Here is a 72,089-nt window from a genome sequence, read left to right as displayed (position 1 = left end):
AGTGCCAGCCAAAATTTGTTCCATTTAAACCTTCAAAACAAAAACAGGTCATGAACACATCAGAGCGATAGGAGCATTGTGATGCAACGATGGGCACTTCAATACCATACAGCATCATCAAGCACACCATCATTCAGAAAGACAAATGAACCATTTCATAATGTTTTCTCAGCCTCAAACGGCCGTGGCGCAACAAAATAGGCTTGGTGCAGATATTTTGCTTCATTATAATCCACCGTAGATGCTTGTGTTCACTCAAGACCAGTAGTTCCCAACCCTGGTCCTGGAGTCCCTCAAGCACTGCACAGTTTAGATGTCTGCCTAAACGAACACACTTGATTCAACTCATGATTATGGATTCCAAGACGTCAGATGGGTGTTTTAAATAAGAGAGAACTCCCTGCATTTGCCTACTTGTGTTTTTCTTTTGACAGCCTGGCAAAAAAAATATGTCTGCACAATTTGATAGTGCTCGATTCTTTGTGATATCGCAAATAAAGCAATTGACTACTACGCAATATGCTTACAAATCTTTAACAAATTTTGAATTGGTTGCCAATTTCCTATTGTTGTCAATTTTTCTAGGCTGGACATCACTTTTGGCCACTACTGTACGTACACTGTTAACCCTTGCTGTAAAAAAAGGCAAAATTCTGACAAAATCTTAGTTTTTTGGGTCACCATTGTGCTGAAGAGTAGAGTCTGTGCTTCAGTACAGGAGAAGATCTATAGACATTGATAATATTCTGTATGTTGCTTTGTTTAACAGGTGGTGACTGCGTATTTGTGATCCAGTGGAAATCTTTTTATGTTCAATAGTTTTTTTAGTGGTCTCAAATGAAATAAGTTCACAGTAATACTTTGCTCACATTATTTATGCATTATATATTGTCCATTTTCCATTAAAAAAGTACTATACCATAGAAAACAAAAACAGCCTACAGGAATATACTGTAAATTAACAGTGCTCAAAATCGACACTCAGAGGCTGTTTTCCTAATCACACCCTATACCCTCATTCACTATTCCCTACATTAGTTCACTAATATAGTCCCCTTGACAGAGTGAATGAAAAGAAGTGAGTGAATTGAGACACTGATGAACACCTGATAAGCAGAATAATTGAAGGACAGAGAAACAAGAACAGAAAAAAGAGAAACACAAGAATAATAAACTGACTTCCAGCCACCGAGCTGTGAAACCAGTTTACAAACCAGTTTAACATTATTTCTTTCACACATGTACAAAAGTTCTTGTTGAGAATTAACAGATATTTAGTTGGTGATATTTTATTGAAAATAATCAAGTTTGTAGTCACCATGATGGAGATCAGTATTTGCTTTGGTCTCTTGACCCTTGACTTTTTTTAAAGGTAAGTTTTTTCTGGCTGCTTTAACTCTGAGTTTATAAAACACATTTGTTATGGCAAGAAAAAGCCAAGAGGAAGTTGATCAGATGTTTTAGACTGTTGAGATGACACCATAATCATCCTGGACATGTCTGATTCTCTGATCATAACCTGTATATAAGCTTTGAATTTATGGGCATTTAATATTTATCATATAGCTGTTAATCTACAACATGAAATCTATAATCAGTTATCCTGAAAGATAATGAAATCAAATAGTGCATTAAAACATATTGAACTCCTGCTTGACTCAGACACACACAGACACCAACAATCAGCACATGAATCTCAACATTGGTGACAATAAAAAGTTGCATGTCGCAATGCATGCTGGGTTCCAGGATAGTATAAAACTCCCAGCATGCACCTGCATTATTTACCTGCATGAATAAAAAAAAATGATTGCCACCATTGTTGAGATTCATGTGCTAATTTTTAATCTCTGTGTTTCTACAATACAGTGTAGCTCTGTTTCTTTGGTTGTGCATGATGTGTTAAACAAAATCATCATTGTAACTCATTGCTGTAGTTTAATAGTGGTGGTAATGTAACACTTTTGATAAATGATTAAACTCTGAATGAGATTAGTGAATGAACAGGCTAAATGATGATTTTGGCATCATAATCAATATAACTGCAATCATTCGCTAACGATGTGTGTATACACAAGTGTGACCTGCAAAAACTCAGTTCAAGCAACAAGAGAGAAACTAATGTTATTAAGTCAAGAGTCCAGAACCCAACTAAAGCAAACACTGATCTCTATAATGGTAACTTCTAAACAAACATTTTCAATTAAACATCTCAATAACAACTTCTGTATGACAGAAATAAAGTCATACTGGTTAATAATAATTTTTTGGGTCACCATTGTGCTGAAGAGTAGAGTCTGTGCTTCAGTCCAGGAGAAGATCTATAGACATTGATAATATTCTGCATGTTGCTTTGTTTAACAGGGGGTGACTGCATATTTGTGGTCCAGTGGAAATCTTTTCAATAGTGAAATGTTCAATAGTTTTTTTAGTGGTCTCAAATGAAATAAGTTCACAGTAATACTTTGCTCACATTATTTATGCATTATATATTTTTGTTAATACATTTAAATGACATTTGGTCAATTTAAGGCAGTTGGTTTCTGCAAGTGAAATTAGTCAACTTGAGTTTTAATTTAGTGCATTTTTACAGTAATATACTGTAGATTACAGTAAAGAACTGTACAATTAACAGTATATTACTTATTTTACTGTAAAAAAAAAACCTGGTAAGGTCTAACAGTGTACTTTATTGGTGATGGAAATGTAATTTTCAATGTTTAGAGAGCAAATGCTCAGTATTTTATATTATAGTGTCTGGATATGAAAGGCCCCGTTATCACGTATTACTTGGGTTTGTGTTCTGTTTACTGTTAGCATCTAGTTAAATGATGCTAGGTTTATTCATAGAATAACTGTTATTGCAGCTTGGGGCCTTGCATTCCTTGCCAAGTTCCTTTAACCGAAAAAGTTGAAAGAGAACCATTGCAAGCTACTCCTTTTCCATGAGGCAATGTTAGAAATATTGTCTCACAAAGTTTGAAAATCCACCATCATCCAGGCAATTTGACCCATGTAATGTGATTTCAGATGCACTAATTCTAATTCACAGGGACAGGGACAGTACACAAATGGGGTTCGTAATGCATCAGTAACATGCAAATAATGACCAAATTGCCTTGAATGACTGACATCTGGAGTTATCCAAGGGGTCAGAAGTTCAGCATGCTGCCACCCAGAGCAACAATAATTACAGATGCTTATTTGTCTGGGGGTTGCCACTTTGTTTTGGTGTGTGTGTGGGTGCATGTGCATTACCCTGTGATATTTTATGACTCCATTGTGTTTGGCCTTGTGTCTGCAAGCACCGTCTCTTCCTCTTTGGGGTAGAAAGCAGGTCAAAGCTTAAGCAAGACATCTCTCTTAAGTGGTGCATTGTTCTGCTTTTGTCTGTAGGAAATAGCTGCTGAGATCACTATAGTAACCTTTACTTGAAGTACAGTTACAGGAAGACAACCAAATGCAGAGTGACAAAGTATATGGGCAAAGAAACAAAGGTTTTTTGGAACTTTAGATCTCACAAAAGATGTTGGCTGATCAAGTAATTCCTAAAGAGAAAGAATGTCTGGATATGACTTCATATTCATATTTTTAATTGCCCTTTTGCCTTCTGGGTCATTCCTACAGTTTGGTGGATTCCTACAATTTTTCCCCATGAAACAACATGTTAATAATATATACAAATATATATAAAATGTTAATCAACTGTCATGCTTCATTTAGATGTACCACAGTTAACACAAAATCATAATGACTGATTAGTACCTATATGATTAATTAATGATGTGTGTGAACGGAAATCATTTTGATAACGTTTTTATCTGTACAGAGGAAAAAAAATCTGTTATCTGTTTTTTTTTTTTAAAAAAACTTTTGTCAGGTCGATGAGGCCTTCACAGCGGAGTCTAGTTGACATGGCACTTCAGGGCTGCATTGTGGTCGTGTCCAGGTGCAGGTCCTCCATCTGGATACGGCCCGGATACGGCCGAGTACCGTAAACCTCGGGATAAACAGTGAGACTAATATAGCGTAGAAGCCATTCTTCTTATGCTGTAACAAACACATCAGGGGCCGGTTGCATAAACATATCCATAATGTTAAGACAGTGTCTTAAGTTCTAGTATGACCTACTAGCAGTTAGTCAGGGGCAGTCAGTCTTAGTTTTCGTTATCAAAGTAGGCTTATCTACGTTTTTATGTAACTGATTTAAAAAAAGCTATGAACCATCTTAAAGAAAAAAAATTGATGTCTAACTTGTAAGACTAGTCTTAGAGGTTTATGCAACCGGCCCCAGATGTTATGTGAAGTGTTCCCGGTTCCGGCTGAACTAGTTTATTATCAATCTAATAATCATTTTACATAATTTGAATTATAGAAATTGATAATGTGCTATGTGTATGCTAGGTTAAGGAGATGTGTTTTTAGTCTAGATTTAAACTGACAGAGTGTGTCTGCTTCCCAGACAATGTTAGGAAGTCTGTTCCAGAGTTTTGGTGCTAAATAGGAAAAGGATCTACCGCCAGCAGTCGATTTTGATATTCTAGATTTTATCAACTGGCCAGAATTTTGAGATCACAATAGACGAGAAGGACTAATGCGTTAAGAGCTCGCTCAAGTACTGGGGAGCTAAACCATTTAGTGCTTTTTTTAAGTAATCCGCAATATTTAAAAATGTATACGATGTTTAATCGGGAGCCAATGCAGTGTTGACAGAACCAGGCTAATATGGTCATACTTCCTGGTTCTGGTAAGAACTCGAGCTGCTGCGTTTTGGACCAGCTGTAGTTTGTTTATTATGCGTGCAGGGCAACCACCCATAATAGCATTACAATAACCTAACCTTGAGGTCATGACCTCAACCATGACCATTAACTGTTTCGCATTTGTCATTGAAAGCATATGTCGTAATTTAGATATGTTTTATTGTGGAAGAATGCGGTTTTACAGATGCTAGAAACGTGGCTTTCAAATGAAAGATTGGTATCACAGAGCACACCCAGGTTCCTAACTGATGAAGACTTGACAGAAAACCCATTAGGTATTATACAGTATTCTAGGTTATTAAGTGCTGAGTTTTTGGTCTAATGTGTTTTCCAGAATTAGGAAATTACTAGTTATCCAATTTTTTATATCAGCTAATGCTTTTCAGATTGGTGTTACATCCTTAAAGAGCAACTTGCAGGTAAAAAAAAAATCTAAATGAATATATAACCGTGTATGAAAATACCATATGAAAAGATAATGCAGGATTTAAAATGTTTTAAAACGACATAATGACACCAATTTAGTAGATAAAGTGAGCGTTTCTTTGACTGCTCATACAAACCGCTTTTTTTTCAACATCGCGTCATTTTACGTCACACGAGGGAGACGTGTGCTGTGCTCTGCCGCAGCTCAGTGCAGAGTGGGTTGGTATTCAGTAAGAGCGGTCGTGAGACAGTGTGTTTTCAGTAGTTTTTGTATTTCAATTTATCATCGTCATGGTAAATTTATGTGTTTGTGGAGCTTGCAAAAACTCCAGCCTGTCAGGACATCGAGTCCACCGGTTTCCTAACAGGAAAAAGGACGGTGCTATCTTTCGTGCCTGGGTGCGGGTTGTGCAGGTGAAGAGACGGGATTTCTCTTCCGCGTCGGCTTCGGAAAACGCGGTCGTGTGTAGCGTTCACTTCAGATCGGAGGATTATCGTCCCGGCGATATGAAGGAGTTCAACATGGGATACCGAAGTAAGAACCGGGTGAGACTCAGAGCTAGTGCGGTTCCTTCAGTGCACGCATCTTCGGGTTCTCCCGCCGGATGTAGGTGTGAGCACAACATCAACTGGCAAACGCAATGTAAGCGGAACGAAACTGAGCTAACAGTTACTCGTTATTGTGTTTGTGTGGACCGTTTATCAGTTTGGACCAGTGCAGCGCGAGCCTGATCAAGCAACACTGTAACTGCGAGATCCAGTAAATAAAGAATTCGCCACTGAAGTAATAACATCGCTGCGAGATCTAGTGAGAAATATTCACATTTCTCCGTTATTAACGGATCAAACAGCGCTGACGTGAAAACCAGGAATAAACATTGTGCAATGAATGAACGAACTATCCAGTGTCCATAGATCAGCAACATTCACCATGGCTTTACTGTAGTAACACTAACTGCAACCATGGAAAGTTTGGCATTTTCCACTAAGGCCCAGTATGCATCCACCTCCCTGCAACACTGACTTTCCTCAGCTGTAAACATTGCCTCGCATTTCCCACACAAGCACCTATGGAACAAAAAATGTATCAGGAATAAATATCTCTCTGTCTCTCCATGAGAAACTGCTAAGTTATATCACGTAACGTTAGTCTGGGCGGATATTAATGAGCATGACAAACGCCTGATCAAAGCTTAGTTTCTGTTATTGTAAGTTCCAATATGTTCTGTCTAACATTAATCCTGGCCTGTCCCTGCTCTCTTGGCAGCCTAGCAGGCTCATAATTGTATGGCTGTGGTCCGTAAACAATTTCCTCAGCGTCCGAAATGTCATTGCAATCCATATTTCCCTGTTGTTTGAATCGACCGCTCTCCCTCGTGCTACGTCACGACTCTCGCCCGTCACGCCCATTTTCAGATGCGGAAGTAAAATTTTCTCACAAAAACGACTCCAGAAGCCACTGTAGCATATTTATAATTTTTTTTTAAAGAAAATCTAGTTCCTACATTATTTTTCTATACATTGACTTGTTGGGTCTTCTAACCTGCAAGTTGCTCTTTAAAGCTGCAGTCCGCAGTTTTTCCTCTTTGTCGCCATCTCTGTTCGAAATCTGCAATTGCAGTTATTCGCGGAATTATCAACTTTACGTGGGTTGTGCCTCGGCACGGCACAGCGCGGATGAATCCAATGTTTTGAGGAGAATGTGTGGCTGTCAGTCACCGCGCCGGTGTGGATACTGTCATTCGCAATCACAGATTCTACTTTTTGGAAGTATGACCAATATAAGAATTTTCACAGAGAAATGTCGTCTGAACAAGTAAGTAACATCCACTTTTGATCTGACCAACTTAAGGGGAAAAAAGCATTGCAGTAAATCGCGCTGATTAAATCTAACGATCGCTTATATCACGTCAAACCGTGCAAATTATACTTTGTTCTCAAATTGGTAATGTTAACAACATCAGTATTGCGTGACTACATTTAATGCCCTTCCGATATTTGTCCTTGTTTTCGCATGGGCCGGTTGAGGTCTCTTTTTTCTCCGAAGTCCGAAGTCTTTTGCGTTTTACAGCGGGTGAATCTCCAGTAAGTTGTCACAGGTGATTGTCGTTTGAACCATTCTGGATCCGCCATCATATTGATAAGTTTAATTATATCAAGTGCTGCGAGAAAAGGCTATAAATCTCCACCTCCAACATCCTCATACTCATAGCCTACTAGCCGAGACTCCTTCTTTATGTGTACAGATGTGACGTAATGACGCAAAGACATGCTCAAATTTCCCGCGGAAATCCACCATTACCACTGGAATTAAAAACATTATTACAAGCTTACCATTTTGAATCAAGCTAAGGCAAGCAGATAGTGTTGAACACTGGCTGGTTATGTACTTGCTTAAAAATTTATTTTGGATAATTTTTAACCCAAAAAAGCTACGGACTGCAGCTTTAAATCACACAAGTTACATCAGTTTTAAAGAATCGGTTATAAACATTTCTATCTTTTCCTCATTTTCAAAAGACTTATATAACAGTGTTAAAACATAGCGTGTCGATCCTGCTCTGTCAATTTATATTGGACATGAAAATGTTTGATTATTTTTTTTAATAGACTTTATACATCTATTAAAATTCTTCCTAAATGTTAATCTTCTGCTTGCATGTTTTTTCACCCCTAGTAATGGGCTTCATTCGCTTAAAACGTCCACTCTGTTACACATTGCACTGTTAAAATTTAATGTAACAGGGTTGACACATTTCTTTTCAACAAACCTGCACAAACCAAACTCTATCAACCTGAATGACCCTTCTACAATATAGTTAAGTCAAAAGACAAAAAAGTGGGGGATAGGATAAGGGTATGTCGCATGCAGGATTTGAACCTACATCCTCTTGAGCATAATGCCACAATCACACAGTAGTAACCCAATATACCACAGATGCAGCTAGACTCTACATTATAGTATTTTTTTTTACAATGGTTATTCATGTCTGCTTTGCTAAACGAGTCTGCTTTTGCTGGTCACAAATCAGAAACAAGGTCTAGGCTAAAAATATCCACCCTGGTTCCCCTTTCTCTCCTCTTTTTTCATCTGAGTGGGTATTCATCCCCATACCTGTGGGAAAAAGATGGCAGAATAGTTGATTTATTGAACAAGGACGAGTATATATCTAGTTTTTGGGGAAAAGCGAACAAAGTTTGAGAAAAGAACAAAGTCAAGAGCCATGATTCAGCAATAGATTTTAAATTAAGCAGTCAGCAATTAAATTATGAAACTTAAACTGGTCCTCACAAAGATAACTATGCATACACACTTGAACAGACAAACAGAAAAACTCAAACAGGAGGGAAGAGACCCCCCAGATGGCTTAGGGTCTAGTGGTGATAGAGAAGGTCATTAATAACCGTAGAATAAGAGGAGGCCATACCACAGCCTCTTCTGTTAGCCAGAGCCGCATTCTGCACAAAACACTTTATATGAGCACACATAACTTTGACATGATATATGTCGAATATACATACGAGAAAGAATCTGTTTACACACAAAAAATACAACCAAAGGTATTACATGAAAAATGCATAACCAGAAGTGCATCCACAAAGAAAAGTAGTCCCACCACAATTTAGACAACTTTACAATCAAAAAACACATTTTTTTAAAGTGTTTTCTTTCTTCTTTTTTTCTTTTTTTTTAGACAACTTTTTTCTTTTTTTTAAGATTGCATCAGTTTTTTGTATCTGATGCATCAGGCTTTATTGTGGAGGCCCAAACTGAGCAAAAATATGCAATTTGGTGCAGTTGCTATGGCCAAAAAGTACTATGGAATTCTTGTAATGTAAATCAATGAGATCATTATAAAAGTATAACAGACAAAAAATGCATATTTATATACTTACATAAAAAATATAATGTAAATGAAAAACAATGATGATTGAGAAATGTACAAATAAATGTTCCTCAAAAGCCTGATCTATCCCATTTGATACATTTTAACACAATGTTTCTAAATAAATAATGTATGGATAATCAAGATGTCACAGAGTAGGTGACTGCGAAGAAGTGCATGACAAAGGATAACAAACTGACTTTAATCTAACAAACAGGAGAATAACTGGGAGAAATGACATTGACAACCACGTACACATCGACGTAAAACAACAGCAATGCAAGACCAGGAACAGGCAGAAACTGAGAGCTTAAATACGGGCAAACAAAGGAGCTAACAAGATAATTAACAAGGTGGGCTCTAATTAATCAGAAACATAGGAAACACACAGGCAGGGAACAGAGGAGATATGAACTAATTACCAAACTAACTGCAAACAGAAGCAGAACTCAATGAAAACTGAATCAAAACAGAACATGCATGTGACACAAGTAAACATAGCTTCAGACCAGTTCATGAAATATTACTAGTATAAAAGTTATTCTTAACTTTACTTTGTAAAATAAAAAAATAAATAAAGGTTCACAGCAAAAGGTTTGATCTAATCACAATTTAAAGAGGCCTATCAAATATTATAGAGTAGGCTGTACAGTCAATGAATGCTCTTTACCATACAAGCTGCCCATTTTTGCTTTTAAACTCTGCTGCACTATACACCTTACAACTTCCACCATTGTAAGTAGGCCTACATTAGGCTACTTTACACAATTTAAAAAGTTAACAGAAACAAATCTTTGTTTAAATCAATAATTTATTATTTATTGGATATTTAAATTGCAGTATGTCGAATAAAAAAATTATATAAATATATTATTTATATTTTCTTTTATCAATAATAAAAGCTGTAAAATATAAATATATATATAAACAATTAAAAAAATAGGCTAAATGTCAAGTCAAGTCACCTTTATTTATATAGCGCTTTTTACAATACAGATTGTATCAAAGCAGCTTCACATTGATAGCATGAAAATAATACAACAAAGTTTGTTTCTAGAAGAAAATTGCGTCATCGTCCACCCTTAGTAAGGCAGATCAATAATACTGTTGAATATTAAATGTCCCCAACTAAGCAAGCCAAAAGCCAAGGCAACAGTGGCAATGATCCAAAACTCCATCAGTGACAGAATGGAGAAAAACCTTGGGAGAACCCAGGCTCAGTCGGGGCCAGTTCTCCTCTGGCCAACGAGCGATCAGTGTATGATTATGATCCAGGCAGCATTACAGGTCAGAAGTCAGATTGGTCGTGTCTATGAGGCCTTCACAGGGCTGATGAGGCTGGCACTTCAGGGATGCGTCATGATTGGGTCCAGGTGCAGATCCACCATCTGATCTGGATACGGCCGGGATCCACCTCACTTCAGTAAACAGGGTTGACTGGTTGACACTTCAGGACTGTGTTGTCGTCGTGTCCAGGCACAGGTCCTTCATCAGATCTGGATACGACCTGGATCCGGAGGACTGCAGTAAACCTCGGTATAAACAGAGACACTAATATTAGTGTAGACGCCATCCTTCTTATGATGTAACAAGTACATCAGGATTTATGGGGAGTGTTCACAGTTCTGACTGACCTAAACTATGCAGCCTAACATTGAATTATAGAAGTCTATAATGTGTTATGTGTATGCTAGGTCAAAGAGATGTGTTTTTAGTCTAGCTTTGAACTGACAGAGTGTGTCTGCTTCCCGGACAATGTTAGGAAGATTGTTCCAAAGTTTTGGTGCTAAATAGGAGAAGGATCTAAATGTGTACTATTATTAATAAAACTTATTTATTTGTGAAATATTTGTTGCAGATGCTAAAGCAGTCCTTTCCAAACTTATTTTTTTGTACACAGCTTTGTTGATTATAATGGGAGTGTTCTAGTTGTGCCCGTCCCGTCAATCACTTGCAGTGTAGACACAGCGTGTGGAGTGATGGCTGAGTTCAGGGGTGGATCCCTCCGGCCCCTTTGACAGGCACAAACATAGAGAGTTGCTGGTGACCAGGACGGGACGAGGGTATGAAGATGCGGGGGGTGTTCGCCTAACACCACTCCCTCCGCTGAATAGGCCTTCATTCCGCGCCGTTGTCCCACTGAGGGGAGGGTGTCCGGGGCTAGAGCCAGGAACAAAAGCCCAACTCAAATCACATCAGCCCTCTCAGCGCTACACTTTCTGCCTTTTATTCTCAATATTCTTTTGTGCCTGTGTGTTTCTGACCTAGCTACACTTCGGCCGTAGGAATATTTATAAGAGAACATAAGCAGTATGCTGATAAAGCGCTGTTTTTGATAAATGCGTCTGCGAGAACATGGGCTACACAAGAGTATTCGGCGAGTGCACACACAGCACATTGCATTTATTACTGATACAGAAAGTCATATATCACGAGGACGTCGAGGAGACAAGAACAGGGCCTTGATAAAGTGTAACACTGGTCATTTGAATTCACACACGTTCTGATTTTACTGCCAACAACCACTCTGCATTCTGTCTTCTGGTTTAATGCGCTTTGGGGCTTTCGTTGTGTAGCTACTTTACAATAAGCCCCATTGACCCTTACACTACCCTCTATTGTGTGAGTGCCAATTACAGCAAATTTTTGTCTTTTTCAACCAGTTTCCACCTTGCAACCTGGAATGCACAGGACAAAAGTGACATTCGATATAGCCTAGTTCTTTTGTTGTACATTGACATTCGTTGTTAAAACATACCGAGTCCTGGACATTCAGGAGACGCAGCCTGCTTTGTGCTTAATGATAGTACAACACATTCACTTTTTTACAGCGTTAGAAGTGACATTTATTTTGCTAATTTCTGGCCCATTTTTGTCTACTCAAACATTTAAGTTTGATTCAACCTAAAGACAAAAATAAATTGTATTTCAATTTAGTTAGTTCCTGTTTGTTGAAACAAAAAGTCCTTGTATTTTTAATAGGAAGTCTTAAATGTTTCTCTTAAAAATAAAGCTTCTTTAATGATTCTTTGCACATATGTTCAATAATAAAGTCAGTTTTTCTTATCAAATTATTTCATGGATATCTTCATGGTATTTTTTTATTTTATATTATGTGTGGATTTTCACATCAACTCACCTGATTACTATTAGGTTACATACACACACAATGTCCATAACAACAACAAAAACACACATTTAACCCTTTTAATTTAAGTTTGAATGGTTAAAACAAGAATCCAAAACGATGTGGGTCACTGAAACTTTAACTATGCAAACAATATGCAAAAGTGAGATAAGACCAAAGTGAGCAAAGACTTCTTATTCAACTGGTCTGAATGTTTCTTTCACTGTGTACTTGTCTGTGTGTGCACAGCACAAGCTGTCCGCTCTCTGATAATGCCACAAAGGGGATTTCTATGTTTGTAGATTTCTTAGTATGCAAGTTCCCACCCTGCTCAGAGTGTCTGCTCTCTCTTTTGGGAAGCCGCACGTGGGATGCTGCCAGCTGTTCTATTCTCTTCTCTGAACCCTGTCTGCTTGTCCTACACTGCAGGCCTGCACGCCATCAGATAACACCCTGCACGCCTTACGAAATCTTCTGAGGCACTCTGTGCTAACAATACACTGCAGACATTTACATGTGAAAACACTGGGCCTTATCTTAAGTTCAGTGAAGGTTTAGGACAAGAGGACTCAACTTGCTTGTGTGAGCATGCAGATCTGTAACAGGTAGGTCTCTACTGGTGGATGAAGGCTGCAATGAGGCTGTCAGCTCAACAAAGAAGCACTGAAACTATGGTATTCCCAAAGTTCCCACTCCAAAAGCTTGATGAATAATGGTGATCACTTCCATATGTGGAGTCTTGCTGCCACCCACTGGACAAGATATGAAAACACTGTTACTGAGAGCTTTTGGCTCTGTTCGAAAAGCATTTTGTGCAGTATACAGTGTCTACAATTTTGTATACTATATAAATATTAGGCATATTAGGCATGCTCCATCTATCTGTACCTTTAAATCTCAGCTCAAGACTCATTTATTCACCTTGGCTTTTAACACTCTGTAGTTTGTCTTCCTGGATTTTTCTTTTATTCTATTGAGTGCCTTTTTGTCTTGTCTGGCATTTATGTATTTATATTGGTTTTATTTTTGTGTCTATTTTATTCCTTGTAAAGCACTTTGGTCAACTTCGGTTGTGTCTTAAATGCGCTCTATAAATAAATGATTGATTGATTGATTGATTGATTGATTGATTGAAATGCTATACATTTTGCAGTATGCAATGATTAATATTCAAAATTTTCAGTGTGCTTGACTATTTTTTGATTCAACATGATGTTTTATTAACAAAATTCAGGAGGAGCATGATCAGATAATTAACATGGGAGGAGCTCATTCTGTTAGTCAACTCAATTCAGGATCAGGAGGTATATATGGCCTACATATACAGCAGACTTTTCCAGCATCCCACCACCACCCCATCTCCTCACTTATATTCCTATCCCAACCTGGGACGGGGGAGTACGGGGCAAAAAAACAGCACACCAAATACACATAACCTTTACTCTGTTTATTATTTAAGTGTGAAATTGAGAAATGCAAGTTATCAGTAAAATCTATTTAGTCATGGATATCAGATTAAAATATATATTTCTAGATTTTACTTTTACATATTTTATTTAGAGATATTTACTTTCTTGGCATTGAAAATATTTATTGGTTTTTATTGATAAATGTTTATTGATGTTATTCCCAATAGCCATCAATTATTCCCCAACATAGCTAAACCTTATAGTCAGTTATTGGTGGCAAATAGTTTTCAAAGATGCTATAATATTTGCATACAATGGCAGATTATACATATGATATTATTATATTGCAGAAGCTTAATTTTTTTGTACAAACTCATCAATAAGAAGCAAAAGTGAAGTTATTTGATCAGCATTTAATTTTATTTCATGTCATAACTGAGAACAATGTTACTTACACCAGGACTTTAAATTCTTCAAAGAGTGAAAATGTGCTTTGGTTTTCATAAACAAGTTGCAAATACTTTAGTATCATTATTTTTGAACAAAGTACTTGACATTTCAAAAGCATTTGAAAACCACATCAAAACCATACATGTACACACAAACCTGTACTGCTAATGGAAAGAGCTGCCAAACTTTCTGAAGGCATATTGTGTCAGTTATAGTGAATATAGAAACATATCTAAATCAAAAGAGCTGCAAAAAACATTGGTTAATGGTGCTTTATGGTTCAAAAAGTTCATTGGGATGTGTCCCTAAAATGTTCCCTGAGGTTTGCAGAGGATGCAAATGAAAGTCTTGTCACAGTTTTGAAGTTCAGTTTCAAGCCCCATTATGTAATAAAAAGTTCCTGAATATTCTAGAATATTGATTTACAGACAATGTCAAATAATCAGAGAGAGAGAGAGAGAGAGAGAGAGAGAGAGAGAGAGAGAGAGAGAGAGAGAGAGAGAGAGAGAGAGAGAGAGAGAGAGAGAGAGAGAGAGAGAGAGAGAGAGAGAGAGAGAGAGAGAGAGAGAGAGAGAGAGAGAGAGAGAGAGAGAGAGAGAGAGAGAGAGAGAGAGAGAGAGAGAGAGAGAGAGAGAGAGAGAGAGAGAGAGAGAGAGAGAGAGAGAGAGAGAGAGAGAGAGAGAGAGAGAGAGAGAGAGAGAGAGAGCACAACTGAACAAAGAGTGCCTGTAATGGCAATTCAGCAAATTAAATAATTTGACTAGTTGATCTATTATTTAAAGTACCCTTGTTGATATTACCAGAACAGGCAACTAACTACAAAACAACCTCGGATTTAGGTATTGTTTAAAACGCCCTCCAGCATGATACAACCCAACCAGAGGTAGTTTAAAAGAAACAAGGTTTATAACAAATAAGATATTAATCCGCATGAAAATCATTTCATATCTGAACAAGTAAAAGTTTCAGTAATGCATCAACTGATAACAATAACATGTCATTTACATTAAGATACCCAAAGATATTTACAGTAGGTTTTGATTTTAAGCTTTTGGTCTCATTTCAACACTAAATGCAAGAATGCAATCTGCTAAACCTAACATTTTTAAAATCATAAGAACAATGCACATGCCACAAGAAAATATGGACAACATGCTGTATACATTAAGCCATTGGTTGAAGCATCGGAAAAAATAATAACAATAATAATAAATCCCAAAGGAAAACCCCTGAAAAAAAAAGAAAAGAAAAAGACTTATAATATAAACCTGAATTGAAAGAAGCATAAATTAGACTTAAATATTTAGCAAGAATATAGATTTGGTTATATAGTTTTACAGTATTTCTTCAGCATTTCAACATTCAATATTTCTTTGGAACTGTACATCAAAACACCCTAATTGCTCAAGCAATATGACTTCACAAGCTCAGATAGCAACCCTACAGTGAAGTATTACCTGACCCCCTGAAAAGTGTACATTAAAACAGGCGGTGTGTTTTCCCCTGTTCTGGATCAGATGTCAGTTTAAGCTCATTAAATAAACTAGACAGAGTGACTAGCATGTAGGTTTTCTTATCCAACATGTAGTCTTAATCTCATACAGGCTAATCAGAGGGTTTGGTTTAATCTGAGGTAGCAAGTTTGTGTATTCAAGTAAACAACCAGATAGCTTTATTATAGCGGTCAGTTTCTGAAGCCTAAACTATATCACGATTCCTAATTACATTCGAGAGGTATAGCAAGTCACTGCTGTAAAATAACTGGTATCACCAGGAACATTCGGTTGTTTCAGTTCGGAGAGAATCACTAGCAATTTGAGGTAATTTTCGTTTTAATAGATCAAACTACATCACTAAGTGGATAAACTTGATATTTGTTTAGCTACACTAACAATAACAATAAACAATTCATGCACAAGAAGAAAATTTATAGAAATTCATAGAAAGAGGTATAACAGCAGGTATTGGCTGAAGTTGGCATTTTTATACTGATCAGGAAATGGCATTGCCATTCTTCAACGAAGATCAAGATAATTCTATGTAGCATTCTAGAGGATTTGCGAGCAAAATTGGACTCGTAAACTGTAGAGAAACCTTACGGAACCCAAGATTAGACAACAATGGTTTTCTTTTTGAGAGTAGAAAAATAAGACGCTCCAAATAATCCTCTAGATGTTCAGATGTTCATTTGCAGCAAGAGTATTCTAGAATTTGTAAACCCTAGTTTAGCTCAAAAGGAAATCAGTGTAGAGAAGAGTTAAAGGATTCTTTTATAGAATCCTAAAGGACTCGAGATCCGTACTGAATACTAGATTAGCTCAAAAGGTAAACTAAATTAATCTTCATATAGGGTTGTAGAGGATTTGTGACCAAACCTGATCCCTAGAATAGGCTACAGAGGTTTCCTTTTGAGAGAATATAGGGTTCTGTTTGGCCAAATCTACAGAGAACACTCTTGATCAGGGGTGCCGAACTCAAACTCCTGGAGGGCCACAGTTTTGCACCCCTGCTCTAGATCGGGGTTTCTCAAATCTGGCTCTGCAGGAGTTTAGCTCCATCCCTAATCGAACACACCTGAACCAGATCATCAATAGATTGGGTTGAAAGGCCCTCTAGGTTGACTACTCCTAAGCCTCATCAGACTGTCAGTCCAAATCAGATTTTTGTGCATATCCGATTGAATCTGATCGTAAAGCAGATTTGAACGGGGAAAAAAAGCTACATTCATATGTGGTTTGAAATCCTATTTAAATTGCATTTCTTCGTTTATGTCACTTTCTAAGGCCACGTAAAACGTAAACATGTCAGACGTTTCTGCCGCTGCCTCAGTTGTAGTAGTCCAGCGCGGTGGCTACACATTGTCAAGTTGTAAATAAGACAAACATCTGTATTGCAAAACCCTCCACGATGCTGTTGTTTTTGGCGTATGCCTACTAACGCAACGTCATTGCCATAGAAACATATGCAGATATTCCGGAAAAAGAAAGAGCACCACGGGACACACAAATCAGGTCCGAACAGTTACGATACACAGTGTGGACAGTCAATAATATAGATCAGGTTCCAATCGGATGCACAAATAATCGGATTTGGACTGACCGTGTGAACATAGCCCTCCTCTAGATCTTCAGAGATATCATTTTTGAGCTAGAAGAATATTTGTAGAATTTAAGAATTTGTGGCTGAAACTGAACCCTAAATTAGATCAAAAAGTAAACGTTGCCAAAATCGTACCCTAGATTGGACTACGGAGGTTTCCTTTTTGAGATAGAGGACTCTTTTTAGAATTCCAGAAGATTTGTGTATAAAGCTAAAACTGTAAAGAATATCTAGATGAATCTTTGTAGTGTTCTGGAGAACTGAACCCTAGTTAAAAGAACCTAAACCAAAGCACTAATGAGAACTGTTGGTATCTGCATTATCCAAGTTTAGGGCTCTTTGACCTGTTCTAAGATGCTGAGGTATGCATCCGCATGTGACTAATGAGGTTTCTTTGTTGCGTAAACTTCCCACCACAGACCTGGCACTGATACGGTTTCTCCCCTGAATGGACACGCATGTGCTCAGTGAGACGGTACTGCCTGGTGAAGCGCATACCACACTCCTCACACGCAAATGGCTTTAGACCGAGGTGGCTGCGCATGTGGCGGGTCATAGTGCCGCGCTGTGTGAACATCTTGCCGCAAATGTTGCAAGGGAATGGACGCAAGGTGTCAACATCTTTGAGAGACTTTCGCGGACTTTGCTCCAGGCTTTCAGCAGCTTCTTGCGAGACTCTGGTGATTCCAGCGTCTCCATCACGTTCCTCTTCCTCCTCATCCTCAACCTTCACATCCAGGTCTCCATCCAAATGACTTTCCACATGGGACTTGAGACTCTCGGAGGAGGGAAAACCCTTTTCACATGGTATACAAACGTAAGGGTTGTCCCCTTCAACTTCTTTGAGAAAGGTTTCCTTTTGATATACAAAATTGGTGCTGCCATTGTTTGATTTTTGGCCATCAGTTTCGTCTGCTTTCCCTCCAATTCCTTTCTCTTTCTTTACAGACAACTGTAAAGTGAAAGTCTGATTCTGGCTTAGTTGACTTCCAACCCTGCTAAGAGGAATGTAACCACTGACCTTGGATTTTCTTCGGGATCCCTCCCTTTTTCTTTCCTGAGCTCCATCCAAAGGAATTATCCACTTCTCTTTCTTTGGAACACACTTCCCATTTATTCCTAGCTGCATATTGCTGGAGATGGTTCTAGAAAGAAAAAACGTATCATTCGTCTCAGACTTTACATTCTTCTTAGTCAAATCCAACCCCAAGTCCTGCTTTTTCCTACATTTACTTTCAGCATTATGCCTTTTTTTGGGAGGAGTCATACACGTGTACGTTTCAGTGTCTGATGAGTGGTCTTCATACAGGCGAAATAAAGATTTGGAGCTCCCACATGCTACGCTATTGAGGGATCCATTTTGGTTAATCTTAGTGGAGCACAGGTTTGCGAGATCATTGAGCTGGAGAAAGTTAGCTGTGGTGAGCAGAGAGCTCAAATCCAGAGCTTCAAAACTCTCATCTGACAATTTTCCGGTGTAAATGAAATCCAGAATTTGCTGGAAAACAGCTGGATCCACCATATCAGGGTCAAGGTGGATGAGGTTATCATGAAGGACAAGGGACTTGAAGTAGTGGCTGGTGGCGGCGAGGACACTTTTGTGAGCTCGGAAGAGTGTATTCTCAACCATGATGATGACATCGCACAGGAAGCCCTTTGAGCGTTGTTGATTGAGCTGGAGAAGCAGTTGACTGGCGTAGTTGGGGAGCTCCATCGCCTACCCTTGATGTTTTGCATTGGTGTCACTGTAAGAAAGGATGAAGAAATGTTATTTTGATGTGACACAGACCCTCACAGATAATCAATAACATCTGCTTTGCCTTAAAAGGTGCTCTATGAAGGATTTTCAGAAAAAATAAAGTATAGACTCTATAGACAAAAATAATGCCTCAGGCTCTCAATCATTACTTATGGTCCACTAGAAGTGTGTGGTGGTGTTTGTGTCAGCAGAAAAATTGTCCTGTGCCTGTAATTTCTTAATTTCTTCTTGAATTCCTGTGCTCAGGATGTTTCTAGACGACAATCTTTGGCCAGTGGGTGTATAGCCCCAGCCAATCACTAAACACTGTGCAGGTGTGGGCGGGACTTTAACGCTGGTGTCTGAAGCTTGGGAAGCTCAAAAACAATCAGCTAATGTTGTTATTACCTGTTCTGTAACTTGAGTCAGATTATTAGGCATTATGACAATAAAATCAAAACAAAAACAATAATAAAAAAAAAGCGAGCTAGAGAAGATGGCTAAAACTCACTCACAAATTACAGCCAGTCATCTAAATATTAGCATAACTATTCTTTCATTTACAAATTATTTATGCATGACAAAAAGAAAATGTGTAGAATAGCTCATCGCTCATCTTCCCTGCAGGTAATCTCTTGAGTCGGTTGAGCTGGGTGTGCAACTGATATATCAGGGGAGAGGGCTTGTATGGGATAAATTTAGTCTCAAAATGACTAACACATGCATGCACAATTATCCATGAACTTGATAAATGTTGCAGATGTTTTACCATCCAGAACCAAATGCCTTTCAACTTGTGTGTGGAAAAATCAGAATTAAATGTATCAAAATTTGTGCGTGCAACTAGAAAGATGTGCATTTGTGGATCAGGTGACACGCGTGCATTCATTGACTCTTTCTGAGTTGATCCTATTTGATTGATTTGGATTGATTTGGATTTTGAGACTTTTATTCTGCCGGTTTAGCCTTTCACGATCCACACACTGTCTGAGGAAACCTACTACCACTAGATGGCAGTAGCCTGCTAAAACAGACAACTTTCCTCGTTATAAAGAAATTGCTTAACGTAATGGATTAAGACAAAAGGCTAACATTAAAAGACCAAACTCGGCAAGACTATAGGCCTACCTTATTAATGAAGCATACATTGTACAGGCAAGCAGATGGACTAAGGACTGAGCACGTAATGAGCACGTAATGCGCATGTGCGCAACGTCTGCGTTTTAGCGGGTTTGCATTTTTGAGTTTTGCGCAGAGATAACGGATAATCGTTTGCACCCTCCAACCTATTTCAGGGAGTGCGTTCTCGAGACACCAGGCACTGTTTTGTGCGAATGGGCGGCCGGAGCGTGTTAAGGGTTTTCCTGTTAGAAAGGTGTTGTGTTAGCGGCCCCTAAGTTAATAACTAATGATCTTCGCAACGGAAGTGAATCAATCAATCAAAACTAACTTTAGCTGGACATTAACTTTATCCTAGAGCTGTTGTAAAGCCTAAACAATCTGTTACGGTAATTTCCTGTTATCACTGTAAAGCTGCTTTGAAACAATCCATATTGTTAAAAGCGCTATATAAATGAAGGTGACTTGACTTGACTAATCATGATCAATCATAATCAACTGATCTCTGGCTAATTTGGTTCTTCAAACGAATTTGCAGATTTGCAGATAAAATATCTGGATTAAGTTGTCTGAGATTACTGCACGTTCTTGTGTTCAAGTCAAGTCACCTTTATTTTTACAATACAGATTGTATCAAAGCAGCTTCACATTGATAACATGAAAATAATACAACTAGGTTTGTTTCTAGAAGAAAATTGCATCATTAGCCGCTTTCCGACCAAGTAGTTACAGGAACTTAGTAGGGCTGGGCGATTTAAATCGCGATATTGTCATGCGCATCTCGTCAGTAAAGCCGGTTCCTTGATTAGTAGTAAATCGCCATCACCTGCTTTCAGATGGAGCGGCATTTACTACAAAGAGCCGTAGTTAACTGACAAGCTGAGCCATATCGCATTAATATCGCGGATGTATCGCCAGCGATATTTAATGCGATATGGCTCAGCTTGTCAGTTAACTACGGCTCTTTGTACACAGCAAAAACTCCAGTGTTAAATTAACACTCCTGGGAGTGTATGAGTCCACACTCAAGAGTGTTTAAGTTAATGAGATAATTAAGTGATTAATTTAGTGATGATTGAACATTATTGAAGACACCTGATGTTAACAAGCAGAATCACTGAAGGAGAAAATCTCAAATTGTAAGCCACCGTTAAGACGATCAATGGTTGCTTTAGTTGGACTCTTGACCCATATTATTAACTTTAGATTTTGTTTGTCTGTTGTTTCTGAATAATAATCACCAGTTGAACAAAGAAAAAAGTGATCTGATGGTGTTGGTTATGTTATGACAATCATCATTTGAACTTGATCACTGAGCTCATTAAAATCCTTCTTTCTGACTTCGATTTATGTTGTTGGTTACAGCATAACTGTGAATCTGCATAAATGCCCAGAATTTTTGATATAATATAAAGGATTTCTTAAAAGTTGTTTAAAAAAAAAAAATCATTCTTTTAGGCACACACAGATGTCAAGATTCAGTCTATGCATCTCAACAATGGTGACGAGCAGAATATTCAATTAGGAAAAGTAAATTACATAGACAATTCAGATCATAATTTATTCATACCGCAATGCATGATGGGAGCCATTAATGAGTTGTGATTGGTGGCAGCCACTGCAACATGCTTTATTATTGTCACCATTGTTGAGATTCACAGGCTGATTATTGATGTCTGTGTTTTAAATGAATTTATCTGAATGTCTTTTGATCAGAACAATGTTTATTAAATATTTTGAATTATAAGTACTGATAATCATAGGCTGAAAAACCACTAAACTGCTGCTAACAAGTTAAATCAAACTATCTCAATAAGTGTCCTTTTTCAGATCACAGCATGATTATGTCAAAACATAATCAACACTATAAGATAACATTTTACTTTGTTCATTTAACTGTTATAAATCAATAACAGCAGACAAACAACAGTAAATATTAAAGTAAACATATAATGGTCTAGAGCCCAACTAAAGCAAATACCCATCACCTTAATGGTAACTTACAATTTGTGATTTTCTCCTTCAGTGATTCTGCTTGTTAACATCAGGTGTCTTCAATAATGCTCAATCATCACTAAATTAATCACTTAATTATCTGCTCAGCCCTAAATGCCGCTCCATCTGAAAGCAGGTGATGGCGATTTACTACTAATCAAGGAACCGGCTTTACTGACGAGATGCGCATAACAATATCGCGATTTAAATCGCCCAGCCCTAGAACTTAGTTCTAAGAACTGTCCACTTCTAAACAGTTCTAAGAACTACTCTCCCCCAAACTCGGTTTTGCTGTTTGCGTTCGCACTGGCCAAGTGGCCATAGGAACTGGTAGGAGGGGTAAGAGAGTGACGCAAGCACGGTGACTTTTATTTTGACGGCGCGACGGACCTTTATTTTGGCGGCGCTGAGAACGCCAGAGCAAATAATGCTCGCATTCTCTGTGTTTATTAGTTAGCGATCTGTATAACAGTACTGTTTAACATGTTATTAGATAGAACTGTTATAGAAAGTAGACAGTATATGAAAAAAGGTTATTAGCCTATGCCGTGTGGTTGATGTCCAGTGTTGCTAGCTGGGCAGATAAACATAATCATGTTTGACTTGGTCCCCTCAAAGTTGCGTTGGATTTTCTCTTCAGCATAAAGGTTTAGAGACCCATCTATCACTGTTTTCCATGTTTTATAGTTAGTTTATGGAGTAAATATATAGGCTATAATCTGTGTGTTTACATTCTAGCTGTTTTAAAAATGGCGGGTGCTGGTGCTCCGCGTGCGTTCGGTCAATCAGCGAACACTAACGTCACGGGTAGTTCCTATAGTGCTGGTTTAGACCCTACTCTGAAGTAGGACCTAAATTAGTTCCTCCAAATGGAGTTCCTAGAACTAAAATCGTTCCTAGTTCCTGCGGTGCGAACACGCCGACATCCGGGTACTTTAGCCAATAGTTCTAGGAACTGTGAAAAGGTTCCTCCGATCGGAAAGCGGCTATTGTCCACCCATAAGTAAGGCAGATCAATAATAATGTTGAATATTAAATGTTCATAGGAAAGGGCCGATATCGATTCTCGAAACCATGATCAGCAACCTGTTGTGTCTTTATTATGATAGACTACACGTACACAACATTATAATATTATTTGTCAATTTATATTTACAATATAAATATATATTACAATATGGTTCGTTAGGGTACTCGTGTAAGAAAGTAGCAGTGGCTGGGACCGACTTTAACTATCACCTCCGCTAAAAAGATGCAATCTAATCCTGTCATGAAATAAGCCAGCTCTCGAGCAGGTTTGAGCTTATGGACCTGTTGCTATGACAGCAACTCCAGGATGAGCTTCGAAGAACCGAACAATTCTGGATCATGTCAAATCGGCAACAATGAAACCAGGCTAATTGAGTAATCCACGTACGAAGAATGGACCCAAGTTTCACTGTTATGTTTACAAACAGTAACTGAAAATCCTGCATAGTGCACCATTAACTTAAAAAAAAAAAAAAAACTAGGGGAAGACAGGCAGATGATAAATTGCTTAGATTACTTATTTTTAGAATCCAACTCCACTCCACCATACTATGCAGTTATAAATAAAGTCAGTCAATAAGTCACCTTCATTTATATAGCGCTTTTAACAATATAGACTTTTTCAAAGCAGCTTTACAAAGATAATAGAAAATTAAAGTAACAGATTGTTTAGGCTTTACAGCAGCTCTAGAATAAAGTTATTGTCCAGCTAAAGTTAGTTTTGATTGATTCACTTCCGTTGCGAAGATCATTAGTTATTAACTTAGGGGCCGCTAACACAACACTGTTCTAACTGAAAACAGAAAACTTTTAACACAGTCTGGCCGTTCATTTGCACGACAACAGTGTTTGGTGGCTCGAGAGCGCAAACCTTGAAACAGGTTCCAAGTTTTGAAACAGTTATCTGTGTAAACTTCAAAAAACGTGAATCTGTGAAAATGGTGACGGATTAGCAACTGGAACCATTTTCAAGGTTTTCAAGGAAAGGTTCAAGAATGTGTCCTTTGCAATGTAATGGAAGTTGGGTTGGAAAATGGAAAAATACCGGTATATATCATATTTCAAATGGTACAACAATGATTTCGCTCATTTCAGTACCAGATATGTTAATGCTTCCATGTGAATTTGAGTAAGCACGGTCAAATGTTACTATTTACAATGTGTTTTCGCAGCGTTGCGCATTGTAGCCCATCACAGACATATCTGTTGAGCAAGTGAACATAATGGCCTATAAGATGAGTTTAATTTGCTCTGAATCCACTCAACACCACTGAAAACAGTGGAGTTTGTTTAGAGCAAGCTCATACAGTTAGGCCAAAGCACGTTTGTGAATCCTTTCATTATAAAAAGAACAACACTATGTAAATAAGATATTCATTTTCAGCATATTCAGTTTTTTCCAAGTCAGTAAGGTGGAGCGCTGAGCTTCAGTGATTATCATGGGAGCGCTCTTTGCTCACTTTTTGTGTCATGCTTCTAACTTCTCATTTCAAAGTTTCTGGATTGACAACCTTATTTAAATGGTGAATTGAGTTTCATAACTGCGATGATTGATAGTGATCATAGCAACGGACGAGACCAAAAAACAACATCATCCTGATACTGTTTGTCAAAATAGTTTTGTGCATTATGTCTTGGATCGTAAATGCAAACTAATAGATGTGCCACTTGTTCTGTGTCATTTATTTTTATAGGAAATTGCACTTTTTTTTATAATTCAATTGAAAAAAATAAAATTAAGTGTATCACTTCAGTTTTACAAGTATGGAGCACTGAGAAGTGCTGTTTATATATTTGAACAAGCAACTCTACTGTTTCTCTACTGTTCTTAATGCAATTGTTTTAATGCAGTTATCTTTTGAGGCTGCTAGTCACCTATGGTATAAATGTAGTATCGATACAGAGGTATTAAATCCTGCTAAGTCGCTTTGGATAAAATCGTCTGCTAAATGGTTAAATGTAAATGCTATCGTACTGAAGCCAAAATTGTGGTATCGAGCCAACCCTAAATGGAAGTAGCAACAGATCAAAAAATTCAAATTGTTCACAATAAAATTAATATGCATTTAGAAAAAAAGAAAGAAAAAAAATCCATTTCACACCAATTTTAAATTCTTTCATGATCCAAACTACTCCCATTGGGGATGACATAAATGAACCAATAGAAATAATGGTTCAATAGAAAATTATTGATGTTAAGTAACTAATTTTAAACAAAGGTTGACTGCAACATAGTGTGCAAAACTATGATCGATTACAATGCTTCATGGGAGTTTGCCAACAATTTATCTACTGAAAAACAAAACGAAAAACAAATGTGATTTGTACTGTTGTCACTCAGTTGTGGTCATGAAGTGTTTTGAAGGCATTAAGACAGAGAAAAGAAAAAAATATATATATTAATGTCTCTTACCAAAAACACCCATGATACACACCGTTTTTGCCATAACAGTCACTCAAGCTATTGTTATTAAAATTAAACAGTGGTAACTTTATATCAGCCAAGACAGTCCACAAAAAGGTTAACAAAGAAAAACAAACAAAAAAAATGTATATGCTTACACTATTTGAAGATATACAATTATTATGACTTTTACAGTCCAAAACACTGCACAAACTACAGCATTTTAGCAGAAGCTTTGTTCATTTTCAAAGGGACATTGGCATAATAGTCATCATGGTCATAATTAAAGTATATTAAGAGTCACTGCCCGTTTTTGAGCCAGGTATGGTGTTGTATTGATCCACAAACAAGAATCTAACATTTAAACACTACGGGTTACAGATAACGAGTCAAAACGCGCATGTGCTAATTAAGTGGGGCTGGTCTTTGATTAAAATTGCGAAACTACGCGTTTTAAATCGAGTTTTGGTTTCAGTTCAAAATATTATTTAAAAAAAAAAAAACATCAACATATGCTACTCGTCGAAAACAGCACGTCCGTGAATAACACGCCCGAGCTCGTTAAAGCACACGGTGGGTCCTAGGTAAAAAATACACGTATCTGTTTCTCTTAATAAATGCGGAACTGCGGATACAGACGTGCTTACGTGCGTATATGACAAATTAATTATTTTTTAATCTCTGCCACGTTTGAATAGTATGGATGATAGTATAGATGTTAACAATGAGACAAACACTGAACAATTTTTAAGCTCGTTTAAAGTAAAAAAACAAAACAGGAAATGATACCTTGCAAGGCTGCTGTGGGCTAGGTAAGCGGATCGCGCTATGCATTTAATGCCGTTTGTGTTTTAATAATCAATATTAGTTAGTAAGTTCAACACAGTGCGTCTATCTACATCATATATATGCGAAAACTAATATATATTTATTTTCAAATACCTTTTAAACAAGGGCAGGGGTCCTTACTTCTCCCGTCGTCATCAAAACGCCATCTTAGGAGCTTGTGACGTAGGCAGTTTGACCCCTGACCCAGTTCAGATCAGTCTCACCCCCCTACCTGTCCTTCTGGAGGCATTACCATAGTATTACCTCAGGTTATTCTCTCCGGGTGACCCATAAGGCTTGTAATACTATAAATACGTTCACCTGAGCCTGATGAGTGATAATAAATAGTTGAATAAAATAAATGTATAATTATATTAGACTAATTGGAATACAATATAAAATATTTTTAACTATAAAGAATATTCTAAAACAACATATTCTAAAATGACAAAATACTGAAATGAAAGAAAAAACTATAAAAATACATTTATTGAGTGCACCTAACTGGTTGTACAATGGCTTTGCCATAAATGATACATAATGACTGCTTAATAAAAGGATTTTTACTATATTATGCAAAAGCATTATCAGATATATTATGAATTTAATAACTAAAAACACTCACTTCACAAATTTCATTGTAACAATTGGACATACAAAAGTGGTGAGCCACAAATTTAAACGAGTTATTCATGAGGTAACTTTAATATTGTCTTTTGTATGAAGATCTGGTCTGATAGTTGTCAAGGTTGTTAAGGAAGAGAAGCTTATAGAACTGTGGCTTCCTGGAATGCTTCAATCCATCTATGAGAGAGAGAAACAATTATATAATATGATTATATTTAAATGTAATATTATTATGTAATTATTTCTACATGTGTACCTTCATATTTTACATTTTTTATATCAATACGTTTACCTTTCAAAGATCTGTCTGTCACTTGCTCTGAAAATGTAGTAGAGCATGTCTTTGTGATAAAGTCTAAAATGCAATGAAGATTCTGGTTTCTCTGTTCGGAGAGAGAATCCGAGAAGGGGTAGACTTTCCAAAGCTGCTACATCCTGTATGGATAAAACAATTAAAATAATATATAAAGGCTAAATAAATAACACAAATTTCAAACTGAAAATATTTATAATACAGTGTATAAAATACATTTATCAAGCACAATGAACTGGTAACAGTGGATTCATTAGCTGATTAAATACAATAAAGTGTGGCCATAAAGCGAAAATACAGCAGCATAACACAATTCAAAAACATCATGCAAAAACAATCAGATAAATTAAGGAAAAGCACTGAATAACTACAAAACATTCACTTCACAATATGTAAAAGAGAAAACAAAAAAAGCAGTTTATATTGGTGGACATGCTGTGTACTGTAAAAAATAAGGAACAACTTAATTTTCCTTAATCTTTTGATGAGAAAAAAGTTAATTGAAACTAAGCTGAAAAAAACTGCTCACTCATTTGCTGGAAGTTTGATGACAGAAACCACACATTAACACATGCTTGGCCAGATTTACACATCAATTACTATTTGTGTGCTCAGAAACTTGACCCACCAAGTCATTTGACAGTGGATAGATACTATCATTCCAAAACACCAGAAGCATTAGAAATAGGAGTAGCATTTATCATTTCAGTCCGTTTCAGACTCTGATTTTTCAGATTTATTTTCTTATTACACCTTCTTGGTATTATTGTGCTCAATTCACCTGTGCATGTCATGCCAAATTCCAAACGTTTGTCTTAGTAGCCTAATCTTTCATCAAAATAGTTTTATCTCACAAGGTTTCTGGTTGACTTGTCATGTTTACAATTTTTTAACTTGCTGGGATTTGCAGGAAACTTTATAATTTATTTCATGAATGGAGATCTCCAAATTAAATATACATAGAGTAATGGTCAGAATTATTGTCACCCTTGGTAAATATGATCAAAGAATGATGTGAAAATAAATCTGCATTGTTTATCCTTTGACCTTTCATTTAAAAAGAATCACAAAAATATAACATTTCATTGAAGTAAAACAGATGAAGATTTGTAAGACATATCAAATAAAGGTTTTTCTCTAACACACGTTGGGGTTAAATATCTAAATAGAAGTATATTCCCAAATATAATATTTGCAATTTTTAGCACACTGACTAGGAACATGAAATTATCCAACGACGACTTCCTGTTTCACAGAAGCATAAACATGAGGAACACAAAGGCTAAACTCCCTAAATCATCCATCACAATGAGAAAACCCCCCAAAAAAGTTCTGATGTGTAGCAAAAGATTGTTGGGATTCACAATATATAAAGTGGCTTCCATAACCTACTGTATCCAAAGCACAAGAAGCTCATTTAGTCTATTCCAAAACCCATATTAACAAAATATAGACTTCTGGTAATGCACATTTTGGTCTCATAAGGCCAAATACATCATTTTGGATCTAACAGCACCCAAAATAAATGGCATAGCAAGGGGGAGGAGTACATACTCCAGGAGTTAAACATTAGATGTGAAAATTTGTCGTGAATTTGCATACTCAATGCCCAGAACTCAATGCCCAATGCCATTTTACTTATTTTACAGATATTGATGAATTTTTTCTCTGTTTTTATTAAGTATAGCCTAGTACGTTTAATATAATTTTTGTCTTTAAATGAACTGTAATAGTCATCATTAATAAATATATTAATAAAAATATCGGTAACACTACAATACGGTTCTATTTGTTAAAATCAGTTAATGCATTAACTAACATTAATAACAATGAGTAATACATTTGCTACAGTATTTCTACATCTTTCTTAACATATAACAATAGTTTATAAAAATACAACTGTTCATTGTTTGTTCATGTTTGTTCACAGTGCATTAACTAATGTTAACAAATAAAACTTTTGATTTTATTAATGTATTAGTAAATGTTGAAATTAACATTAACTAAGATTAATAAATGCTGTAGAAGTATATTTTTAATTTTTAGTCCATGTTAACAATGTAAAGTGTTACCAAAATATATTTTTATGCACAGAGGTCGTGTACTCATTTATGCTGAGTTTTTCATTATATTAAAATTTCTGAATTTATATAATCTTACCTCACTGGCAGCATATGTGTACAGAACTTTGTTCATGATGACAAACCAGAACCGTTTCCACGGTTTCCTGTTGGCTTTCCTGTTGGAGAGGTCCAAGTAGCCGCTCATCGAGGACCCATCTGTGTTAGCTGAAACCTAAAATTAATGAATGGATTCAATTTACTGACACTACTGTTCAGAAGTTTGGGATTGCTAAGATTTTTAAAAGTTTTTGAAAGAAGTATTTTTTAAATAGAAGAATTCTTTTTTAATAATAAAAACATTTTTATCATCAAACAGTTGTGCTGTTAATATGTTTGTGGAAACCTTCATTTTTTTTATGATTCAAAAGCATTCATTTGAAAATCGTTTGTAACATTATAAATGCATTTATTGTCACTTTTGATTAATTTAATGCATCCTTGCTGAATAATAGTATCCCTTTCTCATCTTAAAAAAAAAAAAAAAAAAATTCCAAACGTTTGACCGATAGTGTATGAAATGAACTCATAAATGTAACTCATACTAGTCAGACTTATTTATACAGTTTGCACAGGTGTTTTTAATCAGTCAGGCCAAAAACAAAAAACTAATCTCTGGATTTGCCAAAGTTTGTTCATTTATTACTTTGTCTTATTTTCTCATCCAGATTTTTCTGCCTACCTTGCCGCAAACACCCTTCGTTTCAACAGGGTTTTCAGATTGCACAACTTTTTCTTCTTTTTTTTTTAATTGGCCAGATAGAATATTTTCACCTGCCAAAAATGCTTGTAAACATATCACGTTTGAATTAAATCCCTCAAGCATGGTTGATAAATCAAATACTAGCATTATTTTCACAAAATTATAGATTTAAATATCACACATCACATATTACGTCTTTAAGATAATTTGCTAAACTATGCTAAAGGTGGTAAAAGACAATTGTCAATGGCTCAATACACTGTGAAACTGTCGTTATTATATTAAGTCAGTTTTGATTGGCATTTAAAAGACAGTTGCAGTTTTTTGGATCATCACCTCTTTTAGGGCTGCTGGTATTTTCTTCTGCTTTCTGAATGGAAAGGAACCAGGGGACTTAGTAGGCGAATTACTGGGTTCTTCGTCACCTAATATTAGTAAAATGTCACACAGGCTCTTATTTTATAGAAATCAATACAAATACATAAAAATACATTAAAGCAGACAGTGTTTCTGTATGAGTGTGTTTGCATGATGAACCTGAATTGCTCTGCTGCAATGCAGAAAAGCAGAGATCGCAAACTCGCGCAAGGCGATTCTTCATATATTTCAGTGGCTGCTCATTAGTCGAACAGGCCTGACACACAACCTACATGCCAAGAGAAAAGAATGCATGCACACATACATAAGCATCACTGAACAATTACTATGCAACAGAAAGACTGAAAGAAAACATTACATAAGTAAGAAACAATAATAACATTTTCCTTACAATCACATATAAGAACACTTAAATATTTCTTCAAATAAAAAAGTAAAAAGTATTTTTTAAACAATATTAATTTTTAATATGAATTATAAAGTGGGGATATGTATATATTTTTCATGCATTAATCGACAAAGCTGGTAACAAAACTTTAAAAAACAAGACCTTCCCTGCCATCCTAGGTTTTCAAAAATTCCATTTTTATGTAAAGAATTCGGGATGTTTTTGCCAGGAAAATCAAAAGGATGTGATGTTTAGAACCTCTCTCTTCCTTTCAATGACATATGAAATGAATACAATGTTCAGGATAATGCCGTAAGAGCTCTGCACTGCATGAGAACTGTTTTCTCCATGCTGCTAAGAAAAATGTACTAAATATATAACTAATATGTGTGTGTGTGTGTGTGTGTAGGGTATAACTGCTATGATCTTTGTAACTGTAAGCGGGGCGGCCTACGAACTCCTGTGTGAGTCTTGAAGCTGACTTCTGCTGATGAAAATGCAAACTATCTTCAGTAAAACTTTTCTTCAATTTATTATAATTCTGACTCCGGGTCTTCTTTCAAACATCTGGTCCTTGGGTCCTAAACTGTTACCCCCTAACAGAGTGATTGGATCACACAGTGGACATGCAATGCCACACTGGTTTTGCTGCTTGTGATCGGATTACCAAGAATGGAATTTAATATCAGATGTAAATGGGGTCTAAAGGGAGCAAAATCTTCTCACCTTCCCACAGGCTCTGCAATGGTGGCGTCTCCAGGCGAGGGTGAACTCAGAGGTGCAGATCATACACATAGTGACTCTGTGATCTGGGATCCATATTGGGCGTCTGGTTCCCAGTTGGGCCTTAATGTCTACAACGTCTTGGGTTGCCTGGAAAATTTCATTGATTTAGTTTACAACAAAATTGCACACATGAAGATTATTTTAAAGTTTATGAGTCAGTTTACCATCTCAGGGTTTCTAACTGAGGTGAAGGTGGTCTCTTTCTTGGTATAATCGTTGATTCCAGTAGAAATAGCCTGTAGCCACTCATCTCGACATGCAGCAGAGCTTTGCAGATAAAACCATGAGAGTTTGTAAATCAGAAACATACACATTCAATTGTATGAATTTGTTATGGGGCATGAAATAAATAAGGCTCAGTATTCACATTGAGCAAAAATATATAAAAAATTTAGCAAAAAATATTAAAATTCTATAATAATTTATTTACACCTTTGTCATACCAAGTAAGGAATAATTGACGATGGGCTGTTGAATCATATGAAAAATAAGGCACACCCGAGGTGGTAATGCAGCCACGACGTGAAGCAGATTACACCTCAGGTGTGCATTATTTTTCTAATAATTCAACGGCTCGGAGTCAATTATTTAAAGCGTCTGTCCCCTCTCAATCTACTTTTTTGGCCTTAAGCCAGTCGTTAAAAAACATTGACAGCCCAAACTGTTGTTTTGTTGGTGTTTTCTTCATGTTTTTCGCCTTCGAGTCTGTCCACCTGTTCTTTACTGATTGTTTTATGTCTTTTGTTGTTGCCGGCTGCCTTCGATGTCCACTTCCTTTTATTTATTTTTTCATCTGGACTTTCCAATACTGTTGTTGCCCAGTAGTAAAAATTATCATGTTCACCATAAATATTAAAATTCACTTTCAAAAAATCTAAATTGTTTGTCATTTTGTCATTGTTATGTCTGTGTGCTATATCTGTATTGTATCCTTTTTTCCGTTATTACAGTTAACTACGCGAAGTGATATGGAACTGTAATGCGGTCAAGGCCTGGAACGACTTAAGCCGTGCGCTTCCCTAAAAATAATTGCACACCTTAGAATGTTCGTCAGCTAGTCAGATTTAGGCATAGCGTAGTATAAACCTGTATAACTTTCTTGCTGTCACGAATTCAGCCTCTGTGGCTCCCTCCGCTCACCACCAGAGGTCACCATCATCTGAGTACTAACTCTTTGGACTTCATTTCCCATATACCCCGTACCTGTGGCTGATTTCACTCACAGGTGTTTTCCATTGACTCTGAACTATTTAAACTGTTCTCCCAGCTTCCTCATTGTGAAGTCTTGTCTTGCCATGCAAACATTTCTGAGCGTTTATTCCGTGTGATTTCCCGTGTATGACCTGGACTGGTTACTGGACTCTGATTCTTTGCCGCCTGCCTATTCTGATTCCATCTGCCTTGTCATTTGATTATCCTGTGTGTTTGCTGCCTGCCCTGATCTTCAGCCTGAACTCTGACTTTGATTCTGCCTTATCTACATTGTGTTTGAAGCCCGTGATTGAACTCTGCCTGTTTGACTTGCATTCTGTTTTAATAAAGCTGCATATGGATCCTCACGACACTGACTCCTCATTACACTTGCTTCTGTGGAACAGAGGATATTTTGAAAAATGTGAAAAATGTATCCCTTGTCCATACAATGTTGTCACTGACAAAAGAAAATTTTGTCATTCTTTAAAATGTATTTAGTGTACATGTAGGTTTGGTACAACATAAGGGTGAATAAATAATGACAGAATTTGATTATTTTATTTTATCTTTTTGTGAACTTTAAGAGTAAATGAATGGATAGCACAAAAAAAATGAGCGTCGCATCATCGACCCACATGATTTAAAACTTTTTAAAGATTCTCACCTGGCAGATAAAATGAAAGATCGTTCAACACTCTCAATGTTCAGCTCATTTTGATACCCCTCTTGACTAGGTTTACTAACCTGAGGAAAATACAGATAATAACAGAAAAAAAGACAATATGAAATTTATATAAAAATTGCACTTTTTACTAAAATTATTGATGGCAATTGTTTAATTATTTAATTTCAAATAAAACTATATTTCATTTTAATATGATAAATTTAGAATAAAGATCTCACCTTCATCCCAGCCAATGACAGTACGTTGTTCAGTTTGAAATTGCCCGATGCAACTGGCGTGGTATAAAGAAGACTATCATTTGTCTGTTCAAATAAAATAGAAACACATTTTTATAGAGCAAGAAAAAGTAACAAAGAGAGAGAGAGTTTATGGATAAGACTTTAATGCGCACTTATATACTGTGTTTATTCGGCTCTTACAGTGATTTTCTGGAGTAAAAATAAGGCTTCATCTTTTGTGTGATGTACAATAAACTTAATTGAACTCATCAGTATATTTTGGTCATCATTCGGATGGGGTCTGCTACAGCAGGCTTGTATTAATAGTGGATAAAAGCAGATGACAAATAACCGTAATTAAACTAAACTATTCCTGTTCTATCTCCATACAGCATATATTCTCTGGCTCTGTGGGCATTATTGTTCGACTCAGAGTCGAAATGAACACCACTACTGAGAGTTTCTGTTTTGATATTATCAGATGAGATTGTCCTGGCTCTTAGCGCGAGCTTGTGAGGCTCCGCCCCCTGGGCCGGCAGCAGCAGTTAATTTGCATTTAAAGGGATACACACTAAAACGGCGTGTTTTTCTGAGCCCCAAAAAATGACAATTGAAACTTGCTGTAAAAAATTATCTGTTGGGTATTTTGAGCTAAAACTTAACATACACGCTCTGGGGACATCAGATACTTATTTTACATCTTGTGAAAAGGGGCATAATAGGTGCCCTTTAAAGATATTGAAAAAAAGTACCTGCGCAAAAGTTCACATAACATCAACATTAAAAAAACACCACAAGTTCTGCCTTTGATTCGATTATCTTTTCTGTATTCTATATTTTCTATTGTTCACTAATACTATCATACCCTAACATCTATGAACAAATTAAGTCCTATGGTAAAATGAAGCCCTGCACACTGAATTGAGTGTTTCACTTGGAAATATGTCTTATATACAGTTGCATTGTGAATATTGTTTCATGTCATTTTTAATAAAATTGAATAAGAATTGTGACAATTGTCACTTACTAAGAAGAACATTCGAGGCTGCATCACTTTCCTGGAGAGCTTCATCAAGATCCCTTCCTTTAACAAAACCTAAAGAAACATACATTGATATATTTCAAAAGCATTTACTGTTGCAAATAGTTCAACAAGAGTGAACTGTTGTTGTTAACCTACCCTTCCTGGTTGGACAATCACATGATTCCCAATTAAGCGGCACTGAACCTCATAGAGCCTCTGGGAGTTATCCTGTTTGAAAACAAAAATTTGCTTTTCTCAAGATTTACCAAGAAAAGTTATAGTTCTTTTAGAAAGTAAAAAATCTATTCTGAATTACCTCTTGTCTTACGAATTCATTGGCATGATTAGCCACCTCCTTTACTATCACTAGGGCAGCTGTAAAGATTTATAAAGATATAATTTTTTTCCATATAATAGAAGATTCAGATCAGGTTTTAGTTGTACTGTATGTATTTAGATGATTTAAAATGTGTGCCTAATAATGGAAGATTTCGAGAGCTTTTATTCTCACCTTCTGCATCTCTGTAGTCTGGGGATTCTTCATCTAGATTTTTCAAATAATCTGAGGAAAAAATAAATATTTAAAAATATTATATGAATATTTAAAAATATAATATAATATAATATATATACAGTGCAATGCATAAGTGAATACACCCATGCTAAAGTTGACTAAAAAGAGGAATAAAAAATCATATTTTGGAAATTGAACTTAATGCCTTAATTGAAAAAATTAGGAAAAATCCAACCTTTAAGGACACCAATTTTCTTTGTGAATGAATAATGTATCGTAAATAAATAAATGTTCTTCCTTAAAATACATGGTGCATAAGTGAGTACACCCCTATGTTAAATTCCCATAGAGGCAGGCAGATTTTTATTTTTAAGTGTTTTTAAAAAAAAAATGTAGGATACTATGCATCCTGATAAAGTTCCCTTGGCCTTTGGAATTAAAATAGCCCCACATCATCACATAGCCTTCACCATACCTAGAGATTGGCATGGGGTACTTTCCATAAGATCATCTCTCAATGCAAATCAAACTAGCTTTTAGGCTAACTGAAATAAAATCATGCCAATCTATGGTGAAGGCTATGTGATGATGTGGGGCTATTTTAATTCCAAAGGCCAAGGGAACTTTATCAGGATGCATAGTATCCTAAAAAAAAATATAAAAAAATACTTAAAAATAAAAATCTGCCTGCCTCTATGGGAATTTAACATAGGGGTGTACTCACTTATGCACCATGTATTTTAAGGAAGAACATTTATTTATTTACGATACATTATTCATTCACAAAGAAAATTGGTGTCCTTAAAGGTTGGATTTTTCCTAATTTTTTAAATTAAGGCATTAAGTTCAATTTCCAAAATATGATTTTTTATTCCTCTTTTTAGTCAACTTTAGCATGGGTGTATTCACTTATGCATTGCACTGTATATACAGTGAGGAAAATAAGTATTTGAACACCCTGCTATTTTGCAAGTTCTCCCACTTAGAAATCATGGAGGGGTCTGAAATTGTCATCGTAGGTGCATGTCCACTGTGAGAGACATAATCTATAAAAAAAAATTCAGAAATCACAATGTATGATTTTTTAACAATTTATTTGTATGATACAGCTGCAAATAAGTATTTGAACACCTGAGAAAATCAATGTTAATATTTGGTACAGTAGCCTTTGTTTGCAATTACAGAGGTCAAACGTTTCCTGTAGTTTTTCACCAGGTTTGCACACACTGCAGGAGGGATTTTGGCCCACTCCTCCACACAGATCTTCTCTAGATCAGTCAGGTTTCTGGGCTGTCGCTGAGAAACACGGAGTTTGAGCTCCCTCCAAAGATTCTCTATTGGGTTTAGGTCTGGAGACTGGCTAGGCCACGCCAGAACCTTGATATGCTTCTTACAAAGCCACTCCTTGGTTATCCTGGCTGTGTGCTTCGGGTCATTGTCATGTTGGAAGACCCAGCCTCGACCCATCTTCAATGCTCTAACTGAGGGAAGGAGGTTGTTCCCCAAAATCTCGCAATACATGGCCCCGGTCATCCTCTCCTTAATACAGTGCAGTCGCCCTGTCCCATGTGCAGAAAAACACCCCCAAAGCATGATGCTACCACCCCCATGCTTCACAGTAGGGATGGTGTTCTTGGGATGGTACTCATCATTCTTCTTCCTCCAAACACGTTTAGTGGAATTATGACCAAAAAGTTATATTTTGGTCTCATCTGACCACATGACTTTCTCCCATGACTCCTCTGGATCATCCAAATGGTCATTGGCAAACTTAAGACGGGCCTTGACATGTGCTGGTTTAAGCAGGGGAACCTTCCATGCGATGCATGATTTCAAACCATGACGTCTTAGTGTATTACCAACAGTAACCTTGGAAACTTGCATCTAATTTAGGATAATAAATGGAGTGGAGGTGGACATTTTAAAGGCAGACTAACAGGTCTTTGAGGGTCAGAATTCTAGCTGATAGACAGGTGTTCAAATACTTATTTGCAGCTGTATCATACAAATAAATAGTTAAAAAATCATATATTGTGATTTCTGGATTTTTTTTTTTAGATTATGTCTCTCACAGTGGACATGCACCTACGATGACAATTTCAGACCCCTCCATGATTTCCAAGTGGGAGAACTTGCAAAATAGCAGGGTGTTCAAATACTTATTTTCGTCACTGTATATATATTATAAATATATGTCAAGTCATTAAAAAATATTTGAAAAGCATACTTTTTTTTTTTTTTTTAAGAATAATAGTAAACAATAAGAAGTTGCCATTTCACTAGCTCATTTTTAATAAGAAACTTAATCCAAACTTTTACTCGGCAAACATAATTACATGTTGCAAATGCTGACTCCATGATGCTGCCTTTAGTTTCAAACCAATAGAAGTTGACTGTAATGTAATTTTTATAATCTACAATAATCCTTAGTTACTTATGTAATCAGTGCATTAGCATTAATAAATACATGTTTTACATTTTTGTATCATTAAGCCTCTACTGCTTACACAACACAAAACTTGTGGCCTGTGCCGCACAAATCAGATTTCTGCTTTGTAAATCTGATTATGTGTTTGCTGTAGTAAAATAAAAGCATTAACGCCAACATATCCGACATACCACACAAAAATGTTCTGAAAGCAGGTCCTTGTGTTTAGATATTTGGATGTTACAACTGGCCATCTGAAAGTGTCCTTGTGGCGTTTGCTAAGTCAAGCATCACTGTTACTCTTGATCTTCCTCAGGAAATCTGCATTTATACCCAGCAGGGCTGTGCACAGGGGGGCTAGAGCCACTGCCCCTATGCCCTATACAATCCACATTACAGACAGTGGTTGATCCACAAAATTAGTAATTTGGTAGTTTGTTTTTGTATTTCTGTCGGTAATGTCCTGGTCTTCTAATAGTGCTAACAACTTGAGCAAAATATCCACGTTCTTGGAAGATAATTAGAATTCTTGTCTACTAAAATTATTGTACCTGATCTGATCTAATATAACCCAGTAAGCAATAGCCGTCATTTCAACGTCTAGGTTAAATATAGACCTAATATAGACCGGCTATGTGTAACCCACTTTTAGCCCAATAACATTTAATCTGGTTTAATGTATTTTTTTCCAAAATAACTTGCGAGATGTATGATATTCCATCATATAAGCAAAGTCAACTGTGATTACAAGGTGTTTGGATTGCTTTAATTGTCATATTATAAATGTAGGCTGTGCGTAGCCACGATTTAGCTCATATTTAGACCCGGCTATTGTAGCCCACTTTTAGTCAAAACGAATTAATTGTATATTTTTTGTGCCAGACAGTGCATGAGATGGTTGATATCCTATCATGTTCGCATTGGTAATAATATCTACAAGGTGCAATGTGTCATTTAACGACATGGTCGATGTGGTCACGATTTAGCTCTGAAGTGGACGGGCTATGTGCAGCCTGCTTTAGCCCACCCAGCGAAATCGAGGAAATCTAAAAAAAAAATTAGCAATATTGTTTTTAAATTAAACCATGGATGGAGATATTTTACACTCTATTGGATGAATGGAGAAATTAATGGATGGTGACAGAGCACTGTATATGAAGTCAAATGTTCTCTGTTAGAAGTACAACACTCTGAGAGGCCATATGTTTGGCCAATATTGTTTATTGTGTTGTTTTTGTTTTTTGTTTTTTTTAGATTCTCAACAAACACCACAACTCCTGTCTCCAATTCTTGAACAAAGTAAAGAAAAACATTCCAATTTAATAATGATGTTTTAATCATTAAAATGAAGTATAAGTAGTTATGATTGTAGTGTACCAACAAGATAACTAAATAACAGTTCAAGACATCAGACACCTTCAGAATAGCCCTAAGTTGCATACTGTATTTTTTCATCCATTGCTGTTTTAAATTTTAATGCATGTTGCTTTCTGTGACTATAAAGGCACTCCACAGTCTCTTGACTCCACAAGAATTGAAACGCCAAAAAGTAAGATGTGCTTTGATTATTGTTATTTGTTGACTCTAAATATCCTGCATTAATAAATTGCATTCACTTCAGAGATTAACGAGGATACATTATTTCAGAACAATAGAGCTCTGTATTTCTAAAAAAAACTACTTCTCTTTAATTCACAAAAACAGCAGCTTTATTTTTTCTAAAGTGAATGCAATATGATCTTTATGTATATCTAATCCAAATATGCTTTTATCAGGGACTAAGCAGGCATTCAGGGGTCGTTTTTTAGAATTGCCAACATGCACCTCAACCCCAGGTAATGGAAAAAACAAAACTGATAAGTCAGGACACAGCATAAGGAAAAAAAATTTTCAGGGGTAAAATAGTAATATATATATATATATTTTAATGTCATTACAGCTTCCAGGATTGAGAGCCAATCAGCCAGGACTCCTCAAGGCAGAAACCCCCATGGTTAGTACGGACATGTTTTTCCAGAGTTGTCAGGTACTGATCTGAATAGTCCAAATAACATATCTATCGTACATATCATATCATAAGCGTACTAACAGTGTCGCTTGATCTGGCTCACGCTTCATAGTTCATAGGTACAAACTGATAAACGGTCCAGACAAACAGAATAACGAGTAGCTCAGTTTCGTTCCGCTTACATTACATTTGCTAGTCAATGTTGTGGTCGCGCCAGCGTCTCTAACATTGAGCGTGCTTGTATTTGAAATAAAATTTTAGTCAGGAGGAAAAATGGTCTAACGGTTCAATACATCACAATTGTGCAGGCAAAGATTTTCAATTATTAATATTAATTGATGTAAATTATTGTCTATATGGATATAAAATATATAGTCTCAATCTATATTCTGTTGGAAATTATATACATGTATCTTAACTCTATATTGGCCAGCTAGTGTGCATCCAAGCAAAAGTGACAATTACTGTAATTAGTTAAAAATTATGGTCAACAATGCTTTTCTTGTAAAAAAGAATTGGAAATAAAAAATGCTATTTCTTCTCATTTTAAGCAGGCACCAGGGAGGGCAGGGGGTGGTGGGTATGGGAGAAAAGGGATCCATTGATTTGTTTTATAAAATTAAATTCTTTATATTTTTATTATCTTGAGTTGTTTTCCCATATTTTCTAATTTTATTTGCTCATTTTTATGTTTGTATGTTGTCTAAGTTGTTAATATTATTTTTTTAAATAAATCCTTTGTTTTACATTTGTTTGGATGATTGTCATTTATGAAAACCTGTTATATTTGAGTGAAAATAATCTTTTAGCCTCATTTTGTTGTCTATTACATGTATATGTAGTCCTTCAATAGCTGTGTAATTGATGATTAGTCTATTCTTGGGCTATGGTTAGACGTCTATTAGATTTTCACTGACAGCCCAAATTCAGCCTTGTTTTAGCCTAGACCAGGGGTCGTCAAGTAACTTTGGCCGCGGGCCAATATTTTTTTTAGCCAGTAGATGGCGGGCCAGCTACACAGAGTAGGCCTATGGATACAAATTAAATACTCTTATATAGGCCTATAATCGCAGAATATGATGGGTCACCATCCGTGGATCATTCGTTCAATCGTTTTTTCAAATTAAAACCAAAAATAACAAGATGAAAAACGACTTGTTTTTCCATTATTTATTTCCTGAACTAAAATGAAAAAACGAATAACGACGGGTTTTCTGATTTTCTGATTGTGCTCAGATCAAAAATAGAAAAAATGAATTACTGGATTAGACAAATTTTAATTTTGATTTTTAATTTTTAATTTAACACCTTAGGCATATATCAAGGAAATCATTTTAAACAGATCAAACTATTGTGGTAACAGATTACAGCCATTTTAATAAAGGTGTGAATAGCAATCATACCTCATTCGCTTACAGTCCGACTTTTGAACTTTATTCCTTTTTTATTATTATTATTTATTCTGGACACACACATACACACCTAAGGTTTAAGGAGGTCTGCGCGGGACTGTTTTTTTTCCCGTCCCGCTCCCACAAGGTTCTATTCAGCAACCGCTTAAAATACACTCTGTGTTCACCCGCTTTATTTCCCGACCTCACGGGTCCGCAAAATTTAGATCTCATTTCCATAATCTCACATTCAAATGTCTCTAACGGAAAGAATAAGATTAAGTAGCCTATAATAAATGCTATACAAAAATTGTGTTCGTGTCAATTAGGCTATTTTAACATTGTACTGTCAGCAGAGAAAAAAAATGCCACAGAAAAAAATTATGAAATATAAATAGCCTAACATAAATTAAATAGGACAAAGCCTATCACTCAAATTTCTAAGCAACATAAACGAAAATCATATTGCCCTACTGACAAATAAAGTAGGCTATTTTCTGCCGAACTATTTCAAACATCCTTGCAAAAAAAGAATGTTGTTGACTGACAATGGTTTCAGCACCAAACAGCTCCTCAGAGCTAGGTGTACAGGTGGTCAGAATTAAGTGCGGATACGCTGTCAAAAGATGTGGAGTGGGCTATTGTCAGTCAGACCGCCCGCTCCGTCCAAAGTACACCAGAGTTCCGACCGCTACCGTCTTTTGACGCGCGAATGGACACAAAGTGGTCAAGCGTATAACTAGACGCGGCAGGCGCGAATTTGACGCGCTATTCGCGTCCGGTGTGAACGCACAGTTATACTTTAAAATGTAATCCCGCGCCGCATGATTCCCTATGGGTGTTTCACACAGTATGCGGCGGTGAAATCGCTGCGCGACTACGGCTTTTCTCAAGTAGTGGAAGAGTTTTGTGCAGCATTTAGGACTTCCAAAATAATCCGGCGGGCCAGAAAATATTGCTGGCGGGCCAGTTTTGGCCCGCGGGCCGCCAGTTGTCGTTCCCTGGCCTAGACCCATATTGACTGTCTATTAGACGTATATATGTAGTCGTTTAATAGCCGTCTAATTAATGACTAGTCTATTCTTGGGCTATGGTTAGACGTATATTCTAGGGTAGTGTTGTCAAAAGACCCGGTACTTCGGTACCAAGTCGGTACAAAAAAATGTTTAAACGTCATGGTACCAGGTTTTCTCAAACCCGGTACTTGATGCGCGTGCATGCCCGAAGCGCGTGCAGTTGCGTCCTCTTCATAAAAGCGCTGAGACATGGCGACCGGTGGTGCTGCTGATGCGGTGCTGATGTTTTTGCGCGTGCAGATACGTTATTTCAAATGGCGCGCGGCAAGCGCGCTCATAATAGAAGCGGCGCGCTCGTTTTTCCATGCGCGCCTATGTTCATGGATGCATAGCAACAACAGACGCCACGGGAGAACAAGCGCTTGTGGAAAGAAGAAAGCGGTGCGAACTGCGCTCTCCATGATGACGAGGAAGTATTAGCAAAGAATTGATTTCTAGCCCTTGCATTAGCTTTACTACTAGCCTATTTATATAGAGAGGAGAGGAACTATATAGATATATTTATGGAGATGAGAAATAAAAAGCCGTCATTAATATCAGTCCGTCAGAAAAGCAGTTCTAGTCTTATTCTTGGCTGGATAACTCCTAGCAGGTTTAAAAGGCCCTTTTAAAATTAAATATGAATGCAGTTTTGGATTAAATAAAAGTACAGTCAAGTCAAATAAAACACGTTTTATCTCCTGTATAGTTTCGTAACGCTACAATACCATTCATTAACATCACTTAATGCGTTATCTAACATAACACATTGAGTGAACAATATATTTTTACAACATTAATTAATGTTTGTGAATGTTATTTAATACAAACACTTGATTGGTCATGTTTGTTCACTTCATTCATTGTGCATTAAATAATGTTAACAGAAATAATTTTAACTTTTGATTTTAAAAATGTATTTTTAAATTAACCCCTAAAGGAGAATAATTGCGACAGTATATAACTATTGTTTATTGTTAGGTCATTTTATCTAATGTTATCTAACAAATGGAATCTTATTGTAAAGTGTTTTTAATACTACAGTTTCCATCTTTGTTACTGTGATATACACTTTAATATAATTATGTAAATTTAATCTAAATTAAGCTTTGGTACCGAGAACCGTGGATTTTCACTGGTATTGGTACCGAATACTGAAATTTTGGTACCGTGACAACACTATTCTAGGGCTATGGTTAGACGTCTATTCTTGGGCTATGGTTAGACGTCTATTCTTGGGCTATGGTTAGACGTCTATTCTTGGTCTATTCTTGGGCTATGGTTAGACGTCTATTCTTGGGCTATGGTTAGACGTCTATTAGATTTTCACTGACAGCCCAAAATTAGCCTGATTTTAGCCTAGACGTCTAGGCTATGTTTAGACGTCTATTAGACGCAAAATTGCTTGCTGGGAAATAACACTAATAAATAAATAAAACACTAATAAATAAATAACATTTCTGTTGTCAACAAACTTTGTAGACAATAAGCAATGCCTTCACAAAAAGAAGAAAGAGTGAGAAAGAGCAAAGGGAGGGTAAAGCCCATTCAACATTGTAAACATGGATTCAAAGTTCCAGAAAGCCAGCGGGTAAATCATCATACAGAATATTTAGCAGACAGTTTTTCACACTTTAACTCCTGTAAAGTATACTTCCCATTATAATCAATTGTCTTAGTTGATACATATCTATAACAGCCTACATCATATTTCTAATATTTTATTAAGACCATATTAATAGAACACATAATTAAAAAGATAATATATTATAAATGATCTAAATGAGTTGTATCTTGGCATAGTAGGGTACAAGGGGGTTAAAGGCACACCCTAAGTCAATAAATGTATGAGGTGGCAAGGTGGTACACATGGGGTAAAACTAGTACGGGACAAAAGACACACAGTATTGATACAAATACTAAATTAATATGCTTTAACAATGTCTAAGTTGATACTTGTTTAAAACAATCACTTTAGCAAAGTTTGTACTATTTTTTGGTTTGTTTTGATAAATTAAATAATTAATTTTTGTTCAATAAATATACTGTCATCAAAATGTTCATTTTAAAAATACAGAAACAAAATTATTTTTAAAAGAAAATATTCTTGAGACCTTTGTCTCAAAATATACTTAAATTCTCATTTGCTACATACGTAAGTGTAAATGACAAATCACGTTTAACATCTGTGCTGGCTACTGTATACAGGCTACCAGGGCACCATACAGACTTTATTAAAGAATTTGCTGACTTTCTATCAGAGTTAGTACTGGCTGCAGATAAAGTCCTAATTGTTGATGATTTTAATATGTAGATAACGAAAAAGATGCATTGGGATTGGCATTTAAAGACATTCTTAACTCTATTGGAGTTAGACAACACGTTTCAGGACCTACTCATTGTCGTAATCAATCATCTAATATTATCACACGGAATAAATGTTGATGCCGTTGAAATTCTGTAGCAGAGCGATGATATCTCAGATCATTATCTAGTCTTGTGTAAACATTTAGCCAAGGCTGCAAAGCCGACTCTGTGTTACAAATATGTCAGACCTATCACTTCTGCCACTAAAGATTGCTTTATCAATAATCTTCCTGATCAGTTTCATCATCTCAGCATCCCAGATAGCTTAGATGAACTCGAAATTGTGACAGAAACTTTTAATTCTCTCTTTTTCAGCACTTTAGACACAGTTGCTCCATTGTGCTTAAAGAAGATTAAAGAAAATAGTCCAACGCCGTGGTACAATGAGCACACTCAGGCCCTTAAGAGAGCAGACAGAAAAATGGAGCGCAACTGGAAGAAAACAAAACTAGAGGTATTTCGCATTTCATGGAAAGAGATCTCGATTGCATACAGAGAGGCCTTAAAAGCTGCTAGATCTGCTTATTTTTCAACCCTATTAGAAGAGAATAAACAAAACCCTAGGTATTTATTTGAAACAGTGGCTAAACTAATGAAAAATAAAGCTTCAAGCCCAGCAGCACAGCAGTAATGACTTTATGAACTTCTTCACTTATAAGATTGATAATATTAGGGAGAAAATTATAACTATGCAACCGTCTACTACTAGCCTGACGTCGTCATACTCAGATTCTAGTCAGAATGTGAGTCTGATACTGCTCCATTGAGCTGTGATTATGGGGCGTGTTTCAACCGAACCAGGAAAGAAAATGCCTCTGCACTCAATTGGATAGACCTACAACCAATCAGAGCAACGGAGTAAGTGACGTATGTTTTTCATTCATGTTTCCGATCGACAAATGCCTTGATCGCGGTCCTCTGTTCCTCTTTTAAAATTAATGCGCTGTCGATATCTTCTATTACAGACGCGATGGCGGAATCTACACATGATGTTTCGTAAACAAAGTTCGGGAGGAGCACGTTCAAATAATCAATCCAATCAACTTGTCATCAAACAATTACCATGTCTACCCTATCAGCATGAGAGGAAGCATATTTATTCACTCTCTCAACTCACCTAACATTCCTTGACAGTTTTCAGCATCCCTCCACTCACTCTCGGCTTGTTCTTCCACAGCCTGGAATATGGGGGGAGTAGGCTACTTTGGGTTCGGGCCGAATACCGAGCCCGCCCTCTCCTCGGACAGCACCCCAAATATGCATTTATTCTATCTGACTTATTTATAAGTGAAATCTAAATTCTCCAGAGGCAGTCATCTTTTCTTTTACTGTCTATGCATCTTTGTTGTAAACGAATTCAACCCAAGTGCTCTTTGATGACGTGGATGATTACGTTACCGTTGCTCATCTGTCCATCATCGATTAAAGCCCGTCCTACCGGCAATTTGATTGGCTCGGCCTTCTGGGAGCCGAGCATAATTACTCCTCAACGGATCGAGTCCAGACCGAACTTCCCGACCAAAAAATGTTGTGGGCGGGGTTCGGGCTGGCACCCAGGCTAGTCTACTACAGTATTGCATCAGGGAGTGCTTTGTAGTCTCCCTAAGGAAAAAATCAATTAATTCATTTCTATAGAAGAGGAAGAATTCACTAAACTCGTTAAATCATCTAAATTGACAACATGTATGTTAGACCCTATACCGACTAAGCTACTGAAAGAGATGCTTCCAGAGGTCATAGATCCTCTTCTTAATATCATTAATTCATCTTTGTCATTAGGATACGTACCAAAAACTTTTAAGCTGGCTATGATTAAACCGCTTGTTAAAAAAACGCAACTTGATCCTACAGAATTAGTCAATTACAGGCCGATCTCGAATCTACCTTTTCTGTCAAAGATACTAGAAAAGGCAGTATCTTCACAACTATGTTCCTTTTTAGAAAGAAATGGTATCTGCGAGGATTTTCAGTCAGGATTTAGACCGTACCATAGTACTGAGACAGCTCTCATTAGAGTCACAAATGATTTGCTCTTATCATCCGATCGTGGTTGTATCTCTCTATTAGTGTTACTCGATCCAGGTCTGCATTTGACACTATCGACCACAACATTCTTTTAAATAGACTTGAAAATTATGTTGGCATTAGTGGAATTCCATTAGCATGGTTTAAATCATACTTATCTGACCGTTATCAGTTTGTAGCAGTAAAACAAGAGATGTCTTATCGATCACCAGGCTCAGTACTAGGACCATTGCTGTTCACTCTGCTACCCTTGGGAGATATCATTAGGAAGCATGGCATTAGTTTTCACTGATGATACGCAGCTCTATATTTCTTCGCACCCTGACGAAATCTACCAATTCACAAAATTAACGGAATGCATAACTTCCTACTACTTAATTCTGAAAAAACAGAGATTCTAATTATCGGACAAAAAAATTCCTCACGTAATAATCTAGAATACTGTCTAACACTTGATGGCTGCTCTGTCAAGTCTTCGTCGTCGGTTAGGAACCTGGATGTGCTCTCTGATACCAATCTTTCATTTGAAAGTCACGTGTCTAGTATCTGTAAAACCGCATTCTTTCATCTTTAGCCCTATTCGCACGGGATTAGTATTACCTAGGGACCTCCGGTAATTTGTAATAATCGCAGAGGTCGTCTGTGATTTTTATCCCGTGCGAATCTGCCATGTCTGTAAAAATGTCTGTAAAAATTCCCCCGAAAATTACCTACCGTATTTTGGCCAACACAGGGGTCCTCTGATAATACCAGTCCCGTGCGAATCCCCATGTCTGTGATTTGGGCTGTTTTTCTGTGAGCCTATCGTTTTCTAAAGAACGTAATAACCATTATGGGCCGTTTAACAGTCCATTTTACGTCTGTATTAAAACTATATTAACAATAAAATCTCTCGATATGATCTACTCCAATCCGATTATAGTTTTTCTCCAATAAAAACTATGAAGTGCTGCAAAAGAGATATGGAGCTTAAAATATGACAATATGATTTGAATTTGAATTGTGTAAATTTGAATTATTTACAAGTGAAATCTAACAAAATTTAATTTTAGGTGGTAGTTTAAATAGTTCTGAATTAGATTTTTTTTAAACGAATATTGAACATTTGAAATTTAACAAATTGAAATGTTTTTATGGCTGAATTTTATAGACATATATTTTCAAACAGCTAGTTTTTTTTTCTGAATTCGTATACTGCAAATATTCAGTTTAAAAAAAATACAAATTCAGTTTTCTAAAATTCAAGTTCAAAAATTCAAGTTCAAAAATTCAGATCTCAGGTCACAGGTCATCCACAGGGAAGAGTAAAGGATCTCAGATAAGTCGAACAGAGCATTTTGGCTGCACTGCAGTTTTCTGCCGCAAACGCGGTGGTGGTTCAAGAGAATCCGTGTATCTTTCGTTCAGTCGTTTTTTTATTTAATATTAAGAGTAGAAAAATGAGAAAACAGCTTGAGTATTAGATTTCTAATATAATAATAGTCCGCTGCAGCAGTTGCATGGAGCTTACCAAACGCGTGTATTGCAACTATAGGCTACATTTAATTTTCTCATCAAACAACTAGACTAACGAATGGCTCGGTACAACAGAAGAGCCTAGAAAGGGCTTTTTCTCTGTGTAGACCAGCAGTTGGTCTGAATTTGCTATAACCTATAGCCTATTTTCTGGACTGTATAGGCTGTCACGTTTTATCATGAAACACGCTGTGATTTATTCCAAAGTGACTCAAGCATTTAACGTTAAATAATCTAAATGTTGACTTTCAAAAGTAGGCGCGCCAAGAAGGCTATTCTCTGTATTTTGGTTCATTTTTGGTGTGCGCCAGAAAGATCTAAAGAGACCGAGACGCGCTAAAGCAGCGCATCATGTTGTTTTATTTATTTTTCAATGACATGATATTTTGTAGTCATTTTGAATACACAAATAAAAATATACATTTTACTGTTTCGAATGATGTCATATTATCTGTATGACTATAAATAACAGAGTATTAAGTTATTTCCCAGCAGTGGAACAAATCCAAGAGATGGCGCTCGCGCATCGCGCTCTCACACAACATAGTAGGCTATCAGTTCTGGCGTTGCTTCATATCGCAGACTGCTCATTATCAAAATGAAACAACCAAACATATAAAAAGTTATTCTGCCTAATTTAATTGGTCTGCGTACAATATAAAGGGCAAGCTGTGCCGCACAGTCCTACTTGTTACATTTCAAACATTTCCCTTGCTGTGAAGACGCTGATTTAGCCTATACGTGTATTTTGGGACTCGACTGAAGTATGACGCCTTTTTATTTGTATTATAATATATTAAAATACATAATCTTCTGAGTTTTATGATGTAGGTCTTGTGTGTTTTATTAAAATGTATTATAATTTACATCTGAAAAGGATGCGCTTTGTGCATTCTCTGACATTATATTTATTTATTTAATTAATATTGAGTATCAATTGATGTTAAACAAAACGGTGTGTTATTTTCTCTGGCAACTAAACTTTGTTTAGTTTTTTGTAACTTTTTTTAAACCATTGTGCGTTCTCTCCGCGCTCCGCAGCTTTTCCACACAGATTTTGAGAACTGGCCAGCTAAAAAAAATAGGCCAAAGAAGTAGACTAACGGCTAGTGTCCAGGAGATGCGAGGTACGTTCATATTTATAAATAAACATAACTGATTTTGTCTATACCTAAATACATTTCCTAATAATAACAGTGATTAAGCCCAAATGTGGGTGGGGGTAATGAACAATGTTTTTTTGTGTGTTTTTTTTGCCCGAATGGTCTCCCCGAATATGCATTTTGTAATAACACAGCGACATTTTTTAACTGACCGTATTTGCCAGAAAATAAGTCGCATTCACATGAGTGCAAGTCACACCGGATCATGTTGAGAGAGAAACGCGTCATAAGAAAAAAACATTTTAATATTAGCCTATTCAGCAATAGTGTAAAAGACCTGTAAATAAAATACAACATTTACATGATAAACACTATTAACATGTAGGCTATGTGTTGCCTATTTTACTTTCCCTTACTGTATGACAAATGAATGCAGAAAACAACACGAATGAAAAATAAGTAGCCATGTATAATAAAATAATATAGGCTACATAGACTATAAAAATAGCCTATACTGTGCCCTTTATTACAAACAACATTTAGCCTATTTTAAACGCCAAGCCTAAACAAATTTATTTAAATCGAAACGGTCGCGCATCTCTCATTCAGTCAAAAGTTTTCATATTTGCAATGTAACGTGGATGCTAACTATAAAGAAGGCTTCATACTTCAGTCGAGTCCCAAAATACACGTATAGGCTAAATCAGCGTCTTCACAGCAAGGGAAATGTTTGGAATAACAAGTAGGACTGTGCGGCACAGCTTGCCCTTTATATTGTACGCAGACCAATTAAATTAGGCAGAATAACTTTTTATATGTTTGGTTGTTTCATTTTGATAATGAGCAGTCTGCGATATGAAGCAACGCCAGAACTGATAGCCTACTATGTTGTGTGAGAGCGCGATGCGCGAGCGCCATCTCTTGGATTTGTTCCACTGCTGGGAAATAACTTAATACTCTGTTATTTATAGTCATACAGATAATATGACATCATTCGAAACAGTAAAATGTATATTTTTATTTGTGTATTCAAAATGACTACAAAATATCATGTCATTGAAAAATGAATAAAACAACGATGCGCTGCTTTAGCGCGTCTCAGTCTCTTTAGATCTTTCTGGCGCTCACCAAAAATGAACCAAAATACAGAGAATAGCCTTCTTGGCGCGCCTACTTTTGAAAGTCAACATTTAGATTATTTAACGTTAAATGCCTGAGTCACTTTGGAATAAATCACAGCGTGTTTCATGATAAAACGTGACAGCCTATACAGTCCAGAAAATAGGCTATAGGTTATAGCAAATTCAGACCAACTGCTGGTCTACACAGAGAAAAAGCCCTTTCTAGGCTCTTCTGTTGTACCGAGCCATTCGTTAGTCTAGTTGTTTGATGAGAAAATTAAATGTAGCCTATAGTTGCAATAGCCTACACGTGTTTTGTAAGCTCCGTGCAACTGCTGCAGCGGACTATTATTATATTAGAATTCTAATACTCAAGCTGTTTTCTCATTTTTCTACTCTTAATATTAAATAAAAAAACGACTGAACGAAAGATACACGGATTCTCTTGAACCACCACCGCGTTTGCGGCAGAAAACCACAGCAGTGCAGCCAAAATGCTCTGTTCGACTTATCTGAGATCCTTTACTCTTCCCTGTGGATGACCTGTGACCTACTTTCTGTAAGATCTGAATTTTTGAACTTGAATTTTTGAACTCGAATTTTAGAAAACTGAATTTGAAGTTCCGAATTTCTTCATCTTGAAAACTTGAATCTGTATTTTTTTAAACTGAATATTTGCAGTATACGAATTCAGAACAAAAAAACTAGCTGTTTGAAAATACATGTCTATAAATTTCAGCCATAAAAACATTTCAGTTTGTTAAATTTCAAATGTTCAATATTCGTTTAAAAAAAAATCAAATTCAGAACTATTTAAACTACCACCTAAAATTCAATTTTGTTAGATTTCACTTGTAAATAATTCAAATTTACACAATTCAAATTCAAATCATATTGTCATATTTTAAGCTCCATAAAGAGAAAACAAACTACAGTAAAGACGTGATCCGGAAGCTCAACTCGGACCGTTGTCATGGAAACGTCAAATTAAGTATTTTGGCGCAACATGGAAGCTCTTTTGGAAAGTTTGGACGCTTTTTGTGGTAGTGTAACTTAGTAGTCTGTATCGTGGAACATTTCTTTGTCTCACACGGCCTCTAAAGACGTCCATCCTGTAAGTAGGCTATCTCAAGAAATCAAAGTGTGAAAGAGTAAAAATTATATAAAATGAAATAAACCAAATAAAATGAATAGAAAAACAAGCCTATCGCGACGTTTCGGTATTCATAATACCTTCTTCAGGCAGGCTTGTTGTAAATATGGACAAAGAATAAAAGAAAAAGAAGATATATTATATATTTATACAATACTATTGTCATGAACTGCTCCGAGACTCGAAGGTAGATCCAAATGCAGCTTTTATTAAGAGGCAATCCAGACACATAATCCAATAAACAGGCAGTGGGTCAAAACACAGGTAGGCAGTCCAAACAAACAAACAAAAACAAAACAAAACAGGCAGGGACCAGAGGCAAGAGAGTAATCCAGGGACCAGAGGCAAGAGAGTAATCCAGGGAACAGGGCAAGATATCAAAAACCAAGAAACAAGAAAACCAGGGAAACGCTCAGAAATGCAGTGTAACACTTAACAAGACTTCGCGGTGAGTGAATGAATGAACAAGGTATAAATAGACTGAGACTAACAGGGTGATGGGACACAGGTGAATGCAATCAGTGATAATGAGGTACAGGTGAATGTGATGAGTGTTCAGAGATAATGAGTCCGGTCAGTGAGTATGGGAATTGTAGTCTGAGAGTGAACGTGAGTGTCTGATGTGGAGTGCCCTCTGGTGGCTCTCAAGGGCACTCCAGCTGGTGACCGTTACAACTATGATATTCTATAATATATTTCTCTAATAAATTGGTTTTAAATAAGTTATTTTTTTGAATTGGAATACTGCAGCGCAATCTTCGTTTCAGCACGTTCAGCTAGTGAAGTGTGAATGGGTGGGCGCACGCTGTAAACTAGAGGGAATTACGAACATTTATTTGCCCGTGTGAATGAGCCACCAAAAACACAGACGTCAGGGGGTAATTTTAAAATATTTTTAAATATTGCCGATCACTTACAAAGCACTAAATGGTTTAGCTCCGCAGTACTTGAGCGAGCTCTTAACGCATTATAGTCCTCCACGTCTATTGCGATCTCAAAATTCCGTCCAGTTGATAATACCTAGAATATCAAAATCGACTGCTGGCGGTAGATCCTTTTCCTATTTAGCACCAAAACTTTGGAACAATCTTCCTAACATTGTCCGGGAAGCAAACACACTCTGTCAGTTCAAATTTAGACTAAAAACACATCTCTTTGACCTAGCATACACATAACACATTATAAACTTCTATAATTCAATGTTAGGCTGCATAGTTTAGGTCACCGGGAACACTCCCCATAAAGTACTCCTGATGTACTTGTTACATCATAAGAAGGATGGCGTCTACGCTAATATTAGTCTCTCTGTTTATCCGAGGTTTACCGCAGTCCGCCGGATCCAGGCCATATCCAGATCAGATGAAGGACCTGTGCCTGGACACGACGACAACACAGTCCTGAAGTGTCAACCAGTCAACCCTGTTTACTGAAGTCAGCTGGAAACCGGCCGTATCCAGATCAGATGGTGGACCTGAACCTGGACCCATCCATGACGCATCCCTGAGGTGCCAGCCTCATCGACACGACAGCCATCGGCACTGATCCTTAACAAACTCGTCTCCATACCGGAGTGATGACTCCCGACTTCCAACCAGATGGAACTGGATAATATTCTGAATTTTCTGATCCAATCTGACTTCTGACCTGTAATGCTGCCTGGATCATAATCATACACTGATCGCTCGTTGGCCAGAGGAGAACTGGCCCCCGACTGAGCCTGGGTTCTCCCAAGGTTTTTCTCCATTCTGTCACTGATGGAGTTTTGGTTCCTTGCCACTGTTGCCTTGGCTTTTGGCTTGCTTAGTTGGGGACATTTAATATTCAACAATATTATTGATCTGCCTTACTTAGGGTGGACGATGACATAATTTTCTTCTAGAAACAAACTTTGTTGTATTATTTTCATGTTATCACTGTGAAGCTGCTTTGATGCAATCTTTGTTGTAAAAAGCGCCATATAAATAAAGGTGACTTGACTTGACTAAAACCCCATGGAACACGACATACAAACACCCTGGCTACCACCAAAAACCCTAGTAACTTGTACTAGGTTTACTAACATGTACTTGTTCTAGCTTTGGCCGGAAGCTAGAATTTTACTTTGTAACGAGTTAAATATGAATATTTTTCTTACACAAACCCGCTTTGCTTCAGAAGGCTTTTATTAACCCCCCGGAGCCGTGTGGAGTTCTTTTATGATGGATGGATTCACATTTTTGAGCTTCAAACTGATTGGATTGCAATCCACTGCCATTATAAAGCTCGGAAGCGTCAGGGTGTTTATTAATATAACTCCGATTGTATTTGTCTGAAAGAAGAAAGTCATATACACCTAAGATGGCTTCAGGGTGAGTAAATCATGGTGTAATTTTCATTTTAAAGTGAACTACTCCTTTAATAAAAGTTCCCAGATAAAAGTTTAAATGGAATTAAATGACTTTTTCACACTGAAAAGACAGTGACACGCAGTAAACTTTCACCCGCTGATCGGAAGCTGTCGTTGGACTGATTGGGCGGGCCTTACAAGTCTGAAATATGTTGCTCAATCAGGAAATAAAAAACACATCATCATAACTTATTCAGACAAATAACTCAGACTGCTTCATTTCCAAGATGATGCATGGTAAACTTTGAATTAATACAATATAGTGCAATAAAGTAACAGTGGCTTGTATTAATATTTATTGTATAGGCTTTTCAAATCAATTCCTTCATGTTTAATATTTCCTCCATAATTACGTATATAAAGTAATATATTTTGTGTTAGGTTGGTTACCTTTGTCGGAAGTGTGCAGTAGACACACCCACATTAACAATTTCAAAATATGACTTATCCTTTCTGAAAAAAAAACCCATAAACATTACAGAAAACATCTGAAGTAACAATTAATTTACATACATATATCGTAAAACTAATCCTGTGAGACTAAGACACTGCAAATCGGGTGATTTTAGATCAAGGTTTTGGCTGTAAATCAATGATGCCTTCTGTCGGTAGGGAATTGTAAGATGGCCGCTCGAACACTTCCGGTGGCTTCACCGCCTGATGGCAGTTTAGAACGCAATGAACAATTCAGTCATTATACAAATCAGTGCTAGCAACTGCAATGAGCTAAAACCTCTTACCTCTTAACCTCTTACGTGTACCAAAACCACACTTACTGCATGTTGTGCTAAATACCATCCAGAATACCTTAGCAACCGGATAGCAACAACCTGGCAACCATCCACAATACCCTAGCAAACTGCACTACAATGTGTTACTAATTGAAAGACCGCATGAAACGCAACAAAAAATTGTTGCAACCAAGATCATTTCAGTTCAGTTCAATAACTGTGTTAAGTTCATCAATTGTGAAATTAGTTCAATTCATTTATAAAGCAGCTTTGCAGAAAACAGTGATGTCATCCGTCCAGCTCAGTTCAGATCTCGTCCAAAAGTGTCAGTTCAGTCAAACACACATTGCAAAGTGCTAAAAAACACACTAAAACACCTTAGTGACAGCATGGCAACAAGCCAACACACTGGCAACTGCACTACAATGTGCTGAAAAAACTACTCAGAAAACCTTAGCAACCACATAGCAACACCCTGGAAAACACCCACAATAACCAAAGTGTAAAAATTCTCACCAGTTAGGAGGAGTTGATATTGGGGAATCCTCTGGATAGGTTTAAGCATGTAATGTTTCACTGCAAGGTTAGCGCAGCACGGATTGCTCTGTATCATTGAGAAAGTAAGACAGAGAAAGAAAGACAGAAGATTAATTTTTGTTAGTACCCTAGTGAAAAAATAGTATACTTAAGCACAATTTATTCATATGTACTTTAGAATAACTAAATGTATTTGTGGCCCACTATAAATAGGTATACTTAAAAGTCTGTTAAATTGAAACAACTAATTTTGTACTAAATGCATTTTAATTGCACCTAATAGCGAACATTTATCATTAACCATCATTAAAGGTTAAAGTTAGAGCAGCCATGCCAGACGGATAAGTCTACAGCATTTATGGTGTTTACAAGTCATGTCAGAAAGAACGTATTTACGCATTAAAATGTACATTGAACATCAGCACAACTCGTAATTATGAGTTTTGGTAACTTTGGGTTTTCTTAAGAGTTACCGAAAAAACCTATGCCAAAATGTATTTAAAATAGGCCTACATTTATTTCATACTAAGTATTCTACAAACCCATTTATAGATTTACTGACATATTGCTTGAGACTTACTGATATTATAAATATTATAATTAAACTTTATTTGGAGTTCTTCTTTATTACACAATGCATTAGCCTAAAATGTGTTTAATATCACTATTATTAAGGATAGTATGATCACTATATAATTTAAATGCAAGATATTTAAAGTGTACCTAAAGTATAGGCCTACTTGCAATAGTTCCACTTTAGCACAATTAAATATACTTAAGTATATCTTTAGTTGGACCTCAGCATTATTTACGGATAATTAAAGTGCATTATGTACAAAATGAGTTGTTCTAATTTAGCAGACTTTAAGTATACCAATTTAGTATTCCATTGCAGGGTATTTATATTACACAAGTAAATAAATATGTAACTGCATTTAAAGTATACTTAGCATAAAATAAATGTATTTCAAATACATTTTAGTATATTTATTTTTCACTAGGGTAGTTTTTAAGAATGTAAAAAGAAAGAAAGATTAAAACACCCAAGAGACTATTCAAGTCACTACAAAGGCATTTAGGTATGAATTAAAAACAGGTCGGAGTGGTTCTATTACCTCAAACTCTTTGACGACTTTGGCAAATGCTGGGTTTTTCCGGCAATGCTCTTCTAGAAGTGCCACATTCTTGTCGAACTCACAAATATAATTGGAGTACATTTTGAGATACGGTCCTTTCTTCACAAATATATCTGCTACACCACAATGCTTGTTCCTGTTTTAACAAGAAACTTATATAAATAGACTAGTTCATATAAAAATACAATCCGGCATCATTGTTTACACATGTTGTCTAAACCCATGTAACTTTCGATCATCCATGGAACTCAAAAGATATTTTGAAGATTGCCCTTTTCGAATCATTCAGACCAGTTTTGTGAACAAGATCAACTTATTTAATTCAAAAGACTCAAAAGAATGTTGACCCAGAAGGACAGAGCAGTCCAATTCATTTTTAAATATTCATTTTTTAAATAAACCCTTTAGTTTTTATCAATAATTTGGTCACACTTTAGTTTAGTTTAATTCTCACTAACTATGAATTTTGCCTCAATAAACTCATAATTACTGTTTATTAATAGTAATAGTAGTTAGTAAGGTAGTTGTTAAGTTTAGGTATGAGGTATGATTGAGGGATGTAGTATATGAGTATATGGTCATGCAGAGTAGGGCATTAATATGTGCTTTATAAGTACTAATAAACAGCCAATATCCTAGTAATATGCATGCTAATAAGCAACTAGTTAATAGTGAGAATTGGACCCTAAACTAAAATGTTACCAAAAATTTAGAATGCCATTTTTTTCAATGACTGAAAATTACTAGTCATATCTAGTTTCCAGACCTTTTGTGGGTAAAATGCTTTAAGGAATTAGACCCAATGAGTATATAGGTCAATGATGCTCATATTTTTCAATACATTAAAACTGCAATTCATAAATACAAAGACATGAAAACACATTTTCTATGACGAGCAGGGGCACTGTAACGTGAGGGAAGGTTAGGATGATTCCAAGGGCCCTGGTCAGAGAGGTGGCTCAACGGGACATCCTACCCATTTTTAAGAACATGACACAATTGTTATAAACATTTTTTTTTCTTTTATATGCCACTGTTATATGCCCATTTATCTGATTTCTTTCACTAGCCTAGCTATAACAAACATGATGTGGTTTTCAACGGTTTCTACAGTAACAATTTCCATGAAATCACGGCAAACCTACAAATGCACTGTACAGCTACTGTAAGGGTGACTTCCCATTGTTTAAATATAAATAAGAAGGTATGCAAGATTGCTGCTTTCTGGTATCAGTTGATGTTGGTGCAGTTGCATTACCAGTGAGCAACCCGTTCTTCCAGCTCTTTCAACAGGTTGCAATTTAGCTCGTACAGCTGAGGCAAAGAACACAAGATCTGGTTCACGACTCGCTCATCGATTACGGCTTTTCCCGCCTGACAGGAGGCCTTCAGTACCGCTTCACGAAAATCCTGCAAGGTTTAGGGAAGTGAGATTAAACTATAGAAAAGTAAATCATTATTTTAGGAGTCACTATAATGACATTTTACCATTGGTAACAACAAAAGCACTGATAATGGCCAAAATCTTTGTTTCTTAACACAGTAAAAACACCATGATATAGGCTATTTACTACCACTGAACTTCACTGCCATATTCCCCACATTGAAGCTACTGAATTGCCATTTGAATAAAAAAATTCCAACAAAACACTGATAAATGCAGTAAAAGTAAAAGATTCCCAACACTGACTGCAAGTAATAATAAAGTATAAGAAGCAGATGAAGCAAAAAAAGCAGATTTAGAAAAGAACCCATGTGACTGATTAACTCACATTTCATGAAATGAGTGAAAAATCAGGGCTTTTATGTAATGTTTCCTACCTAACGTGACTGCACCTAAATCAGTTCAACAAGTTATAGAAAACACTTACTACATGGAGGAGCTTTAGTACTTGCACAAATCTGTGAAAAAGTATAATAAGAGAAAAAGTATAATAAAGAAAAACATAAAAAATTATACATTTATTAAAAGAGGACTAATTTATGCAAACATTAAGATCCAAATTGTGACTTTTTTTATTCTCTGGAACACAAAAGGAGAATTTGATGAAACTCTTTTCCAGAAAGTAACATCCACATATCACAAAACTTGACACATGTGGTAACCAGAAATTTAACAAAAGGTTTGACTGGATAAAACAGACTTACATTTTCTCAGAAGACAAGATCTCATTTACGATGTGTTTAGTTTTATTGGTCTTCTTCTCCTCAGTCTAGAAAAAAAAAATATATATATATTACTAAATTGAATATTTAGCTGTAGCTAATTATGCAAACTATATATAGAACGTATTTATAAATTGCACTTGACCGTTTTATCTTTGCATATGCTGTTCTGTAATATTTCTATAAATATATAACATTTATATTTTAGGAACAATGAAGTGTTATATCTTATAAAGTGTTAGAATATTTCATAACATTTAGGGTGCTTTCACACTTGAGTCCCCTTTAAAAGCTCAGATCCAAGTAATAGTAATAATGGGGACCTCTCTGTGTTCATACTGTTGCTTTTTTAAATCTACTGGTGAAATCATTATGAGAACTAGCAATTATTTACTCCATTTACTATTGAACATACACTACGTTAAGCATTCCATGCAGTGGTTTAATAATATAATTAAATATCTTGCGGGCTTAACACAAAAATACAAACAAGGCGTTCACACAGTTGTGTCTGGAGAGTTTGGAAGCGGTTGAAATCACAGACAAGTGCATGTCATGAATAAATAATTTGGAGAGATCTGCCAGCAGAAGCAGACATGATGAATGTACATCTGGTGTATCTGATGACCAAAATAAATTGGAATTTACAAATGGATTTCACAATGTAGGCTATGTATGTTTTTAGTGAATATCATTAGCTGAGAGGGAACCATACTCTGGCCACCTCCTGAGATGGTCTTGGTTCAGTTTGCTTTAAAAGGGTCTGAGATCATTTGGAGTGTTCACATATGGGCCCAAACCGTGCTCAGAACCCTGGAAAGGACCACTTGTGAAAACACCCTTAAATATGTCTTAATATCCCGTAAATGTGAATACAGTACCTGTTTTTCTCTATTGATGGTGTTATCCTCCTCTTCTGAGCTGCATTCATCTTCTTCCGAATGCATATCCTCCAATTCTTGCACTTCTTCCAACATATTTCTGAAAAGAAATCAAAAAGCCTCCCAGATTTTAAAAAGTATGTGAGTTGAACTGAAGAGGTGTCACAACCCAAAAACACTAAATTTCGGTTATTCCCGCCATAATAGCTACAATACAGAAGCAGAAGAGTCAATAGTAATGTCTCAGAATCTGTAGTATGAACTAGATGTCGGTCAAAGGTAAAATGATTCAGCAACACCTGTTTAGAATGCTGCACCCATTCTTTAAATTCCATGTCAAACAGGTGTCACATAAATCAAACTAAACTTCTTCACTTTGTATTTACCTAAAGTTTTGTTTTTGCTGTTAGCCAGGAAGTGTCTAATTATTGGAGTGTAAACAAGAAAACAGCCCAGACTAATTTCCAGCGAAATCTGTTTATTTTTGATAGTGTTGATTAAATCTAAATTAATTATCTAAAGAAATTACATCCATACATTTTTAAGATTTGCTTAAGTGTCCAAATACCTTTTAGGGCCATTGTATATTTTTAACCAAGACTAGGGGATTTATTATTATTGGTATAGATTTTAATTAAATTCATACATTTGTAAATTTGACGGTATAATCAAAGTATAAATGTTTGTCCCTCCATAAGGCCCATAAACGTCAAGGATTTTTACTTTTACTTAGCCTTCGCCAAAAACGTTGCTTTCCTAGTTAAATATGAGTTATTTTCAGCAAATAAATTCAAATTTTAATTGCAATTCTATATTTTGCTAATCAAATTCAGTACTTCATTTTGCTACTGCTACTATTCAGGAATGAAATTATTCATCTGTTTCACCTAAAATTGTACCTTTTAAGAAACTGCTGCTTTTTGGTGTCTGCACAGTGTTCAGGGAATACATCTGGAATTTCATAAATACCATCATCCTCATACATTGTTGACTGATTTGGGTATTTATCAGCATCCTGTGCCTTTGTAGTGCTAAAAGGAGGCAGGTTTTCATATTCTGGGATATCTTCATATGCATGTTCAGATTCACCAGAATTCTCTAGAAGTTTGGGAAGATCTTCATCTACACTCTGCTCAACTTGAGGTATATTCGCATCAAGGTGACCATTGTGCAGTGACACCAGTGTATGAGAGCAGATTTCACATTGGCTTTCCTCTGTATCCACTGACTGCTCATTCATAACTGGAGTGAGATCAAGGGCCTGCCCACTCTTGACAGATAACTTGGGAACCTTTTTGACACCGTCAAGGTCCACGATCCTTAGAAAGGAGGTCTTATTGAGGCCATCAGGTTTACGTATATCTGCTGAGGATAAGGACTTTGATTTAGGCTTGAGAGTAAAGCCGGTCTTCTTTTTTGGCACATCACTTGCTTGGTTCTGATTGACAATTTGTCCTTCAAATGCAAGAGGGGGATTTACTTCAGTATTTATTGCATTAATGTGACCATCATTTCTCAGTGGACCTTTGAATGCCAGAGTCTTTTTAGGAAGTCCATCTACTGAAAGTTCTGTAGACCCAATGTTATCGTGCCTTCGGACATCAGGTTGAGGTTTCTGGGATGACTTCTTCAGATGGGTATTGCTTGATACCTCAGGAGATACATACAGATTTTGTTCTTTATTTTCAGTCCCCTGTACACTAAATTGCTGGGTTTTATTTTGTTGCAGCTGAGGGATTTTCTGGCGTGGGACAGGTACTGGGGTGCCCTGGCTGTTACACTGTTTAAAGCTCCTTATGGCCTGAGGACCTTTGTTCTCTCTAGAATGTCTTACAGCATTGATGTTCATCTTGTTAGGACTTTCTCTCCATAATGGATCTGGATTGTTTACATCAACAGGTAAGACAGTAAACTTGGTAAGGCCTGCTGACTCCTGATGGATAACATTGGGTTGTTCCATCTTATTTTTGCGCTGCATGGCTACTGGTGGTGCTTTCTTAAGAGGCTTAGTAGGGGGCGGACTATAATGCACACTACATTTTAGAGGCTCTGGTGTTTGGCCACTATCAACAGATGAATTAACACTAGAGACTATGTTTTTTTGGTGTTTCTTGGTCGTTTGCATCTCAGAACCACACTGATTCGCCTTCAAAGGCTCCTTGTTCTGGATCTGAGATGTTTTCTGAGATTTTTCAATTGGATGGAGATTATTGTTATTGAATGAGTGGAGTCCAGAGATGCAGTTTGACAAAATAGGTGTCACCAAATGCTTTTCTTCCTCCGGTGTTCTCAGCGGAGGTTTGGATGAACTCTTTCCGGGACTTTCTGTATTTCCTGCTTTACACGTATCAGGACTGTTCCCATGTTGATTAACATTTTGGTTGTTTTCCTTCGGTGAGCAATCAGCACAATTTCGGTCATTGCACACACAGATTGGAATTATGTAATCCCACTTTGGCTTGTTGTTCCCAGTGTGCATTCCATTTCTGAAATTTAGAACGCCAACATTCTTTGTGATGTCAGACTTTTCTTGTAAAATAGGTTGATGGACCTCATTGGATGTGAGATGTTTTGAATTGAAAGGAGAGGGAGGTTTGAAAAGGCGTGGTTTTGGTGCTACTTCAGGCTTAACTTTACTTTCAACAGCTGGTGAGTTATGTTGGTAAACACACAACTTGGAAGCAGGTGGATGTTCTGTTTGCACTGGTGCTGGGAGAACCTTTGGTTTTGGAGCCACCAGTGGTTTCTGATCACCCACTGAGAAAAAAAAAGCACATGGAGACAGAAAAACAAGGAAAGAACACTCTGGTTGAAATACAGTTGACCATTAAATCACATTTTGTCCCTGAGACACTTTTTCATGGAGTTGACTAGCCCTAAAACAGGCAACATGAACCACGAGTTAAATTTTTTCATCAAATCCTTTTATCATTTATCACAGCCTGGTCTGTCTTTAGTATGCTGGTCACATGATTTGCTTCAAGTTTTTTGTGATCAATTAGTAAGCCTGACCTAAATCCAACATGGCTACCGGTGGTGCAGGACATTACAGGTTACAGGTTACAGGTTAAACTGATATTAGCATGTCTAGGTGACTATATCTTGGTAATTTTAACTGGATATTTTCTTTCAGGGCTTCACGACTAGCTCATTTTACGGTAGAAGGAATGAGTTTAGAGAAAAGAGGATGCAAGTAACAGAGCAGATACCAGAAAACTCTTCAGATTCTGTGATAAAGTAATAAAAACCCACAAAATTGTTTTCAAAACTTCCATGAGAAATAATTATCTATAATTATAATAATTTTTCTAAAAAAAAAACATTCCAAATTTGTTTAAACTGTCTTTATATACCTATACATAATTAAAATGTAAGTACTCTGAAAAAGAGAGTATAAAAATCGAGTGTCTGTAGACCTCTCACGACTGTTGTAAACACAGCTAATTATTTCCATTCACTCCATCCCCTCCCTTCTGAGCTCCTTCCAAAGCCACGCCCCCAAAACACATGAACGTGCGACGCCAAACGCTCAGGCTCAGCTGGAAGACGCATTTATTTACCTGAGACGAGTGGAGAGGAAGGAGCGCAGTGCATGCAGTGACATCATGTCATAATCACATGTAATAAAATACCTAACTTTATCACTATAAATATAAACAAATAAGATGGCTTTTAGTACTCACTATCAAGCTAGCATATCGATACTGGTAAAGTTTAAAATATATTTTGTTTGATTCGGTAACGAGCTATATTTAGGCTATAGGTAACGAGCTATATTTATAAGGCAAAGCTAAAAACAGGTTGCATTGATACACGTTTTTCTATTACCATCAGTTACACTGTGATGAAGGTGAATTTCGTGTAAGATTCATAACATATGCATGTAAGAGTTTCCATGATGAAAACATTGTTGACTCTGATGAGGACTACACTCTGGAGACAAGTACCGCATCGTCGGTTCGAGGACAGGTCCGGGGTCGAGGGCGAAGCAGAGGAGGTCGTTCAAGAGTGCGGGCAACCAGGGTCCGAGGAAGTAGTTTTTGCCTTGTTTGCCTTCGCTGACTGCATATGCAGGTGCTTTGAATTTTGAATGCTCTTTTTCTGCCATAATTTTACTCTTCATAGGTTCCGCGCCTCTCTTGCACTCCTCAAATCAAACGGGTGCGCGCATATGGGCAGATCTTGTAGCAACAGGGGTGGTAGCCATGGTTGCGACTTGCGAGAGAGAGTGACAGTCGCCCAAACCAATCAATTGTTTTGTCCCGGATGGAAATAATGAGCTGTGTTTATTGCAGATTAAAAGGTCTACAGTCACTTGATTTTTATACTCTCTTTTTCAGAGCACTTACATTTTAATTATGTACTGGTATATAAAGACAGTTTAAACAAATTTGAAAAAAAGTTTTTTATAAAAATCCTACCTAGTCAAGTCAAGTCATCTTCATTTATACAGCGCTTTTAACAATGGAGATTGTTTCAAAGCAGCTTTACAGAGATAAGCGTATAATTTAAGGTAACAGAGATTGTTTTGGCTTTATAGCAGTTCTTTAATAAAGTTATTTTCCAGCTAAAGTTAGTTTTGATTGATTTGCTTCCGTCGCAACGATCATTTGTTATTAAATTAGGGGCCGCTAAGATGACACCATTCTCTCTACACAGACTTTAAACGCGAACCTGTGAGAAACGCTGATGGCGTTCACATGCGCATTTAGAATTGGTTCTATAGTTATGTGCGTTTGAATATATGTGCGCAGGTTTGTAATTCCCTACAAGCCAAGCCTAAACAAAGTACTTGTCTTTCCTTATCAAGTAGTTTGTTTGTTTTTGCTGCCCTACCCTACCTTTAAGTGTTTGCTGCCAAAAAAGCTAATGTTTTTGTTTCATCTGAGCATAGAACCCATCCCGTTTGAAGTTCCAGTAGTGTCAGTTACTTTTCAAATGTTCTATGGTCTTTTACTGGCTGAATCTAGAGTTCGTAAGCTTTCGAATGATATATAATTTTTCAACATTAGATCAGATGAAGTATAGGACATAATTGTTTTAAACATGCAGTGGCAAGTGGGCCAGTAACAGTTAACAGATTAATGACTTGGTCCTTCTTTTTTACCCTAATCAGGTAACGTGAACTGGGAGTCACAACTCATAAAATCCAAAATATATCAAATATTTCAAAAATTATTTTGGATATGTTTTAGTCCAGATGATATATAAATGACATGAAATGATTTTTTGCTTATTATTTTTCCACTCTTGCCTGTTTAGAGGCTACATGCAACTTTTTCCCCAAAATAAACGTAACAATAGCCTTTTTATTTGACCATTTATGACTCAAACATCTCCTGATGAGCATACTGACACCTTGTCAGCTCACAGTGGGTGCACCTATAAGCCTGTATCCTATTTTTTCTTTTTTCTGTCGGGTCGGATTTTTCGCGCGCTGTCTGCGGATGTGACGTCAAGCGCGTTCATGTTAAATGTTTCAGATCCTATGTTCAGATCACTCTGCCACCACCGCTAGTCAGCAAACAAACTTAGTTTCTCAAACAATATATGTATTTGACTGTTCTTACCTCTGTAAACATAATGTTGACTTCTTTGCAGCGGATGACTTGTGAAGTGTGCACGTACGAGAGCGAGCAGAAAGGAAGAGCAGTTCCGTTTTTTGGCCACAGGTGTCATCGCGAGTTTAAATTTCAGAAAATCGCATGTAGCCTCTTTAACTGAGGTTCGGGAGTGGGGCCACGCCTCAACCAGTCCCCTGACTTCTCAAAACCTTCTTATATTGGACCGCCCCTTACAGTGCTGTTTGTATCGTTCTCTCGAACCCTCCCTTCCCATCCCTCTCTCATCCATTCAACCATCCATATCATGCCCTCTACTCTTCCCTTCCAGGTTGTATCAGGGGGTCGTAATCACTCTGCCTACATTTAACTGAGATGATGCCCCCACTCTGAGTCTCCTGGCCGCCAACACCAGACGCCCAGATCAACCTGACTATCATCACTTTCCCCCTTCCACTTCATCCTTTCCCTATTCATCCCCAACTCTCTTCAATAACAGATCAAGCTGACTACCACCCCTTTTCCCCTTCCACTTCATCCTTTCCCTATTCATCCCCAACTCTCTTCAATAAATCATTTCTAACATTCATGGTTGTGGCGTGGTCCTTGCTCGTAGATGTTTGTTTAATTGTACTTTTTAAATATCTTACTATCAAAATAATATTAATAAAATGTTTTTATCTGAATTAAAATCTAGTAGAAGATTTAACACGTTTTACGACAAATAAAGAACGTACTTTCTTGATAAGATGGTTTTTATTCATTTTTGTTTTGTTAATCATGACAAGAACAGCAAAAACAAACTACAAATCTGGTACAGCAGGCAACAATAGAAAATCCATGTGTATTTTTTTAATACCTGAAACGTAATGTAACATTTTTAGAACTTATATTATATTAATTATAATATCTGTTATTTAACAGTTGAGATTGTTCTTTAATGCTGATCTAACCAGCAGAAGAAACTCGCCGGGTTTTATAGTTGAGGCACGTTGTCATACTGCGTTACAATGAGCCCATATTAGAACTGCTATTCTATTCTATACTTTTATGAATTCTATTGAGAAACCATGAAAAAGGTGAATAAAGACTGAAAGTCAATGTTCAGAAATTATTCATTATTATTATGTTTTGAACTGTGCTGTATATCTGTGTTTTGTGGTGTGTTTGTTGTCAAACTCAAAAATGACTTTTTAAAAATTAAAAATGCCATTTTTTTATATGAAAAAGTTAATAATTGTATTTTATTGAGAAAATATTTTTGTTTGACTTGTATATTGTTTTGATTAGATCAGATAACATTTTAATCTGTCGTATGTTACAACATGGCCCGCCTATACAGTATACACTGTATTAATGAAATAATTCTAGACATGTGTGAAATTTTATAGCCTACTTAAAAGTATACTTTTATACACTAAAAAGTGGGCCAATTTAGTCCCAAGTGAAACAGCACACTTACAAGTATACTTATAGTACGTTGATATTAGTAAGTATACTTAAAATTATACTTGATCTTTACTTTTTAAGTAGCCTATACTTAGTTGTGGGAAGGGGCATGGAAAGTCCCTATAGCTGTAATGGAATTCAGCAAGATTTATATAGCCTAGCATATTCTATTAAATTTACAAACAAAAGACCCATTAAAAATAAATGGCAGACCGTGAATGGCTGTCAGACTCTTTGATACAGTGACTATTTCTAAAGGTAGGTGCTTGAACTCGCTTCTTAAAACATATAAAAATCAAACCACTTCTAGAGAAAACTCATTTGTTACAGTGTACATCTTATCCGTGTGACAACTAGTCAGTGCCTCTTTGCTTTTGCCTTTAAAAAGTCAGTTCAACCAAGTATATAAAATAAACTTTCCAGTGGTGACAGATATGTTTTGCACAGTTTGACTTTTAAATTATACCATTTGTAGGCCTATTAAAAATCTCTTAAAAGTAAACATCGGCTTACTATTAAAATGGTTGTAGTTGTGACTTAGAATGAATTATCCATGTAAAAAAGAAGAAAAGAAAAAACTCTCACCTGTACGCTTCATCGTTCCACAATATTCACTTATTCATGAGATAGGCTATGCGTGACCACTGTCTAGTTTTCTGGAAGCTCAACGATACCATTCAATGCGACGTTTCCAGTCTAGTTTAATGAGGAAATACTGTGATCAAATTCCTTCAGAGGCTCAGAGAGGGCGGGTAACATACACACGTGCCTTTTTGGAACTAGTAGAGTAGCCTAATTCGCAATTCCATTGAGTGCGTGCTTGGCTGTGTTGATCCGCATCAGTGCGGGCTCGGCAAAAGTGCGCATATCGACCGCAAGGGGGCGCTCACGAGCACCCTTCTGAAACCTAATGACAAATGGAACACCCTGTGGTGCACCGAAAGTGCATATGAAGTGTGCCATTTGGGCCAGAGCCGTATTCAAAGATATGACATAAAATAGAGCCAATCAGCGTCCTCAAATCTAAACAGACAAGGGCGCTTATTCCATCGCCCATAACGAGCCAGTGATAAAATCAGGACTGGTCTGTAGGCGCAATTTTAATTAGGCTATACGACAAAGGTGAACGCAGTCATCAAAACTAGCTGTAAAATCTATACTCCAATGTCCTTTTGAGAAGAGAACTTTGGCAGAAAAACTAAAGGTAAAAGAGCTGGGCTCAGACCAACATGCAGTTTTTTTTCACCACACTGTTGTTGTTATTGTTGTTTAACACTTTACAGAATAAGGCCTCATTCATAGTTCGAATTACAAAGGGACAGAAATATCAGTTTTGGGGGGGTCAGATAATTTTTCTGATATTGTGAAAAAATATAATTACAGTTACAATACAAGTCAACTCCTATTTTCACTGTAGGAACATTTTAATGTAAAGCGATTTCAGACACCCCTATTGTGGACCGTACCATTTTTTAACCACCGTGGCTAGATAGAGAACGACTTCTCAAGCAAGTGTCAACGTTGAATGACAAAACGCTACTTTCATAAAGTATCATTCTTTTCAACATTCCTTATTTGTATATTCAAAAATATTTAAAATAATCTAATTTAATACAGTTATAATTTTTCAATGTAAATTATTTAATTTTATTGGTAACAGCCTAGTGTCTAATTATTTTAATTGAATATATTTATCAAATTTAAGAATTTGAAATGAAAGATGGATCATGCATTTAATAAAATTAGGTAAAAAATGCCCTTTATAAAGGTACAAAACATTATTCTGAGTGTTTTCAAACAGTGATGTAATGAAACATTGACATTTGAATTTAACATTGAATTTAAGCTTGAAGGGAGTAAAGCCTCTGTTTAGGCTATTAAGGAAATGTAATTTTGCCAAAAGAAGAACATTTATTTATTTTAAATAAATGTTCATTTTAAATCAGCCTACTTCAGTGTGATATGTTACCATATTATCATGCTTAACACTAAGAATTTGAATAATTGTAATGTGATGATCAGATGCAGATATCTAAATCAAAGAATATGGGCGGTTTGCGGGTGGATTATTTATTTTTAATAGTGGATTCGGGTGACTCACAGTGCACCAGATTAATGAATTTATCTTTAAAATGTACAAAATTTTCTTTACGGGGGGCCATGCCCCCGGACCCCCCTAGAGGTACCAAGCTCCACCAACAAATAAATGTGGGAAACACATTAGGCTATACACATTTAATTATCTTATTATTAAAATACATTATTATGATTTTACCACCTCCGCCTCATTTTGAGCCAGGAAAAAACCCTGAAATAGGCAATAGGCTTCTTGTAAAGGTATTACTTTTACTAGTAATTAGAATGGTATTTCAGTGCACTTAACTTCTAACTTTTGGGAGTTGATCAAAACTCTTTTGGATATATAATAACAATGAGATATTCTGTAGCCTACTGATTATCAGTTTGTTGCATGTTTAGACCTTGTATGTGTGTTGCATAACACATGTTGCACTTCGCGATCACGGTGGGGATTGATATGGTAGTGGACCATGATGGTCATAGAAGAAGTGAAGGAGCAGTACCCCCCAATTATGGTGGGGTAATTTGCACTCTGGCCTCATTAGTTAACATTTGATAATGTATTACCAAACATGAACTAACAATGAGCAATACATTTGTTACAGTATTTATTAATCTTTCTTAATGTTAGGCAATACAAATATTTTGTTCATTGTTTGTTCATACTTCACAGTGCATTAATGTTTAAATTAACATTAACTAACATTAATAAATGCTATAGAAGTATTGTTCATTCTTAGTTCATGTTAACTAAAGTATACTAATGTTAACTAATGAAACCTTATTGTAAAGTGTTAATGATTTTTCTTGTACATAGTTGTCCTCTGTCTCGTTTGTTTAAATCAGTTATGGAGGTAGGCTTTCCAAAGTTTTATTGAAACTGGTAAATTAACCCATCATAGCTGATTTTATGAATTATTTATATATATTTTTTTTTTCAAGGTCAAGGAGATGTTTGATATGTCACAGCCCCACCTGGAAAATTACAAAAAGGACAAAGGCATCCAGACTTTATATGGGCAAAGGCATGTAGCAGCAGCTGGAAAAAAAAAGCCATCTCACATCTCATGTTTTTACTGATGAAACATGAAGACAATAAACACATGACTTTAGGCCCATGTGTGTTTTTCAAGCCCTCTCAAGGTATTTATTGACAATAAAGTATATGAATAATGCAGTGCTAATTGACAGCCTTTTTAATATTTTTGAAAGTCTCTTATGTTGCATTTATTTAATCAAAAATACAGTAAAAAAAGTAATATTGTGAAATATTATTACAAATGAAAATAATTTGTGAATATGTTTTAAAATGTAGCCTAATTTATTCCTGCGAGTCTTCAGCATCACATCCTTCAGAAATCATTTGATGATTTGATGCTCAAGAAACATTGATTATTATCAGTGTTGAAAACAGTTGTGATGCTTATAAAAAATTTTGGAAACCCTGATACATTTTATTTTTCAGGATTCTTTGATGAAGAAAGTTCAAAGAACAGCATTTGCATTTTACACTGATTTATTTATTAAATGTATTAAAGCATTTTTTACATTTTATGAAATCCATGAGGACTTAATGCACAAGTTTTTGTAGTAGGCTACATAAACCAATGGATTTTTTTTAATACAAATTAGTGGTTAAACTGTATAGCAGTGTATTTGATTTCTTATCAAATTAAAAGCAAAAGATGAGATAAAAAACGTTATTACCAAGCCTGAAGTAGGCTTACCCCAGCAAACACAGTACGTTGTGACGTCGTCGTCAGTTGTGCCTGCTACAGACTGTGTGATTTCGGCAATCCTATAAGATCACTACTAATCACACTACATGACATGGATCTAATAAACTTGGGTACGACATGTATAGACTGTACGATGGTGACACCTATTGAATCATTGTCCCAATTCAAAGGCTGCATGCGAATGTCGGATTAAGCATTTAAAAGTTGTTGTTTTTTACATTTTTATTAATCAGATAATTTGAAACCCAATTCTGCAATTTCTCTCTCTCAGGAAAAAATAATCCTGTCGTCGCTGGCATGCGATGAATTCTGGGGTTAGTCTTGCATAGCCAGACCTTCAGACTGACGGCAGAAGGTCTGGACTCTATCACAGGTTTCATTGGCCAAGGGCCGCCCAAGAGGACGTTTGACTGACATGTAACGCAACCAATCACAGTTCGTTTTGTTCTGCGTCATGTTTATGGGCGTAAAAATATAATGTCGATGTCCCTACAATAACAGACCAGCGTGTATCTAATAAATAATTAATTCAAGAATGTTGTGCAAGTTTACTGCAACAATGGAGCTGAGAACTTCACATACTTTTGAAAATCCATTGTTTAGTTAATCCTGGCAAGCGCTCATTTTCACTGTTGTAAACACAACGGCGTTCTTCTTCCACAAGGGGTTTTGGCATCACAGTATTTGTTTCCAGGCGGACAGTTAAAGAACGTGACACGCATGTCTCCTGTACATCCTGTAGAATTCAACCAATCAGATCACGACTTCGAAACTCCTGAAGTGTTTCCAGAAAAGTGTGCCATATGCATCAGACGTTCATCCAACGGGCCATGGGCTGAGGCTGAGAGTCTGAGACTATTCTGCGGTAGGCAAGGCCGTGAATGATCAATCTGTTGTATCCTCCATTTCACAGAAAACGAAAGGCCACATTTGGAGGCCGCATTTGAAGGAGCCTTCGAATTGGGACAGCCTTTGTTGCGCCGCGGTCGAATTGGCTTTCGAATGCGGCCTTCAAAGGATGCAGCCTCTGAATTGGGACACAGCAGTAGGCTAAAGGTAAAAGTATAAAAAAATAATTATAAAACTGTTCCTTATTATAAAAAATAAGGTAAAAGTATAAAACGTCATCAGCATGCGCCAGTGTTAAACAAATAGAACAAGATAAATAGCACTTTGGCCACAGTTGTGTTTTTTATGTGGAGGAAGAGCAAAAGAAGAATATAGTCAGTCATGGCTATAGGGAAAAGAGGCCAACTTGGCAAGCCAATTTTGCAAATGGAGCTTGAGATAAAGGGTGCTTCTCAATACTCAAATTGATGCTTCTTCGTTTCCTTGCTCCTACGACCTCAAGCCCGTGACCAGGAAACTGATCGAACTCAGCCATCTTGAAGGACATCTCAATTCTCTAATTTCACCATGAGGAGGCGAGGAACGAGGAAGCTTCCTGAGGAGTCATGAGCGAGGCTACACGGGTGTGTCCTTCCCTCGCATCCTAAGGGGGTGGAGCTAATGCTGAGTTCACACTGCACGATTTTCAAAGTAGTCGGGTCACTGTTCTTTTCACACTGCACACCTATCTAGGGCAGCATTCAGTTGCTGCTGTGTTCACACTACACAATGGATTGGCGACGGGGTTTCACACTGCATGACTTTACAAAAGAAAGAATCGCCAACAACTGACCGGAGTTCTCGCGTGTAACTGAAATTGTTATTAAAAATGATAGCCCGCAAGAAGCTTGTGATCCAAATTGCCTGTGCACTGATTTGCAGCGAAAAGGAGAAAAAGAAAAAACAGATTATGCAGCAGGAAATGGTTGGGTAGACGAGGGGAGCAAGGATTGTGTTCTGCAAAGAGAGTTGGGGGTAAATAAATAATTTTGCAATGTGCTGCTTTGCTGCTGGTCAAGCAAATGTTTGTGCTTTATTTCTGTTTGGTATATTAAAAATACTGATATTCTGGTCTATAACTCCTCCCTGAACTTCCCGCTGTCCTGTATCTTGCCCTCTCATTGGCTGTAGGTCATCGCCGATGTA

At 36.6% G+C, this 72,089-nt stretch overlaps 2 protein-coding genes across 2 annotated transcripts; both read right to left on the bottom strand.

Moving 5' to 3' along the window:
• Positions 1-16,838: 16,838 nt before the first annotated feature.
• Positions 16,839-26,492, bottom strand: hic1l (hypermethylated in cancer 1 like). Its single transcript, XM_084095287.1, has 2 exons — positions 26,389-26,492; positions 16,839-18,906 (listed from the first exon to the last, which is right to left on the bottom strand). The coding sequence occupies exon 2, from the start codon at positions 18,873-18,875 to the stop codon at positions 17,511-17,513; it is 1,365 nt and encodes a 454-aa protein (XP_083951413.1). The 5' UTR covers positions 18,876-18,906; positions 26,389-26,492; the 3' UTR covers positions 16,839-17,510.
• Positions 26,493-26,736: 244 nt separating this feature from the next.
• Positions 26,737-66,978, bottom strand: LOC311070697 (FYVE, RhoGEF and PH domain-containing protein 6-like). Its single transcript, XM_084094705.1, has 21 exons — positions 66,823-66,978; positions 60,127-61,984; positions 59,228-59,327; positions 58,329-58,393; positions 58,052-58,082; positions 57,439-57,590; positions 56,160-56,316; positions 55,024-55,111; positions 35,222-35,272; positions 35,027-35,085; positions 34,867-34,938; positions 34,714-34,782; positions 33,687-33,770; positions 33,448-33,527; positions 31,754-31,856; positions 31,530-31,676; positions 30,575-30,683; positions 30,374-30,462; positions 29,375-29,509; positions 27,194-27,336; positions 26,737-27,078 (listed from the first exon to the last, which is right to left on the bottom strand). Exons 1-21 carry the CDS (start codon positions 66,833-66,835, stop codon positions 27,042-27,044), a joined length of 3,642 nt encoding a protein of 1,213 aa, XP_083950831.1. The 5' UTR covers positions 66,836-66,978; the 3' UTR covers positions 26,737-27,041.
• Positions 66,979-72,089: the final 5,111 nt, after the last annotated feature.

This window comes from Abramis brama, assembly GCF_963993115.1.
Source record: "Abramis brama genome assembly, chromosome: 20".
Lineage (NCBI taxonomy): Eukaryota > Metazoa > Chordata > Actinopteri > Cypriniformes > Leuciscidae > Abramis > Abramis brama.
The sequence above is the reverse complement of the archived record's forward strand: the minus strand, read 5'-3'. Positions and strand labels throughout refer to the sequence as shown.

Bases quoted from the DNA above. Each gene is read 5' to 3' on its own strand.
- hic1l (XM_084095287.1), bottom strand. From the start codon at position 18,875: ATGGAGCTCCCCAACTACGCCAGTCAACTGCTTCTCCAGCTCAATCAA.
- LOC311070697 (XM_084094705.1), bottom strand. The intron at 31,677-31,753 runs GTAAACTGACTC...GAAATTTTCCAG, and splicing joins CAGTTAGAAACCCTGAGATG to GCAACCCAAGACGTTGTAGA. The intron at 30,684-31,529 runs GTGAGAAGATTT...CTTGGCATGTAG, and splicing joins ATTGCAGAGCCTGTGGGAAG to GTTGTGTGTCAGGCCTGTTC.